At 43.9% G+C, this 60,948-nt stretch overlaps 4 protein-coding genes and 1 long non-coding RNA gene across 17 annotated transcripts in view; 4 read left to right on the forward strand and 1 right to left on the reverse strand.

The window, feature by feature from the left end:
* The window catches only part of LOC129839258 (uncharacterized), a 16,523-nt gene extending 11,365 nt beyond the window's left edge, over window positions 1–5,158 (forward strand). The window contains exons 7-10 of the mRNA XM_055906567.1: window positions 1,896–2,235; window positions 3,545–3,786; window positions 3,951–4,130; window positions 4,467–5,158. Of these exons, the coding sequence (XP_055762542.1) occupies window positions 1,896–2,235; window positions 3,545–3,786; window positions 3,951–4,130; window positions 4,467–4,715 (1,011 nt within the window). The 3' untranslated portion in view covers window positions 4,716–5,158. The remainder of the gene's footprint in view (window positions 1–1,895; window positions 2,236–3,544; window positions 3,787–3,950; window positions 4,131–4,466) is intronic.
* A 7,429-nt stretch (window positions 5,159–12,587) lies between these two features.
* On the forward strand, window positions 12,588–14,823 carry LOC129839970 (dynein axonemal light chain 4). Of its 2 annotated transcripts, none has more exons than XM_055907732.1 (4): window positions 12,588–12,689; window positions 13,096–13,179; window positions 13,289–13,372; window positions 13,576–14,823. In XM_055907732.1, exons 2-4 carry the CDS (start codon window positions 13,108–13,110, stop codon window positions 13,738–13,740), a joined length of 321 nt encoding a protein of 106 aa, XP_055763707.1. In that variant the 5' UTR covers window positions 12,588–12,689; window positions 13,096–13,107; the 3' UTR covers window positions 13,741–14,823. The 2 variants fall into 2 exon arrangements, with proteins under 2 accessions (XP_055763707.1, XP_055763706.1); XM_055907731.1 differs by having other exon boundaries at window positions 12,588–12,685.
* Window positions 14,824–34,059: 19,236 nt separating this feature from the next.
* Window positions 34,060–38,181, forward strand: LOC129839972 (uncharacterized). Of its 11 annotated transcripts, none has more exons than XR_008757131.1 (6): window positions 34,060–34,817; window positions 35,573–35,644; window positions 35,693–36,409; window positions 37,165–37,236; window positions 37,285–37,607; window positions 37,931–38,181. It is a non-coding gene; the product is annotated as an uncharacterized LOC129839972 (long non-coding RNA). The 11 variants fall into 11 exon arrangements; XR_008757124.1 differs by lacking the exon at window positions 37,931–38,181 and having other exon boundaries at window positions 35,693–36,278; window positions 36,339–36,409; window positions 37,285–37,811; XR_008757125.1 differs by lacking the exon at window positions 37,931–38,181 and having other exon boundaries at window positions 35,693–36,254; window positions 36,339–36,409; window positions 37,285–37,811.
* Window positions 38,182–38,201: 20 nt separating this feature from the next.
* LOC129839956 (extracellular serine/threonine protein kinase FAM20C-like) lies at window positions 38,202–47,842 on the forward strand. Of its 2 annotated transcripts, none has more exons than XM_055907702.1 (10): window positions 38,202–39,261; window positions 39,754–39,929; window positions 40,811–40,889; window positions 42,421–42,513; window positions 42,795–42,910; window positions 43,230–43,410; window positions 44,024–44,133; window positions 46,248–46,329; window positions 46,486–46,545; window positions 47,209–47,842. In XM_055907702.1, the coding sequence occupies exons 1-10, from the start codon at window positions 38,711–38,713 to the stop codon at window positions 47,495–47,497; spliced, it is 1,737 nt and encodes a 578-aa protein (XP_055763677.1). In that variant the 5' UTR covers window positions 38,202–38,710; the 3' UTR covers window positions 47,498–47,842. The 2 variants fall into 2 exon arrangements, with proteins under 2 accessions (XP_055763677.1, XP_055763678.1); XM_055907703.1 differs by having other exon boundaries at window positions 39,038–39,261; window positions 43,137–43,410.
* Window positions 47,843–55,638: 7,796 nt separating this feature from the next.
* On the reverse strand, window positions 55,639–56,894 carry LOC129839967 (protein turtle homolog B-like). The gene is made up of 3 exons (XM_055907728.1): window positions 56,647–56,894; window positions 56,125–56,466; window positions 55,639–55,983 (listed from the first exon to the last, which is right to left on the reverse strand). Exons 1-3 carry the CDS (start codon window positions 56,864–56,866, stop codon window positions 55,718–55,720), a joined length of 828 nt encoding a protein of 275 aa, XP_055763703.1. The 5' UTR covers window positions 56,867–56,894; the 3' UTR covers window positions 55,639–55,717.
* Between the last annotated feature and the right edge of the window lie 4,054 nt (window positions 56,895–60,948).

A 60,948-nucleotide genomic window follows, 5' to 3' on the forward strand; every position in this document is an offset into this window, starting at 1 on the left:
AGGACCCCTGACTCCCTCCCTGACTCCCTCCCTCACCTCTCCTCCACATCCATCCAACTCACAGCCTCTCTCATCAGCATCATTACACGCACCCGCTCCCTCAGCGCAAGGGGATATAGTTTGTTTCATTTGCTGTCTCTCCCCGCTCACCATGCAGCTCTTACATCCGCATCCGACCACATCAATAAAATATGAAGCGATGCTGGATGAAGAGAGGAGAGACCTTGAGACTTAAGCCATACTTTGTGTGTGTGTGTGTGTGTGTGTGTGTGTGTGTGTGTGTGTGTGTGTGTGTGTGTGTGTGGTGTGTGTGTGTGTGTGTGTGTGTGTGTGCGTGCGTGTGTGTGTGTGTGTGTGTGTGTGTGTGGCACCTGTATTTTTACTGTAGCTTGCTGTCTTAAAGGTATTGACTGTGTATGTGTCAGAGAAAGAGAGAGAGAGAGGGGGGGGGGGGGGGATGGAAAGAGGGAGAGTCAGTCTGATGTAAGAGAGGCTATTTTATTTTTATTTTTATTTATTTTTTATTTCACCTTTATTTAACCAGGTCCTCATTTACAACTGCGACCTGGCCAAAATAAAGCATAGCAGTGTGAACAGACAACAACACAGAGTTACACATGGAGTAAACAATAAACAATTCAATAACACAGTAGGGGGGGAAAATGAGTCTATATACATTGTGTGCAAAAGGCATGAGGAGGTTATTGCTTGAGACACCTAACATTTCCCAGTGCATTCTAACATACTGCACAGTCCACGAACAGTGAGTGTGAATGTAGTCTATAGCTGTCCAAGCATTCAATCTCTCCTCACGCCAACGCTCTCTCTCTCTCTCACTCTCTCTCTCCCTTGCTCTCTCTGCCTCCCATCTTCTCTTTCAGTCTGTCTGTGTGCATGTCTCTGTGTGTTTGTCTGTCTCCTGTTGCTCTCTCTTGTCGCAACCCTCTCACTTTACTCGTACTTAGTTGCTCTCTCTCTCTCTCATACTCTTTCTCTCTCTCTCTTTCTCTCTCTCTCTTTCTCCATCCTTCCTCTTTCACCCACACCTACTCATTTCTCTCTCCCTTCCTCTCTATTCACCTCCTCTCTCTCTCTCTCTCTCCACTTTTACTCTCTCTCTATCTGCCTGCTTGTCTTTCTTTTCGTTGTTTTCTTAAAGATGCACTAAGTCATGTCAGAAGCCAGCAGATTCATTACTTACCAACAACAGCTGAACATTCCAATAAAACCACACCACGCAGTTGTCTAACAACAATATCTACAATCTAGCAAGTAACTTTAGTGGGTCAGAGTGCGATATTTATTTAGTTTCAGAGCACAAACGTTTGTTAGCACATTTCTCAACCTGGCTTTAACTATGGAGGGAGCCATCCTGCCCCGCTAATTGCAAGGGGGTTGCCTAGCAACACAAACCTCTGAGAGAGTCAAAGTATGCATTGCATGACAAATTCCCATGATTTGTAAATCTGTATCTCACAAAATAACTAGATACAGCGCATTCGGGAAGTATTCAGACCCCTTCACTTTTTTCCACATTTTGTTATGTTACAGCTTTATTCTAAAATGTATTAAATAGTTTTCTTCCCTTCGTCAATCTAAACACAATACAATAACTGAAATATTACATTTACATACATTAAGTATTCAGACTCTTTACTCAGTACTTTGTTGATGCACCTCTCTCTCTCTCTCTCTGTCTCTCTCTCTGTCTCTCTCTCTCTCTGTCTCTCCCTCTCTCTCTCTGTCTGTCTCTCTGTCTCTCTCTGTCTCTCTCTCTCTCTCTCTCTCTCTGTCTCTCCCTCCTTGCACTATCACTCACTCCTCCACAACCTCCTATTTTCTTTCTCTCCCTCCATACTAAGCCCTTCCTCTTCTCTTTCTCTCTCCTCTCACAGTTGGAGATCGGCCCTGCTGCCCTCAACCTCTCCGTTGAGACTCCATCCCCCAGCGCCGGCGTGGGCGTCAGCAGTGGCATCGGTACTAAAGTTCAAGGGTCATCGTCATCAGCATCAACGACAGGAGGCGGTCGTGTCTCCTCGGGGGGCCGAAAGGCCTCTGGGGGCCCTGGCAGAGGAGGTGGAGGCCCCTGGAAGGACCTGGAAGGAGAGCTGGAGAGAAAGATTGAGACGCTGGAGAAAGAGCGGAAGGCGCTGAGGAAAGAGACACAGACACATCACAAACAGATAGACCAAGGGATTGATACTCTACACCACCGCATTGCAGAGCTGGAACAGAGTGAGTGGAACAGAAAGGGGTAGGAGGGCGGAGGGAAGAGGGAGGAGGGGTACTATAGGGAACTACAAGAAGGTCAAATAAGTTGAGCCCAGATTTGCTGGAAAGCAAAGTAGATAAGAAGGACAAAACAGTAACTTCTTATTTTACTACAACTACTATCTGTTTCCCAGCGTCAAATGTAAACCACCTCTCCTTCAGTCTGACAGAGTACAACTACCCTGACGGCTATGTCCTCTCCTTCAGTCTGACAGAGTACAACTACCCTGACGGCTATGTCCTCTCCTTCAGTCTGACAGAGTACAACTACCCTGACGGCTATGTCCTCTCCTTCAGTCTGACAGAGTACAAATACCCTGACGGCTATGTCCTCTCCTTCAGTCTGACAGAGTACAACTACCCTGACGGCTATGTCCTCTCCTTCAGTCTGACAGAGTACAACTACTCTGACGGCTATGTCCTCTCCTTCAGTCTGACAGAGTACAACTACCCTGACGGCTATGTCCTCTCCTTCAGTCTGACAGAGTACAAATACCCTGACGGCTATGTCCTCTCCTTCAGTCTGACAGAGTACAACTACCCTGACGGCTATGTCCTCTCCTTCAGTCTGACAGAGTACAAATACCCTGACGGCTATGTCCTCTCCTTCAGGTCTGACAGAGTACAACTACCCTGACGGCTATGTCCTCTCCTTCAGTCTGACAGAGTACAAATACCCTGACGGCTATGTCCTCTCCTTCAGTCTGACAGAGTACAAATACCCTGACGGCTATGTCCTCTCCTTCAGTCTGACAGAGTACAAATACCCTGACGGCTATGTCCTCTCCTTCAGTCTGACAGAGTACAAATACCCTGACGGCTATGTCCTCTCCTTCAGGTCTGACAGAGTACAACTACCCTGACGGCTATGTCCTCTCCTTCAGTCTGACAGAGTACAAATACCCTGACGGCTATGTCCTCTCCTTCAGTCTGACAGAGTACAAATACCCTGACGGCTATGTCCTCTCCTTCAGTCTGACAGAGTACAAATACCCTGACGGCTATGTCCTCTCCTTCAGGTCTGACAGAGTACAACTACCCTGACGGCTATGTCCTCTCCTTCAGTCTGACAGAGTACAAATACCCTGACGGCTATGTCCTCTCCTTCAGTCTGACAGAGTACAAATACCCTGACGGCTATGTCCTCTCCTTCAGTCTGACAGAGTACAAATACCCTGACGGCTATGTCCTCTCCTTCCCCATGAGGACCAAGAACATGTAACAACCATCTCTCTCCCCTCCTTCTCTGTCTCTCCCTCCCTCTCTCCTTCAGGTCTGACAGAGTACAACTACCCTGACGGCTATGTCCTCTCCTTCCCCGTGAGGACCAGGTACATGTACGGCCTGGTGCGGAGAGAAATGCCTGAGATGTATGCCTTCACCGCCTGTGTCTGGCTCAAGGTGAAAGAGGGGGGTATCGGCACCCCCTTCTCCTACTCCGTCCCGGGACAACCCAACGAGCTGGTGCTGCTGCAGGGGATACACAACCCTGTAGAGCTTCTTATCAACGACAAGGTAGGAGTGTGTGTGTGTCATTACCATATTCATTACTGAAACATGTCAGTTATCCCCTCCTATTGTTCATACTTGTATAGTTTTATGAATAACATTGATTGGTCTAATGATTGATTGATCGACTGATTGGTGATTGAGCTAAATGTCCCTTCCCTCACTTCTAGGTGGCTCAGCTGCCCCTGTCTCTTGCCCAGGGTGTGTGGGAGCACATATGTTTGAGCTGGACCCTCAGAGACGGGGTATGGAAGGCCTACCAGGGGGGGAAGCTGAAGGGGCGCGGAGAGGGGCTGGCCGCATGGCACCCCATCAAGCCAGGAGGAGTGCTCATTCTGGGGCAGGAGCAGGTGGGTGAGAGGGATGGAGGTCTGGAGGGGTGGAGAGTTAGAGGGATGGAGTGATGGGTGGTGGAAGGATGGAGATTGAGAGATTGGGGGGGGGGTGGCTTATCCTGTGGCAAGAGCAGGTGAGAAGGGTGGGGTCGAGGTGGAGGGTGGAGGAATGGAGAGATGGATGAGGTGGAGAGATAGAGGGATAGAAGGGTAATAAGAAACCTTGAGGGGAACCAGAGTTTTCTGGCTGGCTGGCTGGGTGGGTAGGTGGATGAGTTGTCTTGTAATCCCTGATCTCTCTATTTCTCTTTCACTCTCTATCATCTCGATCATATTATATTTCCTCTCTAGGACACGCTGGGCGGTCGTTTCGATGCCTCCCAGGCCCTGGTTGGGGAGCTCTCCCAGTTCAACCTGTGGGACAGGGTCCTGAAACCTGCTGAGGTATCCGCTCTGGCTGCCTGTTCCTTGGGCACACTGGGCAACGTGGCCCCCTGGACAGACCAGGACGTGGAGGTCTATGGAGGGGCTACCAAGGAGGCTGTGGACCCCTGCAACCAGCCACCCCGGGCCAGCCCCAGCTCCAGCCCTAAACAGTGAAGGGTTAGATGGGTTGGTAGAGGGGAAACTTGGTTGTTATAAAGGGGAGCTGCTCAGTGAGGCCAGAGGGGTTAGTTGGTTTGTTTATGCTCCTCATAAGAGGGGGGTTTGAGGTGTTTTTCTGGGGCAGGGGTTGTGTGATGGGGAACTGGGGTAGAGATGGAGAGTCAGTTGAGTTGTTTTAAAGGGGCATTGCTCTTTCCAAGAGAGGGTGGGTGTGCTTGAGGAGGATTGAGGAGGGTCTGGGATCAGGGGGAGTAGAGATTAGTTGAGTAGGTGTGTTGTTATCTGGGTGTTGTTCACCCACTGAAGGTGTTAACATCAACAGCACTACAGCTGTTGAGAACAACACCCAGACTAGCTTTAACTCCGTGGTGATGTGGGAAGATGTTAAGGGAAAGGTGCTGCTTTTTTTCACCCCTCTGATTTGTGTTTTAGAGAGATGGGTGGGTGGGTGGGCGGGGAGGGGTGGGGGGGTTCTCAGCCCCCCAGGGAAGAGCTACATACGCCACGCCTCATCTCCTTTCATCTCATCTCGCCTCGTCTCATTTCATCTCATCTCATCTCGCCTCATCTCATCTCATTTCATCTCATCTCATTTCTCCTCATCTCACTTCACCTCATCTTATTTCATCTCATCTCATTTCATCTCATCTCATCACGTGTTCTGAAGCTTGTGCTTCTAACTTTGAAATAGTGATTTTCTTCTGCTTTTGGAGATGTGACGCCAGTGTTGCTACTCAGCTGTGTTTCTGATCAACAACAGCTCGTTAAAAGTGAGCGTTTGGATTTCTTTTTCTACTGCGCATTTCGTTGATTTTCTTTGCAGCAACGGTTTTTTTCTAACACTGTGTCTATTTTCTATGTCTGTGTGTTATGTGCTTTCAAAGAATCTCTCCGTTTGACCTACTGCGACAAAACCTCTCACAAAGATGCAATTGTCACGGCCCAGCACAATGTATCGCCATAGAGATAGCTGAAGAGATAGCTGCTGCGAGTCACATGGATCATGTAAATTAAGACGTCAATTGATTTCTTAGATTCCTAATATCCATCTGGTTGACTTAAAGGGGCAATCTGTTGAGTGATTCGTGCATCCATTGTGGCAGGGTGTCCGCTTTGTTGTTGTTTGAAGTGCAGATTCGCCCTTTACAGTGATTTGTGACCTGTCTCAATGTTTTTTTAAAGCTGATGGAATGGAATGTATGCATGAGAAAAGCTTTTTCAAAATTAGAGGTCAGAGGTCAGATTCCTAAATAGTCCTGTTTCCAAGACAGCAACAACACAAAAACGTACAACAATATTAACTATTGAATGGTGCGCTTCACCCCACAAAGCCCAAAATGAATACGCACCTCAAAGAATGTGTATTTAGCTTTTTCTTACTCACAGAATTGCTTAATAAGTGTGTAAAGAAGGGACATTGGGACGCTGATGTTGAGTTGAGGGGTGTAGTGAAGAAAAGTGCACCCGGATTATTGGGTGTACCCCCCCACTCCACCATTGACATATGGTTGTAAAGTGCCTGTCTGGGTATTACACGCCCAATGCAAATGTCAAATGTATTTTATTCTCTCTCTCTCGCTCTCGCTCTCGCTCTCTCTCTCTTTCTCTCTCTCTCCTCTATCTCTCTCTTTCTCTCTCTCTCTTTCTTTCTCTCTCTCTCTCTTTCTCAATCTCTCTTTCTCTCTCTCTCTCCTGCTATTGGTTATGATGTTATTGTAACCAGCTGTGATGTCAGTAAGTGTAGTGCTTGTTCATCTTGTGCACCTCCATGGATCTTCTATGATATTGTGACAATATGTGGATGAATAAAATAAAATGGTTATGATGTCGTAAGAAGGTTATGGCTTACTGTGTGTGTATGGTCAAATCTTGTGTGTGTGTGTGTGTGTGTGTGTGTGTGTGTGTGTGTGTGTGTGTGTGTGTGTGTGTGTGTGTGTGTGTGTGTGTGTGTGTGTGTGTGTGTGTGTGTGTGTGTGTGTGTGTGTGTGTGTGTGTGTGTGTGTGTGTGTGTGTGTGTGTGTGTGTGTGTCGTGACTGGTCCTCTACCCACACAGAAGGAACTGTGGAGTTGAACTGTGCTGCTCTCTGATCTAGTATCATCTCTCCCACACTAACTGTTATGTATCTGTCTTTCTCTCTTAAAGGGATACTTTATGTATCTGTCTTTCTCCCTTAAAGGGATACTTTATGTAGCTGTCTTTCTCCTTTAAAGGGATACTGTTATGTATCTGTCTTTCTCTCTTAACGGGATACTGTTATGTATCTGTCTTTCTCTCTTAAAGAGATACTTTATGTATCTGTCTTTCTCTCTTAAAGAGATACTTTATGTATCTGTCTTTCTCTCTTAAAGGGATACTTTATGTATCTGTCTCTTTCTCTTAAAGGGATACTCTATGTATTTGTCTCTCTCTCTTAAAGGGATACTGTTATGTATCTGTCTATCTCTCTTAAAGGGATACTTTATGTATCTGTCTCTCTCTCTCTTAAAGGGATACTTTATGTCTCTCTCGTTCTCTCTCTTAAAGCGATACTTTATGTCTCTGTTTCTCTTTCTTAAAGGGAAACTTAATGTATTTGTCTCTCTTTCTTAAAGGGATACTTTATGTATTCGTCTCTCTCTCTTGAAGGGATACTTTATGTATTCGTCTCTTTCTCTTAAAGGGATACTTTATGTAGCTGTCTCTTTCACTTAAAGGGATACTTTCAGGGATACTTCCCCAGAGTCAGACGAACTTGTGGATGCCATTTTTATGTCTCTGTGTCCAGTATGAAGCAAGTTAGAGGTGATTTCATATGCCAATGCTAACTAGCATTAGCAAAATTAATGGACGTCTATGGGTATATACTAGCATGTTAGGAGATACCCATAGACCTCCAGTCGTTGCGCTAACGCTAGTTAGCAATTGCACTAGCCCTAGTTAGCAACATCCTTCAAACTGCAGACAGAGACATAAAAATGGTCTGACTCTAGGGAAGTAGATAAAGGGCCTCATTGCCAAAATCCTGAAGGATCCCTTTAAGGCAACACAGGCTGAAATTACATTTTATTTTAAAGATCTTTGTTTGTTGAACATCTTTGTTATTCTGTTTACCCACTTCAACACTATAGTCTTGCCTCTACTTTACAATCTTTGTTCGGTCCCCCTCTCTCCTCTCTATCTATTTCCCAGGCAAGCGCGCGCACACACACACACACATGCATGTACGTGCGTACGCAGGCACGCACAAACACGTACGCACGCAGTCACGCGCACACACACATACACGTCAGCTTGGGATATTAGCATAATATGTAGTCATAGCCCCACTCCCTCTCCACTCCTCCTGATTAATACATGAGCTTTAATTATCTCTGTCACTCAGCTCTAGTCCCTACTGTCTCTCTCTTCCTCTGCATCCCTCCGCTTCTCTCTTTCTATCTTTCCCTCCATCTCTCTATGCCTCTTTCATCCCCCTCTTTGTCTAACCTTCTCTAGCCCTCCGTCCCTCTCCCTCTTTACCTCTCTATCCCTTTGTATATCTCTTTCTCTCCATACACCCCCTCCCTCTCTCTCTTTCCTCCCACCTCTATCCTTCACTATCCCTCCATATTTCTCTCCCTGCATCCTCTCCTGCTCTCTGATAGTTATGTCATCCTCTCTACCCTTTTCCTTCCTTTCTTTCTCATTAGATTCTAATCTACTCCTCTTTTTGATATTTTAGTCACTATTCATCCATTCTGACGTCCTGGACTTGGCCCATTAGTTCTCTTGTTGCGTCACTCTCAGACCACCTCCTGGACTTGGCCCATTATTTCTCTTGTTGCGTCACCCTCAGACTACCTCCTGGACTTGGCCCATTATTTATCTTGTTGCGTCACCCTCAGACCACCTCCTGGACTTGGCCCATTATTTCTCTTGTTGTGTCACCCTCAGACTACCTCCTGGACTTGGCCCATTATTTCTCTTGTTGCGTCACCCTCAGACTACCTCCTGGACTTGGCCCATTATTTCTCTTGTTGCGTCACCCTCAAACCACCTCCTGGACTTGGCCCATTATTTCTCTTGTTGCGTCACCCTCAAACCACCTCCTGGACTTGGCCCATTATTTCTCTTGTTGCGTCACCCTCAGACTACCTCTTGGACTTGGCCCATTATTTCTCTTGTTGCGTCACCCTCAAACCACCTCCTGGACTTGGCCCATTATTTCTCTTGTTGCGTCACCCTCAGACTACCTCTTGGACTTGGCCCATTATTTATCTTGTTGCGTCACCCTCAAACCACCTCCTGGACTTGACCCATTATTTCTCTTGTTGCGTCACCCTCAAACCCCCTCCTGGACTTGACCCATTATTTATCTTGTTGCGTCACCCTCAAACCACCTCCTGGACTTGGCCCATTATTTATCTTGTTGCGTCACCCTCAAACCACCTCCTGGACTTGACCCATTATTTCTCTTGTTGCGTCACCCTCAAACCACCTCCTGGACTTGGCCCATTATTTATCTTGTTGCGTCACCCTCACACCACCTCCTGGACTTGGCCCATTATTTCTCTTGCTGCGTCACCCTCAAACCACCTCCTGGACTTGGCCCATTATTTATCTTGTTGCGTCACCCTCAAACCACCTCCTGGACTTGGCCCATTATTTCTCTTGCTGCGTCACCCTCAAACCACCTCCTGGACTTGGTCCATTATTTCTCTTGCTGCGTCACCCTCAGACTACCTCCTGGACTTGGCCTATTATTTCTCTTGTTGCGTCACCCTCAAACCACCTCCTGGACTTGGCCCATTATTTATCTTGTTGCGTCACCTTCAAACCACCTCCTGGACTTGACCCATTATTTCTCTTGTTGCGTCACCCTCAGACCACCTCCTGGACTTGGCCCATTATGTATCTTGTTGCGTCACCCTCACACCACCTCCTGGACTTGGCCCATTATTTCTCTTGCTGCGTCACCCTCAAACCACCTCCTGGACTTGGCCCATTATTTCTCTTGTTGCGTCACCCTCAAACCACCTCCTGGACTTGGCCCATTATTTCTCTTGCTGCGTCACCCTCAAACCACCTCCTGGACTTGGTCCATTATTTCTCTTGCTGCGTCACCCTCAGACTACCTCCTGGACTTGGCCTATTATTTCTCTTGTTGCGTCACCCTCAAACCACCTCCTGGACTTGGCCCATTATTTATCTTGTTGCGTCACCTTCAAACCACCTCCTGGACTTGACCCATTATTTCTCTTGTTGCGTCACCCTCAGACCACCTCCTGGACTTGGCCCATTATGTATCTTGTTGCGTCACCCTCACACCACCTCCTGGACTTGGCCCATTATTTCTCTTGCTGCGTCACCCTCAAACCACCTCCTGGACTTGGCCCATTATTTCTCTTGTTGCGTCACCCTCAAACCACCTCCTGGACTTGGCCCATTATTTCTCTTGCTGCGTCACCCTCAAACCACCTCCTGGACTTGGTCCATTATTTCTCTTGTTGCGTCACCCTCACACACACCCTCTTTCTTTATCACGCTTTCTCTCCACCAGTCAGTCAGTCAGTCAGTCACAACCGTTGTTTTTTCAGGGTAAAACAAACAACACTTCCTCTATGGTTGGCTGCATCACAAATTACATCATATGTCCTACAATTTATCAGAGTCCTATTGGCCCGGGTCAAAAGTGGTGCACCATCAAGGGAATAGGGTGCTATTTGGGAAGCAGACATTGTGTGAGTCAGCTTCTCTCTCTCTCTGCCAGAGATGATGAATGTCTGTGGCTAAGTGCCAAATGGCACCTTATTCCCTGAATAGTGCACTACTTTTGACCAGTGGCTCATAGGGCTTTTGACCAGGGCCCATAGTGGACTATATAGGGAATAGGGTGCCATTTGGGACTGTGTTAGGTTCTCCACTGTGATGTCCTTACCCACCTCTCTTTTGCTCCTCTGATCTTTCTCTCCGTCTCACCTCTTCCCTGTTGGTCCAGCTGGTGGATCTGCTGTCGCTATTTACACTTTCCCATCTGTCAGACACTTCTCCTACTCTCCCTTGTTTTATCTCTCCCTCTATCATTATTCTACCTCCTCTATTGGTTCATTTCTATATCTTGTTTCCTCTCTCTTTCTAGTAGGGTAGAGTAGAGTCTTTATGATCCCCAGTTCATTTAGCAGCATGTGGTAAAAACTCAATAAATACATGACAATACATGTACACCACAACAGTATATACAGCAACATGGAAACATCACACAATACTACTAGGATACAGATGATTGACAAAGCTGATAGCCCCCCCCCCCTCTCTCTCTCTCTCCTTCTCATATCCCTCTCCCTCTAGTGGATGAGGATAAAGCTAGTCCATCTAATCTTCTCTCATTAATTAGTTTAGTTGGGGATTATGACATGACTCACCTCCCTACACTCTGAGTTTTTGCACACACACATGTACACACACACACACACACGCACGTACACACACACACACGCTTGTAAGTGCACACACACACACACACACACACACACACACACACACACACACACACACACATACACACACACACACACACACACACACACACACACTTCAATATAATTCCTCGACTTCTGAAGTGGGACTCCAACTCCAACTAACGTCATAACCTCAGGTGGTTCACTCAGGCTGATCAAACTCCAGTGAACCCATGATGTCATGATGCCAACCCCCATAGAAGTATAACTAATACCTGCTTTAATAATTATATTTCTATGGTAAATCTATTATCTAATGTGACCCTAATCTAAAAAACATTAATTTAGTTAATGATTTATTGTCTCTCACAGCATATATTCTCATACACACACGCAAGTACACACACACACCCACCCACCCACACATACACAGAGAGAGAGAGAGCAAAAGAGAAAGAGAGAGAGAGAAAAAGAGAGAGACAGATAGAGAGAAAGAGAGAGACCGATAGAGAGAGAGAAAGAGATTACTCCACCCTTTTGTCATCAGCTCAATGTGATCTGTTGTTTTTGTCCATCTCTCCAGGAATTGATAATCCGCAATAATCCACAACTGGAATCATTATTATCTCCGGGACAATATGTACTCAGTATATTCCCAAGAAACTGAACTCATATACCTTTTGAAAAAAACATTGTAATGAGAAAATAAATAAAATTGTCTAGAGACACTATTGTTACGTCACAAACGGCTTTTGACCAGGGCCCACTGCATACTAAATGGTGGCAGGTAGCCTAGTGGTTAGAGTGTTGGGCCAGTAACCAAACGTTTGGTGGATCAAATCCCTGAGTTGACAAGGTAAAAATCTGTTGCTCTGCCCGTGAACATGGCAGTTAACCCACTGTTTCTAGGCTGTCATTGTAAATAAGAATTTGTTCTGAACTGACTTGCCTAGTTAAATAAAGGTTAAAAAAAATGAAGGCTAGGGCTTACAATAGACCAAGTCCATCTAGTCTATTTGATTCTTGTTTGCAACTGTGCATAAATCCACATCTGAGGTTTATTTCTCTTTTTTTCTTGCAGGATATTTGGGTTAAAACCTCCACCTGGGGTTTCACACAAACAGATGTGGCTGCAATCACAACTTAATAGGCCTATGGGTCATGCAGACAGACCAGACAGGATATGGTAGGGTGGAGAGAGAAACAAGACATAGAAAGTTGGCATAATGACACTGAAATTAAACTGTCAATGTAGCTAGCTAAGAAAATGTATTGATTCCAAATGACACATCCTTTTAAAAACAAAGCCACATGATATATATCAATCTGTTTGTGTTGAGCAGAGCACGGACAAACTCATCACCATCTTGCCAGGGGTTAGGTGCGATTGATTGACAGGCTTCTAAACCACCGAAGAAGACGCTCAGCTAAGTAGGCGTTTTTTTTTATTTTCCTGTTGAAGGGGATCCGTTTGTTGCTATGGTTGAAAATGTCTCCTTAACAACCGGACTAAAAATGGAGTGAACTTCGGTTGTATTACCAAACGGTATGTAAGTACAAAATGCAGTACCTTTCTAAAACGCATCTCTACAATATAATCACACAACGGGCAAGTAAGAATTCAAGTTATTTTGTAAGTGTAAACAACAGCATGTAGTCGGCTACTGCTAGCTAGCCAAATTGCTAACGTTAGCCTGCTAGTAACCCATCAAAACAAAGCTACAAGTACATTTAAAAAAAAAATCGCGTTAAGCCAAACATAGGTACGCATTTAACTTTAGCACACGTTCTCATCCATGCACTGGGTAGGTTGACGTAACGTACCAATAGTTAATCAGTAACGTTAGCTTTACTATATAGGTAGCTATTTAAGTTAGCTTGCTACAAAGTTGCTGATTCGTTTAGCTAGCTTTTAACAAACTAGTTAAGCCTTAACCAATGTATCTGTATTTGCAGCTGTGGGGTGGAATGGCAGAGACAGCAGAGAGCAAGAAAGAAGAGGCAGACTACAAAAGGCTGCACAGCTTTCCTCTAATCAGGGTGAGGTGTGTGTGTGTGTGTGTGTGTGTGTGTGTGTGTGTGTGTGTGTGTGTGTGTGTGTGTGTGTGTGTGTGTGTGTGTGATAATGATATGTTATTTCCCTCTGCAGCACACAGACATGCCAGAGGAGATGAGAGTGGAGACTATGGAGCTCTGTGTCACAGCCTGCGAGAAGTTCGCCACCAATAACGAGGTGTGTGTGTGTGTGTGTGTGTGTGTGTGTGTGTGTGGGGGGGGGGGGTGTGTGTGTAAAAAATGCAGGGCTATGACACCTGGAAAGTTTGTTTGGATATGACTAGCAACATGACATCAGTACCTATGGTGAGTTACTGTACATGACAAATCTCTCTCTCTCTGTCCCCCACCTCCCACTCCATCCCCCTCTACCTCTCTCAGAGTGCAGCGAAGATGATCAAGGAGTCGATGGATAAGAAGTTTGGCAGCTCGTGGCACGTGGTGATCGGCGAGGGCTTTGGCTTCGAGGTGACACATGAGGTCAAGAACTTGCTCTACATGTTCTTTGGAGGAAGCCTGGCCGTTTGTGTCTGGAAGTGCTCCTAGCATCAATAACCACTCTAGATCTATATAGCTGTCTGTCTATCTACACTATATATATATATATATATCCACTATACTTTTGTGTATATATATATATATATATATATATATATATATATATATATATATATATATATATATATACAAAAGTATAGTGGATTCGGCTATTTCAGCCACACCCTCTGACAGGTGTATAAAATCAAGCACACAGCCATGCAATCTCTATAGACAAGCATTGGCAGTAGAATGGCCTTACTGAAGAGCTCAGTGACTTTCAACGTGGCACCGTCATAGGATGCCACCTTTCCAGCAAGTTAGTTCATCAAATTTCTGACCTGCTAGAGCTGCTCCGGTCAACTGTATGTGCTGTTATTGTGAAGTGGAAACGTCTAGGAGCAACAATGGCTCAGCAGCGCAGTGGTAGGCCACACAAGCTCACAGAACGGGACCGCCGAGGGCTGATGCGCGTAGAGTGTAAAAATCGTCTGTCCTCAGTTGCAACACTCACTACTATCTATCTCTCCATGGATTATCTCTCTCTTTCTGTCGGTTAGCTTTCTCTTTCTTATTCTCTCCCGTCTGAATTGATTTGCCGTATCCTGTCCAATTTGACCTGTTCTTAAAATGCTGTGTGTGAATTCACTTCGACACAAATTAAATGCAGCCAGGGTCTCCAATACCGTTATCCCTGTGTGTGTGTGTGTGTGTGTGTGTGTGTGTGTGTGTGTGTGTGTGTGTGTGTGTGTGTGTGTGTGTGTGTGTGTGTGTGTGTGTGTGTGTGTGAGACACAGTCTTCTCATTCACTCCATTCAATATGTTTTAGTATTTTATATTTGTAAGTATGTGTAAATACTTTGATGCAGATTCGATTTTTTGTATTTTTCTGTTTTTTTATAATGCTATGTCTGATTGTTAGGTGAAGAGGACAGAAACAACAGACCAGACCAATACAGATACAGTACATAGAACTGTTATTGACAAACAATTTGTTAGTATTTGTAGCTGACAGGTTGATACTGGCAATGTGATTGGTTTTCTGTTTGAAATGAACTGATTGTGAAATTAAACCTGAATTGTACTGAGAAACATACTCACGAGTGTTACTGTCTAGTTGTCTGTGTAGTAGAGCCTCTCTTTCACATCTCTCTATCTCTAACACCTTCCTCTCTTCTTTCTATACTTCTTTAAATGGTACATAGAGAGGGGGGGTAACCAATTTTGGGAAGGGGAGATAGAGACTTTTTGTCCATTTGTTTTATGGAAGACATGTTCTTGGGATTACAGAATGTCCTAACACTCATTGGCCACTAGAAACCTGGTTGGTTGTTATAGGAACATGGTTACATGGGGATAGAATATGGTTGCTATAGGGACATGGTTACATGGGATAGAATATGGTTGCTATAGGGACATGGGGATAGAATATGGTTGCTATAGGGACATGGTTACATGGGATAGAATATGTGTGCTATAGGGACATGGTTACATGGGGATAGAATATGGTTGCTATAGGAAGCAGCTTGAGAAAGGACTTGGACTTTTTTGCCCTCAGAACAGCCTCAGTTCATCAGGACATGGACTCTACAAGGTGTTGACAGCATTCCACAGGGATGCACAGGCCCATGTTGACTCCAATACTTTCCATAATTGTGTCAAGTTCGCTGGATGTCCTTTGGGTGGTGGACCATTCTTGATACACACAAGAAACTGTTGAGCGTGAAAAACCCAGCAATGTTGCAGTTCTTGACACCAACAGGTGAGCCTGGCACTTACTACCATACCCCGTTCAAAGGCACTTAAATGTCTTGTCCATCCACCCTCTGAATGGCACACACACACAATCCATGTCTCAATGCTTAAAAATCCTTCTTAAATCTGTCTCCTCCCCTTCATCTACACTGATTGAAGTGAATTTAACAAGTGACATCAATAAGGGATCAAAGCTTTCACCTGGATTTACCTGGTCATGTCATGAGCAGGTGTTCATAATGTTTTGTCCACTCAGTGTATATAGGGGATAGATGTCATTTTCTTTATGGGAGGATATCAGGGAGAGACAGATTTGACAAAATCATTTATCTGAAAAGAGACTATAGGGGAGGTGAGAATGCAAGATTTTGACAGGAGGGGAAAGTAACACAATTTGACGAGGGAAAATACAAGGATTTTCACAGAAAAAGAAAGCAGGATTAGTGAAAGGAGGGAAAAGAACGAGGGAGATTTTGGCAGAGGAGGGGAAGTGAGAGAGGGACAGATTTGGTTGTTGACAGATTATTACACGGGTAGTGTGTGTTGCAATCTGGACAGAAGCAGCTGCTTACTCAAAGACTGACCTCTGATCAGGTCACCTCGTCCTCTGACAACCCACACCATGTCTCTCGTTAGACTCTGTCGTCTCTCTCCGTCTCTCTCTTTCACGCACACACAGGAACCTACTGATGTAAGAATAGCTATAATAACCAACATGTTTTGAGACTTCCCAGTAAACATTTAGCCACCCTCAGGTACCCTTTTTGATCCTCATGTATTATTCAGGTCAGATGCCCTTTATCTCCTCCCCTGTGTGTGTATGTGTGTGTCTTTAAATATCTCATCCCCTGTGTCTCTCTGCTCTGCTGAAATATTAATAAAAAACCAAAGAGTCAGACTGAGACTGCCCTACAACCTCTCAACAATACAGTACAGCCTACATACTGATAACCAAAGAGTCAGACTGAGACTGTCCTACAACATCTCTACAATACATTACAGTACAGCTACTCACTGATAACATGTCACGCCCTGATCGTAGACAGCTTTTTATGTCTCTATTTTGGTTTGGTCAGGGTGTGATTTGGGTGGGCATTATATGTGCATTTTCTATGTTTTGTAGTTCTTTGTTGTTTGGCCGGGTGTGGTTCTCAATCAGAGGCAGCTGTCTATCGTTGTCTCTGATTGAGAACCATACTTAGGTAGCTTTTTCCCGCATGGTTTGTATGGGTAGTTGTTTTCTGTTTTGTGTTTCTGCACCTGACAGAACTGTTTCGGTTTCGTTCGTTCTCTTTGTTGTTTTGTTATTTATTGTTCAGTTTTAATAAAGTAAGCATGAACACTTACCACGCTGCGCTTTGGTCCACACCTTCTTCAACAGACGATCGTTACATAACCAGAGAGTCACACTGAGACTGCCCTACAACCTCTCAACAATACATTACAGTACAGCCTACATACTGATAACCAGAGTCAGACTGAGACTGTCCTACAACATCTCTACAACACATTACAGTACAGTCTACATACTGAAAACCAAAGAGTCAGACTGAGACTGTCCTACAACATCTCTACAACACATTACAGTACAGTCTACATACTGATAACCAAAGAGTCAGACTGAGACTGTCCTACAACATCTCTACAACACATTACAGTACAGTCTACATACTGATAACCAAAGAGTCAGACTGAGACTGTCCTACAACATCTCTACAACACATTACAGTACAGTCTACATACTGATAACCAAAGAGTCAGACTGAGACTGTCTTACAACCTCTCAACAATACAGTACAGCCTGTACATTGATAGACATTGTCATAGTATAACACATATATTTCCAAAAGTGTGTTCTAGAATGAAGCTGTTATTTACTGTTGCAGGTAAATAAGTCGTGAAGAGCTGCACAGTTATGGATCTCAGGACAACTATTGCTGATTGGACGATCCAAACAAACTATCTATACAAATCAAATGAATTCAATGAATGCACCATTACTGGTTAATACCACATCACCACATAAATGAATCTATGATATCCGTATGGTTTATAGTTGACATGGCTAAATAGTCTATACTAGACTCTGATATATTGGTATATCTCTATGTATTCTATATAGTTGACATGGCTAAATAGTCTATACTAGACTCTGATATATTGGTATATCTGTACTATGATCTCTATATTGTCACGTTCTGACCTTTATTTCCTTTGTTTAGTCTTTATTTAGTATGGTCAGGGTGTGAGTTGGGGTGGGCAGTCTATGTGTGGTTTTTTTGTTTTGCTATTTCTGTGTTTGGCCTGATATGGTTCTCAATTGGAGGCAGCTGTCAATCGTTGTCCCTGATTGGGAACCATATTTAGGTAGCCTGTTTTGTCTTTTGGTTTGTGGGTGTTTGTCTTCCGTGTCAGTGTTTGTCGCCACACGGTACTGTTTTGTTTAGTGTTCTGAGTTTGAATTAAACATCATCATGAACACTTACCACGCTGCGCTTTGGTCCGATTCTTCTACCACCACAGACGATCGTTACAGAACCACCCACCAAAAAAGGACCAAGCAGCGTGGTAACAGGCAGCGGCAGCAGGAGCAGCGCGAGAAGGAGGAATGCACATGGGAGGACGAGTTGGACGGCAAAGGACCCTGGGCAGAGCCAGGGGAATATTGCCGCCCCAAAGCAGAGCTGGAGGCAGCAAAAGCAGAGAGGCGGCATTATGAGGAGCTACCATGGCAGAGCGGCTGGAAGCCCGAGAGGCAGGGTACACGGGGAGTGTGGCAGAGTCAGGAGTCAGACCTGAGCCAACTCCCCCTGCTTACCGTAAGGAGCCAAGGATGGAACCAGAGCCGGTCAGGGCGGTATTGGAGGTGAGCGAAGCAGAGATAGTAAAGGAGTTAATGGGGAGATTGGAGGAGAGAGTTATGAGGGAGGTGCTGGTTTGGTGCATGAGGCACGATATCTGCCCGACGGAGCGTGTCGGGATTTGATGTCACCTGAGTCAGCTCTCCATACTCGTCCTGAGGTGCGTGCTAGCCATCTGGTGAAGACTGTGCCAGCCCCACGCACCAGGCCTCCTGTGCACCTCCCAAGCCCTGCACGTCTTGTGCCACCTCAGCGCACCAGCTCTCCTGTGGCAGCCCCACGTACTAGCTCTCCTGTGGCAGCCCCACGTACTAGCTCTCCTGTGGCAGCCCCACGCACCAGGCCTCCAGTTCCAGCACCCCGCACTCGCCTTGAGGTGCGTGTCCTCAGCCCAGTACCACCAGTGCCAACACCACGCACCAGGCTTCCTCTGCATCTCCAGAGCCCTGTACGCCCTGTTCCTGCTCCCCGCACTCGCCCTGAGGTGCGTGTCTTCAGCCCGGTACCACCAGTGCCGGCACCACGCACCAGGCCTACTGTGCGCCTCCCGGGTCCAGTATGCCCTGTTCCTGCTCCCCGCACTCGCCCAGAGGTGCGTGTCCCCAGCCAGGTACCACCAGTTCCGGCACCACGCACCAGGCCTACTGTGCGCCTCAGCAGGCCTGAGCTGCCCGTCTGTCCAGCGCCACCTGAGCCACCCGTCTGTCCAGCACCACCTGAGCCATCCGTCTGTCCAGCACCGCCTGAGCCGCCCGTCTGTCCAGCGTCGCCTGAGCCACCCGTCTGTCCAGCGCCATCTGAGCCGCCCGTCTGTCCTGAGCCGTCAGAGCCGCCCGTCTGTCCTGAGCCGCTAGAGCCGCCCGTCTGTCCTGAGCCGCTAGAGCCCCCCGTCTGTCCTGAGCTGCTAGAGCCGCCCGCCAGTCAGGAGCCGCCAGAGCCGCCCGCCATTAAGGAGCCGCCAGAGCCGCCCGCCAGTCAGGAGCTGCCAGAGCCGCCCGCCAGTCAGGAGCTACCAGAGCCGCCAGCCAGTCAGGACCTGCCAGAGCCGCCCGCCAGTCAGGAGCTGCCAGAGCCGCCCTTCAGTCCGGAGCCGCTCTTCAGTCCGGAGCCGCCCTTCAGTCCGGAGCCGCCCTTCAGTCCGGAGCCGCCCTTCAGTCCGGAGCCGCCCTTCAGTCCAGAGCTGTCCTCAGTCCGGAGCTGCCCCTCAGTCCTGAGCTACCTCTCAGTCATGAGCTACCTCTCAGTCATGAGCTACCTCTCAGTCATGAGCTACCTCAGTCATGAGCTACCTCTCAGTCATGAGCTACCCCTCAGTCATGAGCTACCCCTCAGTCATGAGCTGCCCCTCAGTCCTGTGCTGCCCCTCAGTCCTGAGCTGCCCCTCAGTCCAGAGGCACTCCTCAGTCCAGTGGGGCCCTTTATTAGGGTTCCCAGGCCAAGGTCGGCGGCGAGGGTCGCCGCTCAAAGGACGCTAAGAAAGCGGACAAAGACAATGGTGGAGTGGGGTCCACGTCCAGCGCCAGAGCCACCATCGCGGACAGATGCCCACCCAGACCCTCCCCTATAGGTTCAGGTTTTGTGGCCGGAGTCCGCACCTTGGGGGGGGGGGGGGTACTGTCACGTTCTGACCTTTATTTCCTTTGTTTAGTCTTTATTTAGTATGGTCAGGGTGTGAGTTGGGGTGGGCAGTCTATGTTTGTATTTCTATGTTTTGCTATTTCTGTGTTTGGCCTGATATGGTTCTCAATCGGAGGCAGCTGTCAATTGTTGTCCCTGATTGGGAACCATATTTAGGTAGCCTGTTTTGTCTTTTGGTTAGTGGGTGTTTATCTTCCGTGTCAGTGTTTGTCGCCACACGGTACTGTTTTGTTTGTTCATCGTTTATTGTTTTGTTTAGTGTTCTGAGTTTGAATTAAACATCATCATGAACACTTACCACGCTGCGCTTTGGTCCGATCCTTCTACCACCACAGACGATCGTTACATATATGGTATATAGAGCTGTCCGGTGTGGACAAAAATCCGAAATGACAGCTAAATAGTCTATACTAGATAATGACATGCTGCTATATCTCTGTTTGGTGGTAGGCTTCAACTGTCTGTGACAAGAGGTTCATTTTTACTTCATACTGCCATGTTAGAAACCCTTGCTGCTGTATCTTAGCAACCTCTCCACTGGACAGAGCGGTAGATGCTGGACTGGCCCTTACCGTGTGTGTGTGTGTGTGTGTGTGTGTGTGTGTGTGTGTGTGTGTGTGTGTGTGTGTGTGTGTGTGTGTGTGTGTGTGTGTGTGTGTGTGTGTGTGTGTGTGTGTGTGTGTGTGTGTGTGTGTGTGTGTGTGTGTGTGTGTCTTGTTAGAGAAAACTCAGAGTTCAATAACTGCATACAAAACAGGGAAAGAAAAAGAGAGAGTCGGCTCTTAGAGTGTGAACGAACTTTAGAAGTAATGAGAGGAGAGAGAGGAGAGAGAGAGAGAGAGAGGAGAGAGAGAGAGAGAGAGGGATAGAATGAGAGAAGAGAGAGAGAGACAGAGACAGAGAGACAGAGACAGAGACAGAGAGAGAGAGAGAGAGAGAGGAGAGAGAGAATGAGAGGAGAGAGAGAATGAGAGAGAGGAGAGAGAGAGAGGAAGAGAGATGGAGAGGAGAGAGAGAGAGGTAGAATGAGAGAAGAGAGAGAGAGGAGAGAGAGAATGAGAGGAGAGAGAGAGGGAAAGAGAGAGAGAGGAGAAAGAGAGGAGAGAGAGAGAATGAGAGGAGAGAGAATGAGAGAGGGAAAGGTAGAGATTGAGAGAATGAGAGGAGAGAGAGAGAGAGAGATGGAGAGAGAGAGAGCGAGAGGGGGGGTGTAAAGAGAAAGCAAGGGATGATTTTTTCATCCTGTCCGTGCCAGTAGGCTTCTATTGAGAATTGATTAAGCATAATCCAATATTAATGTGACTGTGCATCCATGTGTGTGTGTGTCCGAAGAAGCATAGTGAAAGGTACATCGGAGTCTGAGCCGTATGGGACCCGTTACACCATCAGCTCTAATGGAGGGTAGATGAAAAGGAGAGGGGAAGGATACAGCTGGATGGGAGAGGAGAATAAACATTCACACACGTATCCACACACACACGCACACACACACATGCACGCACCCACGCACGCACGCACGCACGCACGTACACACACACACACACACACACACGCACACACGCACGCACCCACGCACGCACGCACCCACGCACGCACGCACACACGCACGCACACACACACACACACACTGCTGTGTTACACTGAGCTGGCATACAAATGTTTGTTTGTCTTTTTTATTTTTATTTTTTTTATTTATTTTTTTTTTTTTTTAGGGGTGGATCAGCTTAGTATTGCGGAAAGAATGTTGCTTCCAATGTAATTGTCTGCATCATTTCCATTCCCCCATATTTTTTTGGGTAAATATATATATCCATACACGTATGCATACATTTACACATATATACATACACATACCTATATAGACATACATACTTTTTTAAAGAATATGCCTTTATTATTATTCCCCGCGACCCTACCACCAATCCCCCAATTGGAGTAAACTTATAAACACTTCTGCTTTTACCTTCAATTTCTACATCTTATACCTATCTTACAGACACAGTCCACTTTACAATAGTTCTCTCTTATTTGTTCTTAGTCCTTCCTCTATTTCTGTTGTCCATCCAATTTTATTTCCACTTGTAACTGTGCTATTTCACAAAAGCTCCGCACCTATACACATTTCACAGATCCCGTATGCCCTATATTGTTTATCTTGTTATTAGTCCCACCCTTCAGCTCCACCCAACCTCTCCCATCTATCTTCCAACATCATCCATTTCGGATTTCTATTTGCCATACATTTCTCAACTGTGCTGTGATGCTTCACAAAAGACCTGAACCTTCCTATTCTCATAGCTTCTACAGATTGTAAATTAAAAATAAACATCTTTGCCAAAATAATTATTATATTATTGATTGATTGACTATGGCTTTTCAAATCCCCCAGTATTGCTATCTGTAGCGTTAGTTTTAGGCAAATGTTGCAATTCTTCAGCCATTCCTGGACCTGTGACCAAAAACGAGCTACATATGGACAATACCAAAATAAATGATCTAATGACTCTGCCTCCTCACAACAGAATCTGCAGAGCTGGGAAGATTGTATACCCCATATATATAACATTCTATTAGTTGCAAGAATTTTGTACAGTAATTTATATTGAAAAATTCGAAGTTTTGAATCCGGCGTTGTTTTGCGTATCAATTCATAAACCATGTGCCATGGAATGGGTACATCGAAAATCTCTTCCCAACTATTTTGCAATTTGTATGGCACAGCTGTTAGTTTTTTGGTCCTTAAATGAAATTGGTATATGTTTTTATTTATCACACTTTTCTTTAACCATTTATGTTCTTTAATACAGGGCCGACATACAAGTTCCTTACTTTTTTCCCCTTCTACTTGCCTCTTCCATTTTTGTGGTAATGCTGCAATTAATTGGTTGTAATTTTGGGTAGAGCAGACTTTTCCATATGTCTGTGTTAGCTGCATGTGTGACATAACTCCACCAGTCCTATTTATGATATCATTCACAAAAATTATACCTTTTTTAAACATTTCTTCGATAAATACAGTTTTTTTATCAATTATTATATTTGAATTTAACCACAATATTTGTTGTACTATTTGTTCCGTCCTTTCAGGTGGATTAAACTGAAATTGCAACCAACTTTCTAAGGCTTGTTTAAAGAATAAGGATATTTTGGAGATTATTTCCTTTTCAAACAACCGAAAGTGAGCAGGTGTAATCTGAATAAAGGGAAAAAGGGCCTTCTTGAACATAGGATGAGACATTCGTACCAGTTTACTAGAGAACCAGTTTGGATTTAAGTATAACTTTTGTATGACCGATGCCTTTAGTGAGAGGTCTAATGCTTTAATATTTAATAATTTCTGCCCTCCGAATTCATATTCGTTATATAAATAGGCCCTTTTAATTTTATCTGGCTTGCCGTTCCAAATAAAATTGAATATTTTTTGTTCATATAATTTAAAAAACAGGTCACTAGGTGTAGGCAAAACCATAAGCAAATAGGTAAACTGTGATATGACTAAAGGGTTAATTAGGGTGATTTTTCCACAAATAGACAGGTATTTTCCTTTCCATGGTAGCAAGATCTTATCTATTTTTGCTAACTTTCTATAAAAATTTATTGGAGTGAGATCATTTCTTTCTTTTGGGATTTTTATACCGAGTATGTCCACATCTCCGTCAGACCATTTAATTGGTAAACTACATGGCAATATAAAATGTGTATTTTTTAGTGATCCAATACGTAATATGGTACATTTATCATAATTTGGTTTTAATCCAGAGAGGATAGCAAAGGTATCTAGATCCTCTATGAGGCCCTGGAGAGACTCTAGTTGTGGTTTTAAAAGAAAACATGAATCATCAGCGTACAATGACACCTTAGTTTTTAAGCCATGGATTTCTAATCCTTTAATATTAATGTTTGATCTAATTTTAACAGCTAACATTTCGATGGCAATAATAAATAGATATGCCGATAGTGGACAACCTTGTTTTACTCCTCTAGATAGTTTAAAACTTTCTGAGATGTAGCCATTATTTACTATTTTACACCTAGGGTTACTATACATAATTTTAACCCATTTTATAAGAGATTCCCCAAAATTGAAATATTCTAGGCATTTATATATAAACTCCAGTCGTACTTTATCAAAAGCCTTTTCAAAATCAGCTATGAAAACCAGGCCTGGTGTCCCCGATATCTCATAGTGTTCTATTGTTTCCAGTACTTGCCTTATATTATCTCCAATGTATCGTCCATGTAAAAAACCTGTCTGATTAGGATGAATAATATCTGACAAAACTTTTTTTATTCTATGCGCCAAGCATTTTGCTAGGATTTTTGCATCACAACACTGAAGTGTAAGAGGTCTCCAATTTTTTAATTGGACTGGATCTTTATATATACCACTTGGGTCCTGTTTCAGTAATAACGATATCAGACCTTCTGTTTGTCTTTTATTAACCTGGTTAATCATCTCATAACTCCATGTGTGTCTTATGTGTTTGAGCGTGTGTGTGTGTGTGTTAGGATCTGTTTCTTTACATGATGTTAATGCTACAGTACATTATGAAAGTACAGTGGGACAGACGGACAGACAGATAAACAGATATACACTATATATACAAAAGTATGTGGAGGGACCAACTCCCATGATTTTGGAATGAGATGTTCGACAAGCAGGTGTCCGTATACTTTCGTCCGTGTAGTGTATATAGAAGCAGATAGAAAGATAGAAAGAGAGAAACACAGACAGGTACACATACATACAAACAGACAGACAGATAAGCAGACAGATAGACAGACGGACAGGCAGACGGACAGGAGACAGACAGACAGACAGACAGACAGACAGACAGACAGACAGACAGACAGACAGACAGACAGACAGACAAGGTGACAGACTGACAGAGACAGACAAGGTGACAGACTGATATGAGAATTAAGTTCTCCTGTTCATTAACCAATTGAATGTAATTACTCAGTCTGCGCTATCAGGATTTGTATGATACTGATAGAAATGAAACAGACAGAGGCCCAGTCTGCAATAGTTAAACGTTTATTCACGGAACGTTCCGCCGTGCACAGTACAAAGACCTTCAATTTATAGTGACACACATACTTCCACACAAACAATCAAATCTGCCCGCCAATAGAGATTAGGGGAGTCCGTGAGAATAGCGTCTTCCTGCCCCCCCCAAAGATAGGGAGAGACCTGGGACTGGGAAGTTCTCAGTGTCCCAGCCAAGGTCGGCCCGGATCTGGCTCAGACAGAGTCTGTTGTCAAAATACTAGACACATTGTCCCCGAAACATTGATTCTGACTAAGAACTACACTCCAGGATATATTATTATTCCCCTAACTAAAACCATCACACAGTATTATAATAATCGAATGATTCTAACACTTACATAAATGGATTATAATAATCTAATGATTCAAATCAATTTCATACAATAACATGGTTTCAGACTTATGGTTTCAGGAGTGTAATATTCTAATCATTTACAGTTTTTCTCAGTCGCTTCGGTGCATTTCTTAGATCAAAAGTGCAATTCTTGATACTACTTGTACAAATTCCAAATCATCTAGTCACTTGTGCACATCATTAAAGCAATTTCTTATTCCTTTGAACAAATTGCAATTGATAATGTACAAGTGTCAGCTTTTTTCCACATTATCAATTGCTCATGTCATGTTGATCAAAATATAGTAGATGGTTCTCTGTTGAATAGTCTTACCCCTCAAAACATCTAGGCATTAGTTCCTTGCATAAGCCATTACATGCAAAATTGTTGAACTATTTGTCATAAATTGTCAAGCATTGTTTTACACATTTCTATTAGACCTTTTGTACAAAAACGTGAATTGATTAATCGTGCAGGTGAAATTGACCCTCACTCATGAAGGAATGTAAAGTGTTAGTTCAACCAACAATCAACCAGTTGTCTAAATTGCTCAAAGGTGCATCTCATGAAGAATCAATTGGCAAGCATATATAGACAGACCACAACACAGAGTTGCAATTTTCCAATAATGGATGGACCAGGAAACGAACAGGGTCAACAGCCAAGAGGAGGAGGAAGAGGAGCAAGGATGTGTGGTGGAACGCAAAACAGAGGAAGAGGCAGAAGAGGACATAGGCGCATATCTGATGACATAAGGGCCACTATTGTAGACCATGTTGTCAATCATGGCCTTACAATGGCTGAGGCGGGTCGAAGGGTGCAGCCGAATATTGGGAGATCAACCGTGTCCTCAATAGTTCCAACGTTTGGAAGAGAGAACAGGTATGTCCACCAATGTACAGTGCACTGTTACTGTATTTAAGCAGTATACTGTATACTTCCTACAATGCTTCATATTACAGTAGTCCACTTGTATTTCACAACATACAGAAATATACTCTATACAGATACATACTGCACCTTACATGCACCCGCCTGTATGTTTTACAGTAAAATGTGTGTTCGCATAGTTTTTGTCTATGTGAAAGTGTGCGAAGCATCACTGCATTTTTCCCCACATAGGACTGCAAGATTACCTCAAACCGGTGGCAGAGGACGCCTTTTCACACCTCAACAGGAGGAGGCTATTTGCACCATGGTCCGAGCGGACTGCAAGATTACCTCAAATCGGTGGCAGAGGACGCCTTTTCACACCTCAACAGGAGGAGGCTATTTGCACCATGGTCCGAGCAAACAATGCCATGAGACTCAGGGAAATACAAAGGACCATTATAGAAGACATCGATGTCTTTGAAAACATCCATACGGTTAGCATCTCAACCATCGACAGGGTGCTGCATAGAAACCAGATGAGTATGAAACAGCTGTACCGTGTACCATTCCAAAGGAATGAGGACAGAGTTAAGGAGCTACGGTACCAGTATGGACAGGTAAAACATATATCTAATTAACTACTTTACAGCAACGTTTTATAGTGATACATAGTACAGTAAGCATAAACTGCACACATTTCCATTGCTGTGGAAGGAACATGCAATATATGTACATTTTATGTCACCCTTACCAAAACAAATTCAGCTGTGTGTTCTGGGATATAGCGTATAATGGAGTTGGAATCAAGTGAACCCTCTCACAACTTTGTATACGTGGATGAGGCTGACCTGACCAAATGCAGAAGGCGGGGTCGGAATATCATCGGTCACAGAGCTACTGTGGATTTGCCAGGCCAACGGGGAGGAAATATCAGCATGTGTGCTGCTATTCCGGAGCATGGTGTCCTAACCCATATCCCCCTTATAGGGCCATACAACACCCAGCATCTACTCAACTTTTTAGAGACTCTCTACAGGGCTCTCATCCCTGATGATGAGAGGGGTCTGTTTAGAGAGGATTTGCCAAAGTATGTGTTCATTTGTGATAATGTGAGTTTCCATCGATCAAACATCGTAAGGCAATGGTTTGTGACCCAGCATGTGAGGACATCACAGTAGACGCCTGCAGAGGATGGATAAGGCATTCCCAAAGATTCTTTCCACGTTGCATTGGAAGGGAAAATATCCGGTTTGATGTGGATGAGAATATGTGGGCCGACAGACAGGAACGTCTGGATGTGTAGAGACAGCACAACAGTGCTGCGGGCAAAGTTGTGCCTTAGGGGTGGTTTCCTGTGTTTCTTTCTAATTGAGTTGTTTTTCCTTTGTGCCCCTTGGGTTGTCCAGTCTCTTTCAATCAATAACCCACATACAGTAATATGTAAATAGTACTGTTGAAATTGATATATGCCATAGAAGTGCAGCCTTGTGCATTTTCAATACAGTAACTGTCATCCAAACTGTAGCCTAAGTTTACATCAGGTAATACTGTCAAAGTACACAGTTACATTGACAACATGCCTCAACATTTTGACGACCTTGTTCGTGAACAATGACTCAATGACTTATCATTCTGATGACACTGACATGATCATTGGCATGAATATTTACTTTTGAGAGACGTACTAAGGACTTTTAGTGACTGACTAGCTTTAGAAACATATCTATTGTATATTGCAGTTTGTACAAATTGTTCTGAGAAATGCACTTATTATTTTGCACATGTTAGAGATGATGTGAAAAATGCACCAAAGCGACTGAGAAAAACTGTATTAAAACACATTTCCTTATCACAGACGGACGGACAGACGGACGGACGGACAGACAGACGGACAGACATGTACAGGGACAGAGATAGAGAGAAAGAGGGATGAGTAAACAACTTTATTGCTCTAACAGCATGCCACTCGGGTCACCCTAACCTGGCACACCTCCCTGCCTATGCCAGGGGACAGAGAGATAGAGCGATGGAAGGGATAGAGAGATAGAGAGAAAACAGATGAATACAGGTTGACCAGATATCAGAGCTCTGTCTCATTCCGGGGAGTGAGAAAACAAGAAAGAAGAAGGAGGAGAACATTGGGGGGGAAACCTTTAAAGAAAGAAAGGTGAGTAACGAGGAAAGGAGGGAGGAGAAAGAGAGGTGGTAAAATGATACCTACTTCCCTCATTCGTTTCAGTGACCCTCTATAGAAGGGGGATGTGGTCGTGCCTGGGGGAGTCTGTGCTTTGTCCTTAGGACTGAGTTGACCGTTGTCTATTACTGTAAACCAAATGGCACCCTATTCCCTACAGAAAGAGGTAGTTGTATTGGAGGGTATCTAGGTAGTTGTATTGGGGGGTATCTAGGTAGTTGTATTGGAGGGTATCTAGGTAGTTGTATTGAGGGTATCTAGGTAGTTGTATTGGAGGGTATCTAGGTAGTTGTATTGGAGGGTATCTAGGTAGTTGTATTGGAGGGTATCTAGGTAGTTGTATTGGAGGGTATCTAGGTAGTTGTATTGGAGGGTATCTAGGTAGTTGTATTGGAGGGTATCTAGGTAGTTGTATTGGAGGGTATCTAGGTAAAGAAAGAGGTAGTTGTATTGGAGGGTATCTAGGTAGTTGTATTGGGGGGTATCTAGGTAGTTGTATTGAGGGTATCTAGGTAAAGAAAGAGGTAGTTGTATTGGGGGGTATCTAGGTAGTTGTATTGGAGGGTATCTAGGTAGTTGTATTGGAGGGTATCTAGGTAGTTGTATTGGGGGGTATCTAGGTAGTTGTATTGGAGGGTATCTAGGTAGTTGTATTGGAGGGTATCTAGGTAGTTGTATTGGAGGGTATCTAGGTAGTTGTATTGGAGGGTATCTAGGTAGTTGTATTGGAGGGTATCTAGGTAGTTGTATTGGAGGGTATCTAGGTAGTTGTATTGGAGGGTATCTAGGTAGTTGTATTGGAGGGTATCTAGGTAGTTGTATTGGAGGGTATCTAGGTAGTTGTATTGGGGGGTATCTAGGTAGTTGTATTGGAGGGTATCTAGGTAGTTGTATTGAGGGTATCTAGGTAAAGAAAGAGGTAGTTGTATTGGGGGGTATCTAGGTAGTTGTATTGGAGGGTATCTAGGTAGAGAAAGAGGTAGTTATATTGGAGGGTATCTAGGTAGTTGTATTGGAGGGTATCTAGGTAGTTGTATTGGAGGGTATCTAGGTAGTTGTATTGGGGGGTATCTAGGTAGTTGTATTGGAGGGTATCTAGGTAAAGAAAGAGGTAGTTGTATTGGAGGGTATCTAGGTAGTTGTATTGGAGGGTATCTAGGTAGTTGTATTGGAGGGTATCTAGGTAGTTGTATTGGAGGGTATCTAGGTAGTTGTATTGGAGGGTATCTAGGTAGTTGTATTGAGGGTATCTAGGTAGTTGTATTGGAGGGTATCTAGGTAGTTGTATTGGAGGGTATCTAGGTGTATTGGAGGGTATCTAGGTAGTTGTATTGGAGGGTATCTAGGTAGTTGTATTGGAGGGTATCTAGGTAGTTGTATTGGAGGGTATCTAGGTAGTTGTATTGGAGGGTATCTAGGTAGTTGTATTGGAGGGTATCTAGGTAGTTGTATTGGAGGGTCTCTAGGTAGAGAAAGAGGTAGTTGTATTGGAGGGTATCTAGGTAGAGAAAGAGGTAGTTGTATTGGAGGGTATCTAGGTAGTTGTATTGGAGGGTATCTAGGTAGTTGTATTGGAGGGTATCTAGGTAGTTGTATTGGAGGGTATCTAGGTAGTTGTATTGGAGGGTATCTAGGTAGTTGTATTGGGGGGTATCTAGGTAGTTGTATTGGAGGGTATCTAGGTAGAGAAAGAGGTAGTTGTATTGGAGGGTATCTAGGTAGAGAAAGAGGTAGTTGTATTGGAGGGTATCTAGGTAGAGAAAGAGGTAGTTGTATTGGGGGGTATCTAGGTAGTTGTATTGGAGGGTATCTAGGTAGTTGTATTGGAGGGTATCTAGGTAGAGAAAGAGGTAGTTGTATTGGAGGGTATCTAGGTAGTTGTATTGGAGGGTATCTAGGTAGTTGTATTGGAGGGTATCTAGGTAGTTGTATTGGGGGGTATCTAGGTAGTTGTATTGGAGGGTATCTAGGTAGTTGTATTGGAGGGTATCTAGGTAGTTGTATTGGGGGGTATCTAGGTAGTTGTATTGGAGGGTATCTAGGTAGTTGTATTGGAGGGTATCTAGGTAGTTGTATTGGGGGGTATCTAGGTAGTTGTATTGGGGGGTATCTAGGTAGTTGTATTGGGGGGTATCTAGGTAGTTGTATTGGAGGGTATCTAGGTAGTTGTATTGGAGGGTATCTAGGTAGTTGTATTGGGGGGTATCTAGGTAGTTGTATTGGGGGGTATCTAGGTAGTTGTATTGGAGGGTATCTAGGTAGTTGTATTGGAGGGTATCTAGGTAGTTGTATTGGAGGGTATCTAGGTAGTTGTATTGGAGGGTATCTAGGTAGTTGTATTGGAGGGTATCTAGGTAGTTGTATTGGGGGGTATCTAGGTAGTTGTATTGGAGGGTATCTAGGTAGTTGTATTGAGGGTATCTAGGTAGTTGTATTGGAGGGTATCTAGGTAGTTGTATTGGAGGGTATCTAGGTAGAGAAAGAGGTAGTTGTATTGGGGGGTATCTAGGTAGTTGTATTGGAGGGTATCTAGGTAGTTGTATTGGAGGGTATCTAGGTAGTTGTATTGGAGGGTATCTAGGTAGTTGTATTGGAGGGTATCTAGGTAGTTGTATTGGAGGGTATCTAGGTAGTTGTATTGGAGGGTATCTAGGTGTATTGGAGGGTATCTAGGTAGTTGTATTGGAGGGTATCTAGGTAGTTGTATTGAAGGGTATCTAGGTAGTTGTATTGGAGGGTATCTAGGTGTATTGGAGGGTATCTAGGTAGTTGTATTGGAGGGTATCTAGGTAGTTGTATTGGAGGGTATCTAGGTAGTTGTATTGAGGGTATCTAGGTAGTTGTATTGGAGGGTATCTAGGTAGTTGTATTGGAGGGTATCTAGGTAGTTGTATTGGAGGGTATCTAGGTAGTTGTATTGGAGGGTATCTAGGTAGTTGTATTGGAGGGTATCTAGGTAGTTGTATTGAGGGTATCTAGGTAGTTGTATTGGAGGGTATCTAGGTAGTTGTATTGGAGGGTATCTAGGTAGTTGTATTGGAGGGTATCTAGGTAGTTATATTGGAGGGTATCTAGGTAGTTGTATTGAAGGGTATCTAGGTAGTTGTATTGGAGGGTATCTAGGTAGTTGTATTGAGGGTATCTAGGTAGTTGTATTGGAGGGTATCTAGGTAGTTGTATTGGAGGGTATCTAGGTGTATTGGAGGGTATCTAGGTAGTTGTATTGAAGGGTATCTAGGTAGTTGTATTGGGGGTATCTAGGTAGTTGTATTGGAGGGTATCTAGGTAGTTGTATTGGAGGGTATCTAGGTAGTTGTATTGGAGGGTATCTAGGTAGTTGTATTGGAGGGTATCTAGGTAGTTGTATTGGGGGGTATCTAGGTAGTTGTATTGGAGGGTATCTAGGTAGTTGTATTGGGGGGTATCTAGGTAGTTGTATTGGAGGGTATCTAGGTAGTTGTATTGGGGGTATCTAGGTAGTTGTATTGGAGGGTATCTAGGTAGTTGTATTGGAGGGTATCTAGGTAGTTGTATTGGAGGGTATCTAGGTAAAGAAAGAGGTAGTTGTATTTGGGGGTATCTAGGTAGTTGTATTGGAGGGTATCTAGGTAGTTGTATTGGGGGTATCTAGGTAAAGAAAGAGGTAGTTGTATTGGAGGGTATCTAGGTAGTTGTATTGGAGGGTATCTAGGTAGTTGTATTGGAGGGTATCTAGGTAGTTGTATTGGGGGGTATCTAGTTAGTTGTATTGGAGGGTATCTAGGTAGTTGTATTGGAGGGTATCTAGGTAGTTGTATTGGAGGGTATCTAGGTAGTTATATTGGGGGGTATCTAGTTAGTTGTATTGGGGGGTATCTAGGTAGTTGTATTAGAGGGTATCTAGGTAGTTGTATTGGGGGGTATCTAGGTAGTTATATTGGAGGGTATCTAGGTAGTTGTATTGGAGGGCATCTAGGTAGTTGTATTGGAGGGTATCTAGCTAGTTGTATTGGGGGGTATCTAGGTAGTTGTATTGGGGGGTATCTAGTTAGTTGTATTGGGGGGTATCTAGGTAGTTGTATTGGAGGGTATCTAGGTAGAGAAAGAGGTAGTTGTATTGGAGGGTATCTAGGTAGTTGTATTGGAGGGTATCTAGGTAGTTGTATTGGAGGGTATCTAGGTAGAGAAAGAGGTAGTTGTATTGGAGGGTATCTAGGTAGTTGTATTGGAGGGTATCTAGGTAGTTGTATTGGAGGGTATCTAGTTAGTTGTATTGGAGGGTATCTAGGTAGTTGTATTGGAGGGTATCTAGGTAGAGAAAGAGGTAGTTGTATTGGAGGGTATCTAGGTAGTTGTATTGGAGGGTATCTAGGTAGTTGTATTGGAGGGTATCTAGGTAGAGAAAGAGGTAGTTGTATTGGAGGGTATCTAGGTAGAGAAAGAGGTAGTTGTATTGGAGGGTATCTAGGTAGAGAAAGAGGTAGTTGTATTGGAGGGTATCTAGGTAGAGAAAGATGTAGTTGTATTGGAGGGTATCTAGGTAGAGAAAGAGGTAGTTGTATTGGAGGGTATCTAGGTAGTTGTATTGGAGGGTATCTAGGTAGTTGTATTGGAGGGTATCTAGGTAGTTGTATTGGAGGGTATCTAGGTAGTTGTATTGGGGGGTATCTAGGTAGTTGTATTGGAGGGTATCTAGGTAGTTGTATTGGAGGGTATCTAGGTAGTTGTATTGGGGGGTATCTAGGTAGTTGTATTGGAGGGTATCTAGGTAGTTGTATTGGAGGGTATCTAGGTAGTTGTATTGGAGGGTATCTAGGTAGTTGTATTGGAGGGTATCTAGGTAGTTGTATTGGGGGGTATCTAGGTAGTTGTATTGAAGGGTATCTAGGTAGTTGTATTGGAGGGTATCTAGGTAGTTGTATTGGAGGGTATCTAGGTAGTTGTATTGGAGGGTATCTAGGTAGTTGTATTGGAGGGTATCTAGGTAGTTGTATTGGAGGGTATCTAGGTAGTTGTATTGAAGGGTATCTAGGTAGTTGTATTGGAGGGTATCTAGGTAGTTGTATTGGAGGGTAACTAGGTAGTTGTATTGGAGGGTATCTAGGTAGTTGTATTGGAGGGTATCTAGGTAGTTGTATTGGAGGGTATCTAGGTAGTTGTATTGGAGGGTATCTAGGTAGTTGTATTGGAGGGTATCTAGGTAGTTGTATTGGAGGGTATCTAGGTAGTTGTATTGGAGGGTATCTAGGTAGTTGTATTGGAGGGTATCTAGGTAGTTGTATTGAAGGGTATCTAGGTAGTTGTATTGGAGGGTATCTAGGTAGTTGTATTGGAGGGTATCTAGGTAGTTGTATTGGAGGGTATCTAGGTAGTTGTATTGGAGGGTATCTAGGTAGTTGTATTGGAGGGTATCTAGGTAGTTGTATTGGAGGGTATCTAGGTAGTTGTATTGGAGGGTATCTAGGTAGTTGTATTGGAGGGTATCTAGGTAGTTGTATTGGAGGGTATCTAGGTAGTTGTATTGGAGGGTATCTAGGTAGTTGTATTGGAGGGTATCTAGGTAGTTGTATTGGAGGGTATCTAGGTAGTTGTATTGGAGGGTATCTAGGTAGTTGTATTGGAGGGTATCTAGGTAGTTGTATTGGAGGGTATCTAGGTAGTTGTATTGGAGGGTATCTAGGTAGTTGTATTGGAGGGTATCTAGGTAGTTGTATTGGAGGGTATCTAGGTAAAGAAAGAGGTAGTTGTATTGGAGGGTATCTAGGTAGTTGTATTGGAGGGTATCTAGGTAGTTGTATTGGAGGGTATCTAGGTAGTTGTATTGGAGGGTATCTAGGTAGTTGTATTGAGGGTATCTAGGTAGTTGTATTGGGGGGTATCTAGGTAGTTGTATTGGAGGGTATCTAGGTAGTTGTATTGGGGGGTATCTAGGTAGTTGTATTGGAGGGTATCTAGGTAGTTGTATTGGAGGGTATCTAGGTAGTTGTATTGGAGGGTATCTAGGTAGTTGTATTGGGGGGTATCTAGGTAGTTGTATTGGGGGGTATCTAGGTAGTTATATTGGAGGGTATCTAGGTAGTTGTATTGGAGGGTATCTAGGAAGTTGTATTGGAGGGTATCTAGGTAGTTGTATTGGAGGGTATCTAGGTAGTTGTATTGGAGGGTATCTAGGTAGTTGTATTGGAGGGTATCTAGGTAGTTGTATTGGAGGGTATCTAGGTAGTTGTATTGGGGGGTATCTAGGTAGTTGTATTGGGGGGTATCTAGGTAGTTGTATTGGAGGGTATCTAGGTAGAGAAAGAGGTAGTTGTATTGGAGGGTATCTAGGTAGTTGTATTGGAGGGTATCTAGGTAGTTGTATTGGAGGGTATCTAGGTAGTTGTATTGAGGGTATCTAGGTAGTTGTATTGAAGGGTATCTAGGGAGTTGTATTGGAGGGTATCTAGGTAGTTGTATTAGAGGTTATCTAGGTAGTTGTATTGGGGGGTATCTAGGTAGTTATATTGGAGGGTATCTAGCTAGTTGTATTGGAGGGTATCTAGCTAGTTGTATTGGGGGGTATCTAGGTAGAGAAAGAGGTAGTTGTATTGGAGGGTATCTAGGTAGAGAAAGAGGTAGTTGTATTGGAGGGTATCTAGGTAGAGAAAGAGGTAGTTGTATTGGAGGGTATCTAGGTAGTTGTATTGAAGGGTATCTAGGTAGTTGTATTGGAGGGTATCTAGGTAGTTGTATTGGGGGGTATCTAGGTAGTTGTATTGGAGGGTATCTAGGTAGTTGTATTGGAGGGTATCTAGGTAGTTGTATTGGGGGTATCTAGGTAGTTGTATTGGGGGGTATCTAGGTAGTTGTATTGGAGGGTATCTAGGTAGTTGTATTGGAGGGTATCTAGGTAGTTGTATTGGAGGGTATCTAGGTAGTTGTATTGGAGGGTATCTAGGTAGTTGTATTGGAGGGTATCTAGGTAGTTGTATTGGAGGGTATCTAGGTAGTTGTATTGGAGGGTATCTAGGTAGTTGTATTGGAGGGTATCTAGGTAGTTGTATTGGAGGGTATCTAGGGAGTTGTATTGGAGGGTATCTAGGTAGTTGTATTGGAGGGTATCTAGGTAGTTGTATTGGAGGGTATCTAGGTAGTTGTATTGGAGGGTATCTAGGTAGTTGTATTGGAGGGTATCTAGGTAGTTGTATTGGAGGGTATCTAGGTAGTTGTATTGGGGGGTATCTAGGTAGTTGTATTGGGGGGTATCTAGTTAGTTGTATTGGGGGGTATCTAGGTAGTTGTATTGGAGGGTATCTAGGTAGAGAAAGAGGTAGTTGTATTGGGGGGTATCTAGGTAGTTGTATTGGAGGGTATCTAGGTAGTTGTATTGGAGGGTATCTAGGTAGTTGTATTGGAGGGTATCTAGGTAGTTGTATTGGAGGGTATCTAGGTAGTTGTATTGGAGGGTATCTAGGTAGTTGTATTGGAGGGTATCTAGGTAGTTGTATTGAGGGTATCTAGGTAGTTGTATTGGAGGGTATCTAGGTAGTTGTATTGGAGGGTATCTAGGTAGTTGTATTGGAGGGTATCTAGGTAGTTGTATTGGGGGGTATCTAGGTAGTTGTATTGGAGGGTATCTAGGTAGTTGTATTGGAGGGTATCTAGGTAGTTGTATTGGGGGTATCTAGGTAGTTGTATTGGGGGGTATCTAGGTAGTTGTATTGGAGGGTATATAGGTAGTTGTATTGGAGGGTATCTAGGTAGTTGTATTGGAGGGTATCTAGGTAGTTGTATTGGAGGGTATCTAGGTAGTTGTATTGGAGGGTATCTAGGTAGTTGTATTGGGGGGTATCTAGGTAGTTGTATTGGGGGGTATCTAGGTAGTTGTATTGGAGGGTATCTAGGTAGAGAAAGAGGTAGTTGTATTGGAGGGTATCTAGGTAGTTGTATTGGAGGGTATCTAGGTAGTTGTATTGGAGGGTATCTAGGTAGTTGTATTGAGGGTATCTAGGTAGTTGTATTGAAGGGTATCTAGGGAGTTGTATTGGAGGGTATCTAGGTAGTTGTATTAGAGGGTATCTAGGTAGTTGTATTGGGGGGTATCTAGGTAGTTATATTGGAGGGTATCTAGCTAGTTGTATTGGAGGGTATCTAGCTAGTTGTATTGGGGGGTATCTAGGTAGAGAAAGAGGTAGTTGTATTGGAGGGTATCTAGGTAGAGAAAGAGGTAGTTGTATTGGAGGGTATCTAGGTAGAGAAAGAGGTAGTTGTATTGGAGGGTATCTAGGTAGTTGTATTGAAGGGTATCTAGGTAGTTGTATTGGAGGGTATCTAGGTAGTTGTATTGGGGGGTATCTAGGTAGTTGTATTGGAGGGTATCTAGGTAGTTGTATTGGAGGGTATCTAGGTAGTTGTATTGGGGGTATCTAGGTAGTTGTATTGGGGGGTATCTAGGTAGTTGTATTGGAGGGTATCTAGGTAGTTGTATTGGAGGGTATCTAGGTAGTTGTATTGGAGGGTATCTAGGTAGTTGTATTGGAGGGTATCTAGGTAGTTGTATTGGAGGGTATCTAGGTAGTTGTATTGGAGGGTATCTAGGTAGTTGTATTGGAGGGTATCTAGGTAGTTGTATTGGAGGGTATCTAGGTAGTTGTATTGGAGGGTATCTAGGGAGTTGTATTGGAGGGTATCTAGGTAGTTGTATTGGAGGGTATCTAGGTAGTTGTATTGGAGGGTATCTAGGTAGTTGTATTGGAGGGTATCTAGGTAGTTGTATTGGAGGGTATCTAGGTAGTTGTATTGGAGGGTATCTAGGTAGTTGTATTGGGGGGTATCTAGGTAGTTGTATTGGGGGGTATCTAGTTAGTTGTATTGGGGGGTATCTAGGTAGTTGTATTGGAGGGTATCTAGGTAGAGAAAGAGGTAGTTGTATTGGGGGGTATCTAGGTAGTTGTATTGGAGGGTATCTAGGTAGTTGTATTGGAGGGTATCTAGGTAGTTGTATTGGAGGGTATCTAGGTAGTTGTATTGGAGGGTATCTAGGTAGTTGTATTGGAGGGTATCTAGGTAGTTGTATTGGAGGGTATCTAGGTAGTTGTATTGAGGGTATCTAGGTAGTTGTATTGGAGGGTATCTAGGTAGTTGTATTGGAGGGTATCTAGGTAGTTGTATTGGAGGGTATCTAGGTAGTTGTATTGGGGGGTATCTAGGTAGTTGTATTGGAGGGTATCTAGGTAGTTGTATTGGAGGGTATCTAGGTAGTTGTATTGGGGGTATCTAGGTAGTTGTATTGGGGGGTATCTAGGTAGTTGTATTGGAGGGTATCTAGGTAGTTGTATTGGAGGGTATCTAGGTAGAGAAAGAGGTAGTTGTATTGGAGGGTATCTAGGTAGTTGTATTGGAGGGTATCTAGGTAGTTGTATTGGAGGGTATCTAGGTAGTTGTATTGGAGGGTATCTAGGTAGTTGTATTGGAGGGTATCTAGGTAGTTGTATTGGAGGGTATCTAGGTAGTTGTATTGGAGGGTATCTAGGTAGTTGTATTGAAGGGTATCTAGGTAGTTGTATTGGAGGGTATCTAGGTAGTTGTATTGGAGGGTATCTAGGTAGTTGTATTGGAGGGTATCTAGGTAGTTGTATTGGAGGGTATCTAGGTAGTTGTATTGGAGGGTATCTAGGTAGTTGTATTGGGGGGTATCTAGGTAGTTGTTTTGGAGGGTATCTAGGTAGTTGTATTGGAGGGTATCTAGGTAGTTGTATTGGGGGGTATCTAGGTAATTGTATTGGGGGGTATCTAGGTAGTTGTATTGGAGGGTATCTAGGTAGTTGTATTGGGGGGTATCTAGGTAGTTGTATTGGAGGGTATCTAGGTAGAGAAAGAGGTAATTGTATTGGAGGGTATCTAGGTAGTTGTTTTGAGGGTATCTAGGTAGTTGTATTGGGGGGTATCTAGGTAGTTGTATTGGAGGGTATCTAGGTAGTTGTATCGGAGGTAATTATGCCAGAATAGAGGGCTGCTCTGACTTTCGAATGGTTCAGTCTCTGTGGGCTTCTTTCTATCTTTTTCTCTATGCTGTTTCTGAGACTCTTTCCTTCCCTCGTTCCTCTAACTTTCGCTCTCGTTCTCCCACATTCACCCCCTCAACCTCTCCTCCTCATCCTCCTCTTTCTCTCTCCAATCCTCCCTCGTCCTTTCACCTATATTTATCCAGTTTCTATCATCTTCCTCCTACTCTCTCTCTCTTCCCCCTTTTTCCTCTTTTACATATTTTTATCTCTCAGTCTTTCTCCAACTCTTTCTCTTCCTCAGGACGATGAGGTGGTATACACGCCGTCGCTCTCGGACTGTCTGTCTATCGCTGGCCGTTGCCTCCCTCTCTCTCCATCTCCTCCTCACCGTCCTATCCCGCTCCGTCTACCAGAACCACTGTGATGCCCCCTCCCCTCGTCAGACACACCACCACACCCTCCGAGCCCTGGTGGATACCAACTACACCTCCAGGATGTCGGACAACCACACCAGCTATTCCAAGATAATCCCGGACACCAGAAAAGTGGACTCTTCCCATATGGACATCAATGGCCCTCATAAAATGGCCGAAAAGGACGCTGTCACAACCAGAATGGCCGTCAAGGTAGGTCACGGACGTAAGGAGAAAGGGCCTGTAGACTCACTCAACATGACGGTAAGGGTAGGAAAGTTTGGCTCGATGGGGATGAAGCCTATGGGGTCCGGGATGTCGAAATTAGAGGCTCTTTTTAGCCACCCGCTCTACAACATGCCAACCCCGCCCATCCATGAAGATGATTGGCTGCTGAAGGTGAAGCCCAAAGGGAAGGCGCGCGAGACGAGCACACAGATGTGGTGAGTTTAGGGAAGTAGCGTGATTGTTCTGAAAAAACAGACAAGCTTTTAAAGTGCATCAAGGACACATGCTGCATGATCCTTTAGTTCATTATGGCAAATATCCCTCCTGTTTCTCCTGGCATCTCCTCCTCTTCCTCCTCCTCCTCCGAACTACTACTCTCTTGTCCTCTCCTCCTGTCGTCTCCTCCTCTGAACTACTTCTCTCTTGTGTCTCCAACCCTCCTCTCTTCTCCTCCTCTGAACTACTTCTCTCTTGTCCTCTCCTCCTGTCATCTCCTCCTCTGAACTACTTCTCTCTTGTGTCTCCAACCCTCCTCTCTTCTCCTCCTCTGAACTACTTCTCTCTTGTCCTCTCCTCCTGTCATCTCCTCCTCTGAACTACTTCTCTCTTGTCCTCTCCTCCTGTTGTCTCCTCCTCTGAACTACTTCTCTCTTGTCCTCTCCAACCCTCTTGTCCTCTCCCTCTCTTTCCCCCTCCACCCTCCCCAGGGTGAGTGACAGTGACATTGGCGATGACTCAGCCCATTGGAACAGGAGCAGTGACAGCCACCCCCCCTGGCTGAGGTTCCATCTTGGTATCTCCCGTTGGCAGCTCTACCCCCACCTGGACCCCAACATGGCATCTCTTGCTCAGCAGCTCAGCACACACCGTATCGTCAGCGCAGGTATGCGTGTGGTGTGTGTGTGTGGCGCAATATTGGACTGATAACTGATATTGGATCAGTTTAGCAATTTCCCAACTAAGGGGATTAAGGTTAAATTGGGGAAGGGGAAGCTGATCCTAGATGTCTGTCAAAGGGAAACTTCACCCTGGAGTGTGTGTGGGTGGTGTGTGTGGTGTGTTTGGGTGGTGTGTGTGTTGGGGAGGGGTGTTGGAAGCCTGATTTTTGGGGGGTGGGAGATATGGGGGCATTATGTCCTGTAGTGTACACACGAATACTATTACACCCAAAGCATTGGATTGGTGGAGGCATGGGCTAGTGGGAGTTTCCACCATATTTCTTATACCAGTCATTTCCTTTCAAATTAGTGAAGGGAAGTGAACAAGTGCACACTTTGGGAGGAAGGACAGATTGGGAGAATTGCAATTGCATTTCCTTAATCCCTCCCCTCTTCTCATCCGATGGGTTTTGAGAAGGAGGTGAGGAGAGAGGACGTGAAGAATCAAGGCAATGCAATTGAGATTCTCCCATAGCTGGGAGGTAGTCTCTGTTGTGATGTTTAGAGTCAGGTATGGGGTGACCACTACTGGATTAATGTAGAACTGCAGGAAGAAAACACAAACTGGATGACCTTATTTAGTTTCAAACAGGGTAACCTTTGTGTGTGTGTGTGTGTGTGTGTGTGTGTGTGTGTGTGTGTGTGTGTGTGTGTGTGTGTGTGTGTGTGTGTGTGTGTGTGTGTGTGTGTGTGTGTGTGTGTGTGTGTGTGTGTGTGTGTGTGTGTGTGTGTGTGTGTGTGTGTGTGTGTGTGATAAAGAGAGCTCAGTGTGTACTCAGTATGTGAAGTTCAAGTGTTGCTATGGTAACCCGTCTCTCTCTCTCAGTGCAGAAGTCTGGAGGGACACAGCTCAAGCTGGTGATGTCATTTCCTAACTACGGACAGGCCATGCTCAAACCAATGAAGTGAGAGACTTACACACGCACGCACACACGTACAGTACCAGTCAAAAGTTTGGACACACCTACTCATTCAAGGATTTTTCTTAATTTGTACTATTTTCTACATTGTAGAATAATAGTGAAGACATCAAAACTATGAAATAACACACGTGGAATTATGTAGTAACCAAAAAAGTGGTGAACAAATCAAAATATATTTTATATTTGAGATTCTTCAAAGTAGCCACTCTTTGCCTTGATGACAGCTTTGCGCACTCTTGGCTTTCTCTCAACCAGCTTAATGAGGTAGTTAAATGTTAATTTGTGTAATTTCTTTCCTTCTTAATGCGTTTGAGCCAATCAGTTGTATTGTGACAAGGTAGGGGTGGTATAAAAAAGACAGCCCTATTTGGAAAAAGACCAAGTCCATATTATGGCAAGAACAGCTCAAATAAGCAAAGAGAAATGACAGTCCATCATTACTTTAAGAAATAAAGGTCAGTCAATCTGTAAAATTTCAAGAACTCTGAAAGTTTCTTCAAGTGCAGTCGCAAGAACCATCAAGCACAGAGTTCAAGTAACAGACACATCTCAACATCAACTATTCAGAGGAGACTGTGTGAATCAGGCCTTGATGGTCGAAATTGCAGCAAAGAAACCACTACTAAAGGACACTAATAATAAGAAGTGACTTGCTTGGCCCAAGAAACACAAGCAATGGACATTAGACTGGTGGAAATCTGTCCTGTGGTCTGATTAGTGCAAATTTGAGATTTTTGGTTCCAACTGCCGTGTCTTTGTGAGACGCAGAGTAGGTGAACAGATGATCTCTGCATGTGTGGTTCCCACCGTGAAGCATGGAGGAGGAGGTGTGATGGTGCTTTGCTGGTGACACTGTCAGTGATTTATTTAGAATTCAAGGCACACTTAACCAGCATGGCCACCACAGCGTTCTGCAGCGATACGCCATCCCATCTGGCTTGTTCTTAGTGGGACTATCATTTGTTTTTCAAAAGGACAATGACCCAAAACACACCTTTAAGATGTGTACGGGCTATTTGACCAAGAAGGAGAGTGATGGAGTGCTGCATCAGCTGACCTGGCCTCCACAATCACCCGACCTCAACCCAATTGTGATTGTTTGGGGTGTGTAGTCTGAATATCTGTGTTCCTGTGTTGACTGTGTATAGTCTGTATAGCTGTATTCCTGTGTTGACTGTGTATGGTCTGTATAGCTGTATTCCTGTGTTGACTGTGTATGGTCTGTATATCTGTGTTCCTGTGTTGACTGTGTATGGTCTGTATAGCTGTATTCCTGTGTTGACTGTGTATGGTCTGTATAGCTGTATTCCTGTGTTGACTGTGTATGGTCTGTATAGCTGTATTCCTGTGTTGACTGTGTATGGTCTGTATAGCTGTATTCCTGTGTTGACTGTGTATGGTCTGTATAGCTGTATTCCTGTGTTGACTGTGTATAGGCTGTATAGCTGTGTTCCTGTGTTGACTGTGTATGGTCTGTATAGCTGTGTTCCTGTGTTGACTGTATCTCTGTCAGACAAGAGCGTGATGAGGAGACCAACTTCAACCTCTACTACTTCTCTGACTTTGAGAGACACAACGCAGAGATCGCTGCTTTTCACCTGGACAGGTAAACAATGAGTCTGTTTCTCACCTTGATAGCAACAGCCAGGGGAGTATATAGCATGCCACAGCACTGACTGAAATGGTGGAGAATAGAGCAGACATTGAGAAGCATTAAACATATACTCCTCTCTCTCTCTCTCTCTCTCTCCCCCTCTCCTCTCTCTCTATCCCCCTCTCCCATCTTTTTCTGCCTCTCTCCTCTCCTTCTCTCTACACCCCCCCACCTCTCCCTCTCCCATCTTTCTCCCCTGACCCTTCTCTCCTTTCCACTCCCCTCTCTCTCAGGGTGTTGGGTTACAGGCGGATCCCCCCAGCCGTAGGAAGGCTGATTGACGTGGTAACAGAGATCAAAGACATCACCACTGACCACAAACTGGCCCGGACCTTCTTCACCTCTCCTGGTCTGTTTATCATCATTTCACTCTATCCCTCTATCACACTCACTCCATCTCCCTCTCTCTCACTCCTCTTTCTTTACCAACTCTCTCCTTATATTACATGTTTCACATCTCTGTTTTCTCTAGTGGGGAATATGAAAATAGATGCTGCATATTATTCAGCAGAAAGGCAATTTTTTTGCTGAATTAATTTATTTCATTTTCAATCTTTCTCTCTTCAATCTTTCAGCTCTTGAATTGCTGCCTCTCCTGATGATGAAGAGAAGAGTGCACTCAAACTCTCCTCTCCTCTCCCCCCTCCATCCCCCTCTATCTCCCCTAGTGAATAATGTGTGTTTCTATGGCCAGTGTTCCTACTACTGCAGTACGGAGCACGCTGTGTGTGGTCGACCCCAGAACCTGGAAGCCTCCCTGGCCATGATGCTGCCAGACCCCTCCCTGGCCACCAGACGTACCTGGAGGTCTCCCTGGAAACGCTCCTACAGCCGCAGAAAACTGGCAGTGTGGGTATAGAGTCTATAGCTATATCTATAGATAGATAATAACTCTAACCCTAGCCTCAACTCCAACCCTAGCCTCAACTCTAACCCTAGCCTCAACTCTAACACTAGCCTCAACTCTAACCCTAGCCTTAATCCTAACACTAACCCTAACTCTAACCCTAGCCTCAACTTTAACTCTAACCCTCAACCTAATCCTAGCCTCAACCCTAACTCTAACCCTGGCTTCAAACCTAATTCCAACACTCAACCCTAATTCTAACCCTCAACCCTAACTCTAACAATAGCCTCAACTCTAACTCTAACCCTCAACTTTAACTCTAACCCTCAACCTAATCCTAGCCTCAACCCTAACTCTAACCCTGGCTTCAAACCTAATTCCAACACTCAACCCTAATTCTAACCCTCAACCCTAACTCTAACAATAGCCTCAACCCTAATTCTAACCCTCAACTCTAATTCTAACCCTCAACTCTAACTCTAACCCTCAACTCTAACTCTAACCCTCAACTCTAACTCTAACCCTCAACTCTAACTCTAACCCTCAACTCTAACTCTAACCCTCAAACCTAACCCTGACTCTAGCCTCAACTCTAACCTTGTTGTCACGTTGCAGGTGGGAGAAAGACCCAGACTACTGTGACACAGTGAAGAAGACCCCACCATACAACAAGGGAACCAGACTGGTGGACCTGATAGACATGACTATACTAGACTTCCTCATGGGTAGGTCTGGGCTGGGGAGGGAGACTGGTGGACCTGATAGACATGACTATACTAGACTTCCTCATGGGTAGGTCTGGGCTGGGGAGGGAGACTGGTGGACCTGATAGACATGACTATACTAGACTTCCTCATGGGTAGGTCTGGGCTGGGGAGGGAGACTGGTGGACCTGATAGACATGACGATACTAGACTTCCTCATGGGTAGGTCTGGGCTGGGGAGGGAGACTGGTGGACCTGATAGACATGACTATACTAGACTTCCTCATGGGTAGGTCTGGGCTGGGGAGGGAGACTGGTGGACCTGATAGACATGACGATACTAGACTTCCTCATGGGTAGGTCTGGGCTGGGGAGGGAGACTGGTGGACCTGATAGACATGACGATACTAGACTTCCTCATGGGTAGGTCTGGGCTGGGGAGGGAGACTGGTGGACCTGATAGACATTACTATACTAGACTTCATCATGGGTAGGTCTGGGCTGGGGAGGGAGACTGGTGGACCTGATAGACATGACTATACTAGACTTCCTCGTGGGTAGGTCTGGGCTGGGGAGGGAGACTGGTGGACCTGATAGACATGACTATACTAGACTTCCTCATGGGTAGGTCTGGGCTGGGGAGGGAGACTGGTGGACCTGTTAGACATGACTATACTAGACTTCCTCATGGGTAGGTCTGGGCTGGGGAGGGAGACTGGTGGACCTGTTAGACATGACTATACTAGACTTCCTCATGGGTAGGTCTGGGCTGGGGAGGGAGACTGGTGGACCTGTTAGACATGACTATACTAGACTTCATCATGGGTAGGTCTGGGCTGGGGAGGGAGACTGGTGGACCTGATAGACATGACTATACTAGACTTCATCATGGGTAGGTCTGGGCTGGGGAGGGAGACTGGTGGACCTGATAGACATGACTATACTAGACTTCATCATGGGTAGGTCTGGGCTGGGGAGGGAGACTGGTGGACCTGATAGACATGACTATACTAGACTTCCTCATGGGTAGGTCTGGGCTGGGGAGGGAGACTGGTGGACCTGATAGACATGACTATACTAGACTTCATCATGGGTCGGTCTGGGCTGGGGAGGGAGACTGGTGGACCTGATAGACATGACTATACTAGACTTCCTCATGGGTAGGTCTGGGCTGGGGAGGGAGACTGGTGGACCTGATAGACATGACTATACTAGACTTCATCATGGGTAGGTCTGGGCTGGGGAGGGAGACTGGTGGACCTGATAGACATGACTATACTAGACTTCATCATGGGTCGGTCTGGGCTGGGGAGGGAGACTGGTGGACCTGATAGACATGACTATACTAGACTTCCTCATGGGTAGGTCTGGGCTGGGGAGGGAGACTGGTGGACCTGATAGACATGACTATACTAGACTTCCTCGTGGGTAGGTCTGGGCTGGGGAGGGAGACTGGTGGACCTGATAGACATGACTATACTAGACTTCCTCATGGGTAGGTCTGGGCTGGGGAGGGAGACTGGTGGACCTGATAGACATGACTATACTAGACTTCCTCGTGGGTAGGTCTGGGCTGGGGAGGGAGACTGGTGGACCTGATAGACATGACTATACTAGACTTCCTCGTGGGTAGGTCTGGGCTGGGGAGGGAGACTGGTGGACCTGTTAGACATGACTATACTAGACTTCCTCATGGGTAGGTCTGGGCTGGGGAGGGAGACTGGTGGACCTGATAGACATGACTATACTAGACTTTCTCATGGGTAGGTCTGGGCTGGGGAGGGAGGGAGACTGGTGGACCTGATAGACATGACTATACTAGACTTTATCATGGGTAGGTCTGGGCTGGGGAGGGAGACTGGTGGACCTGATAGACATGACTATACTAGACTTCCTCATGGGTAGGTCTGGGCTGGGGAGGGAGACTGGTGGACCTGATAGACATGACGATACTAGACTTCCTCATGGGTAGGTCTGGGTCAGAACATAATAATATATTAGAATTATAATAGTAATGATGCTGTAATAATAACAGCTTTCTGTTGTGCTGTTCATGGAGACCAACGTCTTTTCAATGAGCAGAAAGAGGACAAAGCTGAAAATAAAACACAAAGACACGAATTATTTTGTTACAGGTAATATGGACCGACACCACTATGAGACGTTTGAGAAGTTTGGCAACAACACTTTCCTTCTGCACTTAGACAATGGGAGGGCGTGAGTATCCTGACAATGAAATTGATGATCTGATTTTTTAATGGTGTGTGCATGCATGTGTGTGTGTCTGACATTGACAGTTGTCTGTGTGCTGACTACAGGTTTAACTAACGATGGCTGATTGTAACATTGACACTGTCTGTGTGCGGACTACAGGTTTGGACGTCACTCTAAAGATGAACCCTCTATCCTGACACCTCTGGAGCAGTGCTGCAGGTATAAGATGGGGTGCATAACTAAGCACCCCGAAGAGTCAATGTCCGCGCCCCCGCAGGAATCTAATTAGCATAATAAAAACATCTCCATAAAAATCTATCTGTTTCAGATAGAGATATCTGTTTTTACATGGGCTGCGTCTCAATCCACCCCATCCACCGATGTTGGCCTTCCGCATCTACAGTGGGAGGTGGCAGAGCTACAGCGGTGTTTATCAGACCAGCAGACATCCAGAAATTTGTATTTCTCTAAAAAACATAGATAGCATCCGAACGGTTTGGCGTACAAAGTAATGTGATCACTCTATGGAAAGATGAGACTCACAAACACGATGGTGTTCTAACAAAAGGGGTTAAATATGTGTAAAAAAACACAATCATTTCCTCATCTTTCTTATAACTCTCAGATATAGGACAGACTCTTGAAAACAAACTTCCTTCTGCTGTATTGTTTTTCCATGTATGAATCTGTTATTCAATGTCTTTCTGTAGGCTAGTAAAAAAAAAGTTTTATATACCAAGAGGTCCTAAAATTCTAAATAAAATAACTAAATGACCATCTTTAAACAATTCAGAATGTTATCTTAGTAGAACCCCCACCACCATCATCATTTATTTCTCTTTTTTCTCATAACTCTCACTCCATCACTCTCTTTCTCTCTAGGATCCGTCGCTCCACCCTCCTACATCTGCGTCTCCTCTCCCTGCCCCAGTACCGTCTCAGTGATGTCATGAGGGACTCTCTTTCCCATGATCCTCTATTCTCCGTGGCCCCCCTCCTCTCGGAGCTGCACCTCTCCGCCCTGGACCGTCGCCTAGTGACCGTGCTCCAAACCGTGAGCCGTTGCCAGGAGCGACAACGTAGTCGCCATGGAGAAGGCGATGATGATGTCATCTATGATGATGTCACTGATTATAAGACTTTGGTTAAACACGTGACACCTGCAGGGTAGTGTGGCCACGCCCCCTCGACAACAGCATTTCAACCGTCTGAAGAAATGATGTCATGGCGCATCACCATGGTGATGATGATTTGTGTGTGACATCATTGCATCGGCAAGTCACAAGAGTGACATATTTACACTTGGAGTTCTTGGCATCATTCGTTTGGCTCCTAACTGTTAGAAAGAGGATAGCTGTGTCCGAAGTGTCAAATAGGATGGGGAATAGGATGCCTTTTCAGACACAGACTATGTGTAGGTTTAGTGTGGTGTATGGATGGGATGGGATGTTTAAATCACTGTGTGCATTTATTATTAGGCCTCATTAAATAAAGCTGATTATTTTGTGTTATTTAATACATGGAGCGTACTAAGTGAAATCAAGCCCAGTTTTATAATGTACTTTTATTTAGGAAGATATGTAAAGATTGTTCTCCTCCTAGTCTGAGGAGGAGCATGGATCGGACCAAAACACAGCTTGTGGAGAATACATGTTCGATTTATTTTAAAGAAGACGAAACGAAGAACACTGACAAACTATACAAAACAACAAACGACGTCAACAGACCTGAACATGTGAACTTACATATAACGAAGAACGCACGAACAGGTACAGACTAAACAAACGAAACAGTCCCGTGTGGTACAAATACTGACACGGAAGACAATCACCCACAAACAAACGGTGTGAACAGCCTACCTTAATATGGTTCTCAATCAGAGGAAACGTCAAACACCTGCCCCTGATTGAGAACCATATAAGGCTAATTAACAATGAACCTAAACAAGAAACAAATAACATAGACTGCCCACCCAGCTCACGTCCTGACCAACTAAACAAAGCTAAACAAAGGAAAATAAGGTCAGGAACGTGACAAGATAGTTCAACCCTAAATCAAAGTAATTCTAATTGAGTAATGATATTGCATTTTACAAAAGCATTTTACAAAGAAACAAACAATTATGATGTTAAATTGCAACATGTGATTGAAGGGCCCGATTCAGACTTGAGATGAGTAGACTCAACATTGTGACTTAAGTCCATGTGAAGTCAAATTATCTCCAGTATGAATAGGGCCAGAAGTGAATAACAGTGTGGTTGTACAGTCTTGTACATTAATTGTTAACATTAATGAAGCTACAGCTGTAACGATGTTGGTCTGAGGAAGAAGGAGTAGACCAAAGCACAGCGTGGTACGTGTTCATGATGTTTATTATCACCTGAACACTTAAACAAAAACAAAAGTGGTTCAAAACGCAACAGTTCTGTCAGGTACTCACACAAAACAGAAAACAACTACCCACAAGTGGGAAAAGGTGGGAAAACACAGGTGGGAAAAGGCTATCTAAGTATGGTTCTCAATCAGAGACAACGATAGACAGCTGCCTCTGATTGAGAACCACACCTGGCCAAACACATAGAAATAGACAACATAGAACAAAAAAATAGAAGGCCCACCCCAACTCACACCCTGACCAACCAAAATAGAGACATAAAAAGGATCTCTAAGGTCAGGGTGTGACAACAGCAATGATTTCCCAATTTGTTGTGCCGTCACCCACGGCGACCCAAAAGACTATGGGCAACATTTTCCTTTCGCTAAACCTCACGCAAAGATTTAAAGAAATACTGCTTAATGAGGAGTTTGGTATTGTCTTGTTCCCTTTCAGACATACAAAGTAAAGATTTTAGCCACAGCTCAGTCTCAAGCCATGAGCCATGTAGAAATAGGCCAAGATCCTATATTATACTATATTAAACTCTATAGTATACTATATTAAACTTTATAGTAGACCCTATAGTATACTATATTAAACCCTATAGTATACCGTATTAAACCCTATAGTATACTATACTAAACCATATACAGGCCAATATAAACCCTATGGTAGACCCTATATTTAGTAATAAAAAGTAAAACATGTCTAAAAAGTGTCTTCTGCTGACAATGCAGTTTTTCAAGAATTTTCCTGATGTTTGCAGAGATCATATTTGTGGTAAATGCTGCGGATGTTGGCTTAAATCACCTTCAAAATTCAAGTGCAGTATGCGTGTCGACTATGTGCGTTCGATTGAATCCCAAGCAGAGTCATCTTGTGTTCAGCACTTCTTGTTGTGTTCAGGTCTCCTTTCATTCAGGTCATCTTGCTTCCGGGTGTGTTGACAGTGCTTTAAACCACAGAGAGGTCTTCCTGTGAGAGAGGTCTGATGAGAAAGGAGATGCAACATGTCATCATCAATCCTCACTTCTGGGATCTCATTTAAAGTCATTGTTTAAAGTTTTATTAGTCGTATGTACAGGATACACATGGTATACACCGTCCAACTAAATGCTTACTGGCAGGTTCCTTCTCAATAATGCAACAACAATAAGACATAATAACAGATAACAATACGAACATGAAGTAAATGTCTCAGAAAAATAGAACAAAGATTTTAGCATAGGTATAATACAGGAAGAAAAATAAACTAAAGTTAAAAATTAAAAAATTTAAAAAACTATAAAAATAACGAGGCTATACGGGGGTACAGGTTAGTCAAGGTAATTGAGGTAATATGTACATGTACTGTAGGTAGGGGTAAAGTGCAAATAGTCCGGGTAACCATTTGTTTAATTGTTCAACAGTCTTATGGCTTGGGGGTAGAAGCTGTTAAGGAGCCTTTTGGTCTTAGACTTGGCGCTTCGGTACCGCTTGCCATGCAGTAGCAGAGAGAACAGTCAATGACTTGGGTGGCTGGAGTCTTTGACAATGTTTTGGGGCCTTCCTCTGACAGCGCCTAGTATAGTCCTGGATGACAGGAAGCTTGGCCCCAGTGATGTACTGGGCTGTACGCACTACACTCTTTAGCCCCTTACGGTCAGATGCCAAGCAGTTGCCATGCCAGGCAGTAGTGCAACCGGTCAAGATGCGCTCAATGGTGCAGCTGTAGAACTTTTTGAGGATCTGGGGACCCATGCTAAATCTTGTTAGTCTCCTGAGGGGGAATAGGCATGGTCGTGCCCTCTTCACAACTGTCTTGGTGTGGTTGGACCATGATAGTTTGTTGGTGATGTGGACACCAAGGAACTTGAAGCTTTCGACACACTCAACTACAGCCCTGTCCATATGAATGGGGGCGTGTTCGGCCGTCCTTTTCCTGTAGTCCACAATCAGCTCCTTTGTCTCGCTCACGTTGAGGGAGAGGTTGTTGTCCTCGCACCACACTGCCAGGTCTCTGACCTCCTCCCCATAGGCTGTCTCAGCGTTGTCGGTGATCAGGCCTACCGCTGTTGTGTCATCTGCAAACTTAATGATGGTGTTGGAGTCATGCTTGGCCATGCATTCGTGGGTTAACAGGGAGTACACGAGGGGACTAAGCACGCACCCTTGAGGGGCCCAGTATTGAGGATCAGTGTGGTAGATGTGTTGTTGCCTACCCTTACCTCCTGGGGGCAGCCCGTTAGGAAGTCCAGGATCCAGTTGCAGAGGGAGGTGTTTTGTCCCAGGGTCCTTAGCTTAGTGATGAGCTTTGTGGACACTATGGTGTTGAACTCTGAGCTGTATTCTCACATAGGAGTACCTTTTGTCCAGGTGGGAAAGGGCAGTGTGGAGTGCAATTGAGATTGTGTCATCTGTGGATCTGTTGGGGGGGTAGGCAAATTGGAGTGGGTCTACGGTTTTTGGGATGATGGTGTTCATGTGAGCCATGACCAGCCTTTAAAAGCACTTCATGGCTACAAAGCGATTGTCATTTAGACAGGTTACCTTGGTGTTCTTGGGCACAGGGACTATGGTGGTCTACTTGAAACATGTAGGTAAAACAGAGAGGTTGAAAATGTCAGTGAAGACACTTGCAAGTTGGTCTGCGCATGCTGTGAGTACACGTCCTGGCAATCCGTCTGGCCCCGTGGTCTTGTGAATGTTGACCTGTTTAAAGGTCTTGTTCACATCTGCTACAGAGAGCGTGATCACACAGTCATCCAGAACAGCTGGTGCTCTCATGCAAGCTTCGGTGTTGCTTGCCTCGAAACGAGCATAAAAGGCATTTAGCCTGCCTGGGTAGTCCGTGTCTGTGTTTCCCTTTGTAGTCTAATAATTTGCAAGCCCTGCCACATCCAATGATCGTCAGAGCCGCTTTGCCTGTTTGATGGTTAGAAGGCATAAAGGGATTTCTTTTAAGCGTCTGGATTAGTTTCCCGCTCCTTGATAGTGGCAGCTCTAGCCTTTAGCTCAGTGCGGATGTCCTGTAACGCATGGATTCTGGTTGGGATATGTACATACAGTCACTGTGGGGATGACGTCATCAATGCACAGCCAGTGGCTGAGGTGGTATACTCCTCAATGCGGATGAATCCGAGAACATATTCCAGTCTGTGCTATTTAAACAGTTCTGTAGCTTAGCATCCATGTTATCTGACCACCTCTGTATTGCGCGACTCACTGGTACTTCCTGCTTTAGTTTTTGCTTGTAAGCAAATCATCATCAAATCAAATTTATTTATATAGCCCTTCTTACATCAGCTGATGTCACAAAGTGCTGTACAGTAACCCAGCCTAAAACCCCAAACAGCAAGCAATGCAGGTGTGGATGCACGGTGGCTGGGAAAAACTCCCTAGAAAGGCCAGAACCTAGGAAGAAACCTAGAGAGGAACCAGGCTATGAGGGGTGGCCAGTCCTCTTCTGGCTGTGCTGGGTGGAGATTATAACATGGCTAAGATGTTCAAATGTTCATAGATGACCAGCAGGGTCAAATAATAATAATCACAGTGCAGGAACGAGGAGGATAGAATTAGGCTCAGATTTGCCAAATGGAGGGCGAGAGAGAGCTTTGTACGCATCTCTGTGTGGAGTAAAGGTGGTCAACAGTTTTTTTCCCCTTCTGGTTGCACATGTGACATGCTGGTAGAAATGAGGTAAAAACTGATTTAAGTTTTGCTGTATTAAAGTTCCCGGCCACTAGGAGCGCCGCTTCTGGATGAGGATGTTCTTTTTTGCTCATGGCCTTACGCAGCTCGCTGAGTGTGTTATTAGTGCCAGCATAGGTTTGTGGTGGTAAATAGACAGCTATGAAAAATATAGACGAAGATTCTTGGTAGATAGGCTGGTCTACAGCTTATACCCTACACTACAGTACCCTACATTACTCATCTCATATGTATATACTCTACTCTATACCATCTACTGCATCTTGCCTATGCCGTTCTGTACCATCATTCATTCATACATCTTTATGTACATATTCTTTATCCCTTTACACTTGTGTGTATAAGGTAGTAGTTGTGGAATTGTTAGGTTAGATTACTTGTTGGTTATTACTGCATTGTCGGAACTAGAAGCACAAGCATTTCGCTACACTCGCATTAACATCTGCTAACCATGTGTATGTGACAAATAAAATTTGATTTGATTTGATCATAAGGTACTCTACCTCAGGTGAGCAAAACCTTGAGACTTCTTTAATATTAGACGTCCCGCACCAGCTGTTATTGACAAATAGACACAGACCACCACCCCTCGCCTTACCGGAGGTAATTCCTAACTGTCAAGTACAAGTACCATTTAATTATGAGATTATCTGATTTGTAGTAATGGCTGAACTTGCTCACCGGGTGGCAGCCCTGGGGCGGTCGAATTTCACAACATCGTACAGGACATCCTCTTTCTGGGGTCGAGGCAGTTGGATGGTCGAGTACAGAGGCACTTCCTGGTTATTGGAGCCAGAGAAGTAGATGCTGGCATAGTGAACATCATCCTGGTTGTCTGTGTCTGCTCTCTGTGCTGCAGTAGGGGTCATGGCCATGCCTGAGACGTTGTCATGAACAAGGCTTGAGTTTACCTGATGGGGAAAGAAGACAGACAGAATTCCATTTGTTCCATTGTGCTAGAGAAGCCTAATCAAGCGTAGTATCTGAAAGAAAACAAAAAAATACTATGCTTAACTCACCTGCCCATTGTCTGCTGTGTCCCTCTTGACAGAGGTGGATGTGGAGGCCTTCTTCCTGTTTTGCACATGAACGTGTGAATAATTGACAGAATGAATGAATCAACAACAACTAAGCTAGTAACATATCAGAATGACGAAGTGAAATGACAAGATGCTCACCTGAACCACATGAAGCCAGAGAGACAGAGGCTGAGAACCACAACGACCACTGTGATACCTGTTCCTGTATTCTTCACAGACGTTTCTTTCCCTAAACCAACATGGACAACATGAATACACGTGTATCATATAGCGTAGCCAGAAATATTTGAATGATTAAACCATATTTGACATGCTATAATTATCAATTGAGATGTAGAATTCTGGGCTCCAACTTCATTCACTGCCTCACAGTAATATTCTCCTCTGTCCTCAGAGCTGATGGTAGTGATGCTGTAACTCTGTCCTGATGCTTTTGGTGAGGTTACGTTCTTCTTGTACCAGGTATATTTGTCCACAGGTGGGTTGGCATCACTGCTGCAGGTCAGAGTCACTGAACTGCCCTCCACTATTTCACCAGAGGGACTGACTGACACTGAGGTGTTCTTTGGGGCATCTGGTGTTGACGAAGACAGAGGGGTACGAGTACACAGTCAACATCATGCTGCCACTTTAACAATAGGTTCTGACGTAACCACACCAAGACAGTCGTGAAGAGGGCCTGGTATGGCAACTGCTCGGCATCCGACCATAAGGCGCTACAGAGGGTAGTGCGTATGGCCCAATACATCACTGGGGCCAAGCTTCCTGCCATCCAGAAATGATATACTAGGCCGTGTCAGAGGAAGGCCCCAAAAATTGTCAAAGACTCCAGTTACCCAAGTCATAGACTGTTTTCTCTATTTCTGAAGGGTTAAAGTTGATTTTGGGGGTCTTCTAAAGACCCCCACCACTGATTATGTTGTTATTAATTTGCTTACATGCCATTGTACTTATGCTCACTGTATAGCTGAATATTGAGGCCTCTGTCTGTGTCTAGCTCTCTGCCAAAACCCACAACCTGGCGTCTGTGAGAAAAGGTGAGAAAAGGGACTGTGTGTGATCGCGACACAGAGAGACAGCGTCTGTTTTTCTCTGAAACAAGGGTGGATTTGCATACCACTGAGACAGGTTCTCAGAAACTTTGTGTTAAGAATAACTCGTTATTTTAGCTGCACATGCAGGTTTTTTGACATTGGAGATAAGGTGTGATCTCGGGTATATAAGATCATGTCTTTCTTTTGTTCGGGGCAGAACTCAGGAGAGACATCAGTTGTATGTTTGATGTTTGACTTCTGTCTACAGCTGTATTTTGATTAAAATTGTTATGATTTATAAGTGCACATTTTGAGTATTCCTTATTTGTTAAGTAAATAACGGAGCCCAGAAAAGTGGAACCAACACTACAGCACGGCAAGCAGTACCGGAGAGCCAAGTCTAGGTCCAAAAGGCTCCTTAACAGCTTCTTCCCCCAAGCTATAAGACTGCTGAACAATTAATCAAATGGCCACCTGGACTATTTACAGCTCCTCGCTGTTTATTACCTATTCATTGTCAGTTTACCCCTACCTACACGTACAATTTACCTTGACTAACCTGTACCCCCACACATTGACTCGGTGTAACGGCAGCCTTCCTCCTCTTCGTCTGAAGAGGAGGTGTAGCAGGGATCGGACCAAGACGCAGCGTAGCTCGTGTTCAACATGACGAAACTGTGAACACTTACATACCCCAACACAAAACAAGCCACCTATATATGATTCCCAATCAGAGACAACACAAAACATCGGCCTCTGATTGAGAACCATATTAGGCCAAACATAGAAACAGACAAACTAGACACACAACATAGAATGCCCACTCAGCTCACGTCCTGACCAACACTAAAACAAGCAAAACACACAAGAACTATGGTCAGAACGTGACACTCGGTACCGGTACACCCTGTATTGAGCCTCGTTATTGTTATTTTATGTGTTACCTTTTATTTTTTACTTTGTTTATTTAGTAAATATTTTCTTAACTCTATTTCTTGAACTGCATTGTTGGGTAAGGTTGTATTTGGTGCATGTGACAAATTAAATTTGATTAGATTTGATGAGACTAGATCTCTGGTCCTCTTTCTTGCAAACACGTGACATTGATCTTAAGCTATTAACCATCTGCGGCACCAAAAAGCGAGCAAATTCATTGTGCGGTTTGGGTGTATTTCAAGTTTAGGAGTTTAAAAGAACTCAACTCAATACAAGAGCACAAAGTACAAGTGAAGTTTAAAACTGTCATTTATTTACAAATACTTACAAATGACAGTGAGAGTCTCGTCAGCAGAGTGGAGATTCTCATATCCTTTTGCAATACAGGAGTAGCTGCCTGCATCCTCTCTGCTGACTGGGTCTAGGAACAGGTAGTTATCTTGGGTGTTCACGAGTTGTCCGTTCCTGTACCAGATGTAGGTGGGGTTGGGGTTGTCAGTCAGAGTACAGGTGGTTCTACAGGTCAGTATCACCGCCTTTCCTTCTGTCACCATGGCAGAAGACGCCTTCACCTGCAGACCTGGGATTAAAAATACAGTATTACATTCCTTGACAACAATTCTAATCATATAAAGCATAACATTCATATTATACAGACTGTCATTCCCACTAAGGTCAAAATACTTGAATGTAACTGATTAGGCATCACATAATGGTGTACCTGTGACAGACAGCCTGACACGCATCTCTCTTTGAAGGAAATTATCCCAATCGAGTTGCGTCTGAGTCTTGAATGTGAACCAGTACTCAGGTGAGTCACTCTCTCTCAGGTCTGTGATTCTCAGGGTGCAGTCTTTCTCTTTAGTCCCAAGGTACTCAGCACGACCTGCAAACTCTGGCACCGAGCTCAGCATTTTAGGCGTCTCATTATATTTCTCTTGGATATACCAGTTTGGTTCTGAGACCACACGATAACTTGGATGTTGATATGTGCAGGGCAGTTCCACTGTTGACCCCTTCAAGGCACAGATACTCACGTTGAAACAGGTCTTACCCAGAACACCTAAAATACCAAAGTAACCCATCAGAGTTGCATCAATCAGTCAATTATCTTTAAATCAGTTCATTCAGGACTGAACAATAACACTTTAGTGATAGTAAGAATCGTGGTAAGATGCAAACTTTAAAAATATGAATCATCCTAATAATCTTTTGCAAAAAAATACTGTAGTTACAGACTCACACACTGCAGGAGAGTGCAGATCCTTGTGGCCTTTTACAGCACAGGAGTAACTGTGTGTAAAAGAACTGAAAACAGAGTATTGTTGAATGGTGGGTTCATCTAGACGTTGTCCATTCTTGTACCAGATGTAGGTGGGGTTGGGGTTGTCACTCAGAGGACAGGTGGTTCTACAGGTCAGTGTTACCCTCTGTCCCCACACTGCGTTGGTGGGAGACACCATAACTTGGCTTTTTTGTCCACACTTTCTTGCTGTAGTTGCTGATTTGAGTGTCATTAGAATCCATAGAGAAGTGTCACTCAGTGAGGTGTGAAAGACTTATCCTTAATTGTTTCATGACATTTTTGAATTGTGTATGTAGGTCTATGGTAAAGCTAGCTTGCCTTGGTTAGTCTAGTGTACTGTAGGTAGATAAATACAGTGCCTTCAGAAAGTATTCATACCCCTGAACTTATTCCACATTTTAGGCTGTTAAACATTGTACATGGATTAACTCGATTTTTCCCCCCTCACCTATCTACACACAATACCCCATAATGAAAGTGAAAACATGTTTTTTGAAATATTTGCAAATTTATTTAAAATGAAAGAGAAATATCTCATTTACATAAGTATTCACACCCCTGAGTCAATACTTTGTTGCAGAACTTTTGCCAGTGATTACAGATGTGAGTCTTTCTGGGTAAGTCTAAGAGCTTAGCATACCTGGATTGTACAATTTGCACATTATATATATATATATATATATATATATATATATTTTAATCTTCAAGCTCTGCCAAATTGTTTGTTAATCATTGCTAGACAACAAGTTGCTCTCAGATCAGCCTTGGGAGGTTGAGTAACAAACAGAGCTGTGTCCCTGTTGCCCAACACATTTAACCTCACCACAGCACTTAGTAGTAGTGGCACCATTCCTAATAGTATAGGGTGAAAAGTTACAAATAACCCACTGTAAGCAGCCGCTCAGATTGTTTAATATCATTTTTATTTCACATTTATTTAACCATGTAGGTCAGTTGAGAACAAGTTCTCATTTACAACCGCGGCCTGGCCAAGACAAAGCCATGCGACATAAACAACAGTTACACATAAACAAACGTACAGACAATAACACAATCATGCAGCATTAACCAGCAATACCTAAAACAGGTTAGGCCCCATACCCCAAGGCAGTAGTAGTGAAAAGACAGTTTTGCTTTAAAATAATGAAAATATTGTCCGTTTTAGGCAACACAGATACAATTTCACAGTTCACAGAATAGCCTACTGTAGTAACCTACCTCACGTGCACATGAAGACAACCAATGAAAACATAGCAATACAATCTTGCAGTTTTACAGCATTTATCTCAGATATCACAATAACAAACAAAAATAAAGAATAACACCCGTTACTGTGTTCATGGAGTCTGTAGGAGGGCTGGCAGGGACTAAAATAATAGAAGTAGCGTTAGTCTGCAACGTTGTCACAGCTTTGAATGGTTAACTAGCCCTAAATGAACACAACTTTAGACGTTCTCTTCTTTCAGGACCTAAACAGAAAGCTCAATTACGTTGTCACAGCTTTGAATGGTTAACTAGCCCTAAATGAAAAGTCCACAACTTTAGACGTCCTCTTCTTTCAGGACCTAAAAAGAAAGTTCAATTACTTCCACGGGAACTGTATATAACTAAATCACTTCAACTCACAGCTCTATTCTGATGTCGGTAACAATTAGTTGATGTCCATCACTCCGGTGGGTAACTAGCTAACATCACTCTGGCTGGTAACTTTAGTGGTAGCTACCTCCATCGATTGAATTTACGTTAAACCCGAAGGCAGAAATGGCAGTCATTCTGTGGTATGGAACAATCCTCTTCCAGATATAGTACGTCCTCTTACTCCAATTTATGTTACCTTCTGAATTCGGCTCCTCTCTACTCGTTATCGTTCACCTCCTTCTGCAACACACCCGCCTACTCGCGCCACCTTTCCCCGGGTCCTTTCAGCCGGTCGTGACGTCACCGGGCTCATAGTGGTCTTGGCAAGTCCCTGAACAAAGCAGCAGTGGGGCTGGGCAGGGTTGTGTGTGTTTCGGGGAACGCATGGCTCTCGACCTTCGCCTCTCCGGAGTCCGTATGGAAGTTGCCGCAATGGGACAAGACTGTAACTACGTATTGCGGAGATAAAGTGGTAAAAGTAAAACAATATATATATATATCCCTGAACAGAAGAGCAAAAGCCATATCCCTAGACTCCACCACAAGTGTTACTCAGTGATGTGTTGTGTTGGATTTGCCCCAAACATAACGCTTTGTATTCAGAACAAAGTACATTTCTTTGCCACATTTGTTTTGCAGTTTTACTTTAGTACCTTATTGCAAACAGGATGCATATTTTGGAATATTTTTTATTCCTTTCAGGCTTCCTTATCACTCTGTCAATGTAGGTTAGTATTTTAGATTAACTACAATGTTGTTGATCCATCCTCAGTTTTCTACAATCACAACCATTATACTCTAACTTTTTTAAAGTCACCATTAGCTCATGTTGAAGTCCCTGAGCGGTTTCCTTCCTCTCCGGCAATTGAGTTAGGAAGGACGCTTATAGTGACTGGGTATATTGATACACAATCCAAAGTGTAATTAATAACTTCACCACACTCAAAGGGATATTCCATTTATTTGTCTTTTTTTCCACCTACCAATAGGTGCCCTTCTTTGTGAGGCATTGGACAGCTTCCCTGATCTTTGTAGTTGAATCTGTGTTTGAAATTCAGTGTGTTTGAAATTCCGTGTTCGACTGAGGGACCTTACAGATAATGAATTGTATGTGTGGGGTACAGAGATGAGGTAGTCATTCAAAAATCATGTTAAACACTATTATTGCACACAGAGTGAGTCCATGCAACTTATGTGACTTATACACATTTTTACTCCTGAACATATTTATGCTTTCCATAACAAAAGGGGTTGAATACTTATTGACACAAGACATTTCAGCTTTTAATTTTTTATTAATTTGTAAAACTTTCTAAAAACATAATTCCACTTTGAAATGATGGGGTATTGTGTGTTGGACAATGACACAACATCTCAATGTAATACATTTTAAATTCAGGCTGTGACAACAAAATGTGAAAAGAAGTCAAGGGGTGTGAATACTTTCTGAAGGCACTATATGTAGATTGAACAATACAGAGAAAGAGGGTAACCAATGAATGAGCCCATACCTGCCACAGACCAGAGACAGACCACCAACACACTTCCTGCTGTTCTCAAGGCCATTGTTTGTCTTCCTCCCTGCAGTCTTAGACACAAAAAGGTAGACAACTAAAACACTTGATAACTGGTGAAATAACTACACCTGATAATTAGCACACAGCATGATTATTAATGTATTGGTCTGACTCTGTTTTTTTCTCAGAATCCTGACTATAGCATTGAGACCAAGGGTCCTATCATTATCAGAATATATAGTTTATCACTAAAAACATACAATTAAACACAATGTTTCAAGATATTATCAAGTGTACTTACAGAGTGAAGTGAATGAGTATTATACAGTAAATCGACTTACTAGCTAGCAGTGCATTACTATATAGATAAACTATTTTTCTGTGCTCGAATAAACATTATAATCAGGCCCTTTTCAATGCAACAGACCAAAACGAATCTTAAGTCAGAGATTTTGTTGTAGGCTGATCCAGAGCGCAATTGAGTAGAAGTATATTGGCAGGAGTAGCAGATCAGAGCACAGAGCCGCACGAGTGCACATTTGTTGATATTCTTTACTAGTTAGCGAGTTATTAGCCCAGTTATAGATAAGTATAGGTCAGCAATGTTACTGCTTGCTACAAGAGCACAAAATGTGTAGGCTACACTTCAAGAGGTCTTTAAAACCTCTTAAGGATCAGATTCCTTTTTTCAATTTTCGCCTAAAATGACATACCAAATCTATTTGCCTGTAGCTCAGGACCTGAAGCAAGTATATGCATATTCTTTATACCATTTGAAAGGAAACACTTTGAAGTTTGTGGAAATGTAAATCTGGTAAAATGGTAAAGATCTGGTAAAAGACAAAAGCATGCATTTCTGGGGGGGGGGGCAGTCTTGTATCATTTGGCCAGTCTTGTATCAAGACTGCCCAAATGTGCCCAATTGATTTATTAATACATTTTCAAGTTCATAACTGTGCACTCTGCTCAAACAATAGCATGGTATTATTTCACTGTAATAGCTACTGTAAATTGGACAGTGCAGTTAGATTAAGAAGAATTTAAGCTTTCTGCACATATCAGATATGTCTATGTCCTGGGAAAA

Source organism: Salvelinus fontinalis, chromosome 40 (genome assembly GCF_029448725.1).
Source record: "Salvelinus fontinalis isolate EN_2023a chromosome 40, ASM2944872v1, whole genome shotgun sequence".
Classification (NCBI taxonomy): domain Eukaryota; kingdom Metazoa; phylum Chordata; class Actinopteri; order Salmoniformes; family Salmonidae; genus Salvelinus; species Salvelinus fontinalis.

What these genes read in the sequence shown, in the direction of transcription:
- LOC129839967 (XM_055907728.1), bottom strand. Translation starts at nt 56,866, where the DNA reads ATGGTGTCTCCCACCAACGCAGTGTGGGGACAGAGGGTAACACTGACC. An exon ending in TCTGCACTCTCCTGCAGTGT is followed by an intron (nt 56,467 to 56,646) that starts GTGAGTCTGTAA and finishes TTGGTATTTTAG; the next exon opens with GTGTTCTGGGTAAGACCTGT. An exon ending in TGTCAGGCTGTCTGTCACAG is followed by an intron (nt 55,984 to 56,124) that starts GTACACCATTAT and finishes TTTTAATCCCAG; the next exon opens with GTCTGCAGGTGAAGGCGTCT.
- LOC129839970 (XM_055907732.1), top strand. Translation starts at nt 13,108, where the DNA reads ATGGCAGAGACAGCAGAGAGCAAGAAAGAAGAGGCAGACTACAAAAGG. An exon ending in ACAGCTTTCCTCTAATCAGG is followed by an intron (nt 13,180 to 13,288) that starts GTGAGGTGTGTG and finishes TTCCCTCTGCAG; the next exon opens with CACACAGACATGCCAGAGGA. An exon ending in AGTTCGCCACCAATAACGAG is followed by an intron (nt 13,373 to 13,575) that starts GTGTGTGTGTGT and finishes TACCTCTCTCAG; the next exon opens with AGTGCAGCGAAGATGATCAA.
- LOC129839956 (XM_055907702.1), top strand. Translation starts at nt 38,711, where the DNA reads ATGAGGTGGTATACACGCCGTCGCTCTCGGACTGTCTGTCTATCGCTG. An exon ending in GCCATGCTCAAACCAATGAA is followed by an intron (nt 40,890 to 42,420) that starts GTGAGAGACTTA and finishes TATCTCTGTCAG; the next exon opens with ACAAGAGCGTGATGAGGAGA. An exon ending in GACCTTCTTCACCTCTCCTG is followed by an intron (nt 42,911 to 43,229) that starts GTCTGTTTATCA and finishes TATCTCCCCTAG; the next exon opens with TGAATAATGTGTGTTTCTAT.